General features: G+C 37.3%; 4 protein-coding genes, 1 long non-coding RNA gene and 1 other non-coding gene across 7 annotated transcripts; 4 read left to right on the top strand and 2 right to left on the bottom strand.

Moving 5' to 3' along the window:
- Positions 1 to 1,739: 1,739 nt before the first annotated feature.
- On the bottom strand, positions 1,740 to 3,372 carry LOC106712767 (proteolipid protein 2). Of its 2 annotated transcripts, none has more exons than XM_045679016.1 (4): positions 3,238 to 3,372; positions 2,882 to 3,032; positions 2,251 to 2,508; positions 1,740 to 1,903 (listed from the first exon to the last, which is right to left on the bottom strand). In XM_045679016.1, the coding sequence occupies exons 2-4, from the start codon at positions 3,005 to 3,007 to the stop codon at positions 1,817 to 1,819; spliced, it is 471 nt and encodes a 156-aa protein (XP_045534972.1). In that variant the 5' UTR covers positions 3,008 to 3,032; positions 3,238 to 3,372; the 3' UTR covers positions 1,740 to 1,816. The 2 variants fall into 2 exon arrangements, with proteins under 2 accessions (XP_045534972.1, XP_045534977.1); XM_045679021.1 differs by lacking the exon at positions 3,238 to 3,372 and adding an exon at positions 3,172 to 3,193.
- Positions 3,373 to 3,797: 425 nt separating this feature from the next.
- Positions 3,798 to 8,038, top strand: LOC106712766 (mitochondrial uncoupling protein Bmcp). Its single transcript, XM_014505405.2, has 6 exons — positions 3,798 to 4,107; positions 4,419 to 4,566; positions 6,224 to 6,686; positions 6,768 to 6,854; positions 6,922 to 7,089; positions 7,171 to 8,038. Exons 1-5 carry the CDS (start codon positions 4,044 to 4,046, stop codon positions 7,039 to 7,041), a joined length of 882 nt encoding a protein of 293 aa, XP_014360891.2. The 5' UTR covers positions 3,798 to 4,043; the 3' UTR covers positions 7,042 to 7,089; positions 7,171 to 8,038.
- Positions 8,039 to 14,479: 6,441 nt separating this feature from the next.
- On the top strand, positions 14,480 to 14,598 carry LOC123721453. The gene has a single exon (XR_006756236.1). It is a non-coding gene; the product is annotated as a 5S ribosomal RNA (ribosomal RNA).
- Positions 14,599 to 18,545: 3,947 nt separating this feature from the next.
- LOC106712754 (golgin subfamily A member 6-like protein 1) lies at positions 18,546 to 23,814 on the top strand. The gene is made up of 17 exons (XM_045679751.1): positions 18,546 to 18,617; positions 19,520 to 19,633; positions 19,741 to 19,854; positions 19,987 to 20,064; positions 20,230 to 20,316; positions 20,431 to 20,571; positions 20,678 to 20,749; positions 21,041 to 21,154; positions 21,480 to 21,548; positions 21,654 to 21,764; positions 21,942 to 22,041; positions 22,153 to 22,250; positions 22,331 to 22,482; positions 22,570 to 22,707; positions 22,830 to 23,211; positions 23,422 to 23,607; positions 23,686 to 23,814. Exons 1-17 carry the CDS (start codon positions 18,561 to 18,563, stop codon positions 23,812 to 23,814), a joined length of 2,142 nt encoding a protein of 713 aa, XP_045535707.1. The 5' UTR covers positions 18,546 to 18,560.
- A 3,501-nt stretch (positions 23,815 to 27,315) lies between these two features.
- LOC106712756 (beclin 1-associated autophagy-related key regulator) lies at positions 27,316 to 28,776 on the bottom strand. The gene is made up of 3 exons (XM_014505394.2): positions 28,530 to 28,776; positions 27,724 to 28,146; positions 27,316 to 27,473 (listed from the first exon to the last, which is right to left on the bottom strand). The coding sequence occupies exons 1-3, from the start codon at positions 28,706 to 28,708 to the stop codon at positions 27,332 to 27,334; spliced, it is 744 nt and encodes a 247-aa protein (XP_014360880.2). The 5' UTR covers positions 28,709 to 28,776; the 3' UTR covers positions 27,316 to 27,331.
- A 2,502-nt stretch (positions 28,777 to 31,278) lies between these two features.
- On the top strand, positions 31,279 to 34,275 carry LOC123721182. The gene is made up of 3 exons (XR_006756168.1): positions 31,279 to 31,362; positions 32,476 to 32,661; positions 33,643 to 34,275. It is a non-coding gene; the product is annotated as an uncharacterized LOC123721182 (long non-coding RNA).
- Positions 34,276 to 60,948: the final 26,673 nt, after the last annotated feature.

Here is a 60,948-nt window from a genome sequence, read left to right as displayed (position 1 = left end):
AAAATAAGTAAATTTTGCAATTATTGTAATATTAGCTGTCACCCGCGACTGTCCGCGCGGTATTAAAAAAACGTAATAAGTCTATTTGTTCTTCCAGACTATGATCTACAACTGTGCCAAATTTCATCAAGATCTGTTGAGCCGTTCCGGAGATACCTTCAAACAAACATCCATCTAAACATTCGCATTTATAAAAGTAACGTTACCAGTGTCAGTTTTATATTTTTAATTGAGTTTGTAATAAAATTTCAACATTGTATGTACCCACCGCATTTTACTAATGTCACAAATTGTTAAAACTAAATGTGTATCGAAGCAATATTACTTAAGCTTAGTATTTATTATTTAAATATTAATTGAATTGTATTTTTTTTCACTTGTATACTTAATACATGTATATTTAATTCTCAAACAATCGTGGGCTGTATAACAAGCCAAGTTGTTTGTACATATTTATTTTATATTAATAATATACATCATGAATGTTGACAAATTGTTTTATTTAAACATGTATTTATTGCCCGATAATTAGTGTTCATAGATAATTGACTTTTTTTAATAAGGTAAGAACCTTATTATAGAAATTATCAGTTTTCAGAAGATTTAATTTCACAACCTGCTTCTACAATTAAAATCTATTTGTAAACGACGAACATCTTTATTAAACAAAAAAAACTTATTTGGCACAAATGTCGTAGCAAAAGTACTGAAAAAAACACAACATTAATTGTTAGAAATTGATATTTTAATATATTATCTTAAGAATAAATTAACAAGTACTTCAGTAAAAAAAAAAACAATTCAAACACTATGATTATCTTAGAAAATGCGTGAAATATTTTTAAATGCTTATAAATAACGTCAGGTATTCCATATAAGAAACTATAACCATTGGTTTCTGAGTCCAAGATTTCTGCATAAAACATATATCAAAAGGGTATTTTGGTCTCAGAAACCCAAGATAAGTGGTGTCTACCATCAAAAATATACTTATATATCAAAGCTAAATATAAAACATCTAAAAAGTACAATCATGTAACTGTGTCTTTTAAACGCGTTCAAACAGTCTATGTACCATTGAAAAATATATATAAAATAGTTACATAAATACATTGTCCAAAGTTGAATATTTTGTATATAAGTTTTTAAACATATATATATTAGGTTAAGGCACATTTTAAAAAATATATATTGTACATATTTTTGTGGCTCGTTAAATACCTTTCATATTACGATGAGTCCTATGTATAAGGGCCAAAGTAACAAATTGATTTTTACTTTATTATGTTAAAAGTTACCTCTTAGTTAACAACATATATTAAACAAAATACACATTTACAGGTGTAAATGTTATTTTTTTGCTAAAGTAAAAGGGCCTATGCGGCCTATTTTCCTCTATAAGGTACATAAGTTGTGCTTCAACTATATAATGTTAATACATAAAATATAAAAAAAAGTTATATTCAAGTGTAAATGTTAAAGAAGATCTCATAATACTGAAAAAGATAATTTTTTCTTCAATAATATTTAAATTAAGAAAAATATAAGCAATTCTTTAATAATAAATGGCACAAAGATTGCCAGTTGGTTTGTTGCTTGTCTTAAAAAGTGTTATCAAAAAATAACAGTAATGTCAATCTCAAACAACAACCAAAGAATTCATCTTAAAAATAAAAAAAAAATGTTATTTATGAAAAGTAAAATAATTAAAAAAAAAAAAAGAAAATAATACAGATTTTGTTTGGTTGAAACTTAACAGTTAATATAAATCTTAACCTAAATAAAACTAATTGAAATTGGTGTTGTCTGTGTAGGGTCACTGTGGGGGCAGACCTCGCTTCCATGACCTGTATTTCAGGTAGCCGTCGTAGCCGTATGCTATAATAGCGCACAGCCCAAAGAACTGCAAAGTAATTTTATTGTTTCTAAAAAACAGTGCTAATAAAATAATGTAGTAAATAGTCTAAGAAAATATCATGAAACTTCATCAATACACAGCTTCTTAAGAGCCTTAGGTAGGGGTGCTTCATCTTAATATAGAATTAGTGATATTAAAATTAATTATTGAAAATTACCTATAAATTATTCATCAAAGTGCCTAATGTTATAACTTCATAAACTCTAAATTCTTCGAAAATTATGTTATCTGTTCATGGAAATAACTTTTATCTTAATATTATCTTATCTATATCCCTAAATACATAGATTTGTAATTAAATATAAAAAAAATTAGTGTAAAGATAAACATACCCCAACAGCATATCCATTTTCTCCAACAGTTGTTGCAATAATTGACAATATAATATAAGCGAGTACCACAACACCACAGTAGAAGAACTCGAACTTCATCCACGGCAATCTGTCATATTTATCCACAAAGTGGAACATGTACATGCAGAAGAGAAACAGCGTGACAATGTTGGCCACCCAGTACAGTATGTTGTAGAAGATTGATGACAGCCATGCCCATGACACTTTCAAACATATGAATCCTATGAGGTTGCACAACTGAAATACATAATACATATTTTTTATGAATACTTAATTTATAACATATAATGATCGAATTGAACTACAACGAGTAATAGGTTTGTAACAGCAGGCACAAAATATAAAGAAAAACAAGGGTATTTCATAACAACTGAATTTGATTCACATATGTTTGAAATCTGAATTGATTAATTCAATTTAATGATGTTAAGTAAGCAGCTCCCTTCACTATGAAGCTCAAATTGATAATCAAATGTGGCCTATTAAATTGGCCCACTTATAATCAATAGTACTTTTAACTATTGAATAATTCCTTAAAATCAATGGATCAAATATTAGGTACTTGATATAGGCGTGTAAGTAATAAACATGAATGTTTAACCCAACATACCAGTTGTACTATTTTCAATATCCCAGGAAGTGTCTTCACATATCCTTTATCAAATCTTAAGACTTTCGGAGGAGGCGGTGCAGGGTTCGGTTCCTGCTGTACTTGGTTGGCATAACCATCAAACATTGTATTAACACTGCATAAACCTTACCTAGAACAAAATAATTGCACAAAAAAAAATGTATCCATCTTCCACTCTTGATCAGTGCTTTATGAAATTTACAGCAGAATCTTAAAGCAAACGTGTACTATATTATATTATGCTTGTTATTATTGTTCATATTACAAACTTTTTTACTTATAAAATTTTACGTTCTTTTAAATACATATGAAATATATTGATTGTTTTTTTTAACCTGAATATTAAAAATAAAAGAACAAACAAAAACTAAAATTCAAAACATTAAAATTAACAAGTAAAACAGAAAATTGAACCCAGAACCTTAGCCTAGCCTAATTGACACTGACAAGTTAGTGGACGTTGCAATTTAATTTTTAATTTTATGTCCTGGTAACATAGACCTTTAGGTCTTAACTCATAACGTTACAAAGAAAACAGACTTGACAGAATAAATGACTTAAAACCAGATAAAAGCAAAACCTTGAATCAAGACTATAATTAAGATTTTAGTGGTTTGTGGACGCTTTTCGCTGGTAGCCTTTCACAGCCATTATTTAAATAAGAAGATTCCTGCCGAACACATCGGACACCGGCTTACCTATAATTGAGAATTAGTTTTACACAAGTTGGGCTACATTCGATAGGATAAATCGGAAAAAAAATATGAATCTATTTCTGTTCGTCTATATAATTCTTAATCTGAGCTGTTCGTCTATGCTCTACATCAAAGAGTCAAAGAGTAAAGTTTTTTGCTCTATATGTCAATGCAAAACTATCATTTGTCTTTTGTCAGACTTGATAAAGTGACAGACTGATTTTTGAATGTCGCTCGATAAGAAATTCTTGCGGGTTAAGGTATTTAATGTGTTCATCATATTCTCAGAATGGAGTAATATTTGGTGTTGATGATGAAAGTAATCACACTAATTAAAATTCTCACGTAGCCGGATAAAGATAACCTCAGTGTTAAAACCCGGATACTGGTAACTGTAAACAAGTTGGCCGCTTGAAGAATTTAGTGTGCAAATAGTTTCGCATGTGATGGGAGATAGAGATTGGAGACCGTTTATTTATGGCGGCTTGGCCTCGATCGTGGCGGAGTTTGGTGAGATATATAACATATGTTTAACAAAAATAATTAACCTCATTACAATGCCCTGTTAATATATTTTGTTGCCGCATTTTGCAATGTTTTTTATATAAATTACTTTTGAGATTTCTCTTACAACAATACACCTTATATTGCAAAATTATACACTAAGAGCCTACCCTAAGTTAGGGGTGAAGGGCCATCATCAACCATGTTGGTCAAGTGTTGGTTGATTGACTTCACACATATTTTTTAATATCTTCGCAGTTTTAAAATATTAAATACGATTTCATATTTGTTAGCAATGGTATGTTTGTGTTGTTCAGGTACATTTCCAATTGACACAACAAAAACCCGTCTCCAGATCCAGGGTCAGAAGATAGATCCTCGACATGTGGAGCTCCGCTACACCGGCATGGTGGACTGCTTTGTGAAGACTTCCAGGCAGGAAGGAATCAAGGCATTGTATTGTGGGTAAGAAATAAATATGTTGTTTTTTATTCAAGTGTTTTGTCTACTGTCAGGGCTGGCGTTAGTGTAGGGTGCGGTTGGGAGACCGCTCAGGGCATTGGATAGATGAAAAATGAACACCACTGGCCTGTGAATTACACAGTACCACATAACCCTGTTAACCCAAAAACTAACCCCCAAAGGAAAAAAGAGGGTATAGAAATCTCACCCAGGACTCTAGTTGTGCTAAAAAAGTTACTGTCCACTGTCCTATTTTAATGTTTTTATGCATCAAGAATTGGAATGCTTTTTTATTTTGTAAATAGTATCTTTATATGCAAATATAAATTTTCGCTAGGTTCCATAAATCGTATGGGTGGTTTTTGTCTTCATATAAAAAAATGCCCATTGTTAATTTTGATAGAAAATCAAATAGTTATTGCACAGATATAGTCGCAGGCTCAAGCTAGTATATATGTATGTACAAATAATATGCAGATAAAATAAAAACAATAACAATATTGTATGTTAGAGACTATACAATCTTATCATTGCATCAGATTGTGACATCATACTCAGGCCATTGACGGCAGCGTGTCTGACATTACAGGTCCATGATAATAAGACTAACTACTAATTACGTCACATATTTGTTACATTTATAATTAAAAACACTTCTGTTATAAGTAAAATCTCTCTGACTTATCTGACAGCCTGAAAAGTTTATAGTGTTGCGGATGTCCATGGGCGTCGATGATCACTTTGGTGTTCCCGCCGCTCATTTGCCTCCTTCTCTTATAAAAATTACTAATTGTAGCCAGCGACTCTGTCTGCGCGGATTAAAAAAAAAACTTGATGAGTAACCTATCTGTTCTTCCAGAATATGTTCTATATCTAGGCCAAATTTCAGCAAGATCAGTTGAGCTCTTTTAAATATCTTTTAAGAAGCATCCATATAAACATTTGCATTTATAATATTATTAAAATTTAATATTTTTCCAATTTTTCTTTTTAATTACACTTGGTAAAACAATTTGATGTTAAATGTCTAGGTCACAGGTACATTTCTACTCTTTTTGCATAACTTTATGATTTTCAGTTAGATACTGTTTAACATCTATTACGCAAACTGTACCCTCATACGCAGAGTGCTAATTTTTCCTTGTGTGTTACCTTTTTGTTTAAAATTTTATTTTCGTTTACATAATGTAATTATATTTCTTACGTTACACGATATTCTGAAATCTTTACATTTACATAGATGTAATAAAATGTAGTGCCGACGTCGCAGTCGTTAGACATATGGAATTTCTATGATAAAAGGCTTAAGAATAATCCAATAATAAGATGATAAACCAGATAAGTGAACATTACTATACATATCACAAGGATGGAGACTAGGATTACTAATTATTATATTTATAAGTATAGTTATTAATGTATATCTGTCGGAGTTGATTCATTTGTCGATTGATTGATTTGTGGTAGTTCTTCGTTCCAGTTACCGGTTCGTACACGTAATTACACTCCGACCTTGATTAAATATATGGAAAGTTTCCATTGCCGTACTACAGTTTTGATGATTTGATTTTCTATAAGACTTTATTTTGTGAATATTTTAATGACATTTCTATGTATGGATGTGATACAATGGAATTTATGTGTCGCTGTATGCGTGCAGAATATGGCCGGCGGTGCTGCGGCAGGCGACGTACGGCACGATCAAGTTCGGGACGTACTACTCGCTGAAGAAGGCGCTGGGCGCGCGGCGCTCGGACGGCGGCGCGGCCGAGCACCTGCCCACCGACACGCTGTGCGCGGCGCTCGCCGGCGGCCTCTCCAGCGCCATCGCCAACCCCACCGACGTCCTCAAAGTGCGCATGCAGGTGGGCGACGAGAAGCGCAACCTGGTGCGGTGCTTCGTGTCCATCTACCGCGCGGAGGGCGTGGCGGGGCTGTGGCGCGGCGTGGGGCCGACGTCGCAGCGCGCGGCGCTCATCGCGGCCGTGGAGCTGCCCGTGTACGACGCGTGCAAGCGCCGTCTGCAGCCCGCGCTGGGCGACGCGCCGCTCAACCACCTCGCCTCCAGCCTGCTGGCCAGCCTCGGCAGCGCCGTCGCCAGCACGCCGCTCGACGTCGTGCGGGTAACATTGCTCTCGGCTTGCAGGTGCTTAAGTCTACATGTTGTAAATGGTGTCCGATATGTATGTTATTGAATGTTTCAGACGCGGCTAATGAACCAAAGAAACGTGAAAGACTCGCGGGGGCCGGCGCAGAGAATATATCGGGGCACTATCGACTGTTTCGTTCAGGTGAGCGTTCATCATCCAGCTCTATATAGGTAATCTGTGGTCAGGTGATAACACACACATTGTGCAGACGGTTCGCAACGAGGGTTTCCTGGCGCTGTACAAGGGGTTCGTGCCGACGTGGCTGCGCATGGGACCCTGGAACATCATCTTCTTCCTCACGTACGAGCAGCTGAAGCAGTTCTACTGAGCGCGCCGCGTCTCTCGCCTCCTCGGCGCCTGGCTACCTGCTTACAAGGTAAGAGTCGGCTAGTTATATATAGCTTCTCTCTAATGTTTTACTTTATGAATGAATATTACCGGGACATACTTGTTACAGATACAAAGGTCGGCATGGCGCTCGTGTCGGCTACACTAGCGCCATGCGGCAGAGAACCGACATTGTGATGTCGGCTTTCAGAGCCTTGCTTTATTCACATAGAATCTGCGTAATTATAGCCATTGAAGCACAACAATGGGATTTTCTTGTGTAATGTGGAGATGTATCTGTTATTTTGATAGATGGAGGTGTAACGTTTGTATGAAAAACTTTCCACAGTCGCGATAAAACAAGGTAAAGTGATTCTAACATATTGAAGTTTGTTATATATTGTAAAAAATGTATATTACGATCTTTCATATAAATAAATGAAAATGAAATATAAAACGGCTCACAAACACTGTGTCCGCAAAGAGTAGTTTCGAGCAGTCGGGACAGAACTCCTAGAACTCCTAGGCGAGTTCAAGGAGGGTGCGTGTAACTTACGTTGGTAACTACGTCGCCAACAAGTACTACGTCCATGATAACGTCTGCAGTCTGTGCAGTGCTTTCGTTGTTTTGTCGTTAAGAAGAGTCCTCGTTTAGGCAAGAAATTACTTGTTCTACATGTTTATGTAACTTTCGAGACATGAAGTTACTCTCCCAGGTCAACACTTTTACCTAATCGAATCATTTTGAGTTTTAACCGTTTTATATTTCGTTAAAAAACTGTTTAATTTAAAATAATTTCAAGTTATTTTGTCTCACTCTTTTCTGCGACATCATTAGAGTAAGTTTACAGGTACATAGTACCAACTATATATTAAGGACACTTCTTTGAGTAAACACTATGTATATTATTAGTACATAGAGATATAGTGTACACTGCAATACCCTTTTTTATAATTCTCAACTGTTTTTGATGTGAAACATCTATAGGATCACTTGTAAACCGAATTGTTAGCGTGGCGACGCTTGCCGTGGCGACGGGTCGCCACGCTATACTGAGGTATACTTATATATATGTTTTATTTTAATAATATAATATTTTATGCATATTACTTGTACACACTCGATGTTTCACATCTGCCAGGCGTCCCATGACGGCTCACAAGTTTTTTTTTGATGAAAAAATTGTCTCATCACTTTTTGCATTTCTACTGCTTTTCTTAGCATTTCTGACGCACTTTTTTATGTTATATTGCAAAATATCTGATTTTTTAGAAAATAATATATTTCTTCACCTACATAGTGTTTTTTTGTCAGGCTTTTACTGAACTGATTCAACGCAGTGTTATTTGTAGAGGTCTTATTTTACTTCAAATATATAATTGACGTAGACGTTTTATTATTTGAAGTAGACAATTGTATGTAATTTTGGAATTGGAACAGTTTAATTCTAACTTGCTTGAGAATTAAATTGATGTTTGTATTTGTGTTTTAAGTTTTGAAAGAATGTTTGTTTTCAAAATATAATCCATGTTTATAAAGGGTTGTTTTTCTATAGCCACTATATAAATATAATTTACAAAAACACTTATGTAACAATAACGACATTTCCCTGATTTTATTTTCTACATTTAATATTTTATGTTTACTTTTGTGAAGGTTCCTTATTAAAATAAAAGTATATAGATATATGTGATTGTGTTTAGAACACGCTAACTTATTGTGTAACTTTAATTACGTGTATATATTAAGTAGGTACAAAGAATCAGCCAAAATATTCCTGGAATAAAGATTTACAATGTTGAAAATAGTTTTATTTTATCCCCTACAGTATTAACTAGTTTGAAATTCTAGTAACAATAGATGGTAAGTAAACGTAGATTAAAAAAGTTAAACAGAAAAATACTATAAGATCCTATACATCTCATGAATTCGAGGAAACAAGTTTAGAATTAAACTATAAAATAGTAGTTAGCTTTTTCTAAGGTCAATATCACCTCTGAAGATAGATTTAAATTTCTTAAACGAACGAAAAGCATTATCTAAATTTGTCCTGCATTACGATAACGAGCAGAGAAAGGTAATTTTTTTCATTTTACTGTAAAATTTCTAATTTAATAAATGTTTTTTACCAATATTTTTACTTAGAGTATTTCCGTGTCCTCTCCTCCAAAGAGGTTAGAAAGAGTAATTTTAAAAGAACAAAACGAAAAGTCGCGTGACATGATGACGTAATCAACCATCAACTGTAATGTCGCATCACAACCTGGTTCATATGAAGATATTTGGTGATCAAGTAATAACTTTACAAACACAAGTATTATGAACAGCTGTCGGAGTAGAATTTAAATTAAGTAATGATGGAGGGAAATCTATCCGAGTGCGAGGCGATGCCGCAAGATGGCGGGCTGTGCGTGTGCAAGGGCGGCCCCACGCTCAATATACTGAAGGACGTACAGAGAGCCTACGAGCACAGGATAGAGCTGGTTAATAAGACTGGCGGGAGAAATAAATTGCAGGTAAAATTAGATTCACTTGCAAACGGTAGATCTGCATATAAAAGTTGTTATTTGTGTCACTCACCCAAGATTTACAATATAAATAACGGTCGCCCGGAAGTTCCTCAGCACAGAATAAAAAAAAAAACTTAAATACTCTCACGTGCATCAGTTACCTTCCTGTCAAAGTCCCTTCAAAATCGGTCCAGCCGTTCCGGAGATAACACGAAACAAACGCCGCCTTGCGGACAAACATACAGACAAAATATTAAAAACCTGGGTTTTCGCAATCCAGTTACGCACATCAGCAACGCAAATACATCACGTGTACGTAATATGATTTTTTTTTCGCACGACGCACATAGAGACACTCCAATTTTATTAATATAGAGTGATATGCCCTCATTCCACCTTCCTGTGGAGTTCAATTTCTCGAATAAGCCACACAATAGGTTGTGATTCAAATATGATATACCGTGATTTTTAATCGTACAAAAAGCAGACCCCACCACTATATGGGATACTAGGTAGGAAGACCGAGTAAGATTTAAAAGACAACTTATATTCAAAGCAGATTTATACCGGAATTACGAATAAGTTGTGCTGTGGGCAGGACTGGTTTTGCAAAAAACACGTGGTTTGCAGAAGGAGTTGGAGCTGCTGCGGTCGTGGGTGAGCGACCTGGTGGAGCAGAACGGGCTACTGGCGCGCGCCGTCGAGGAGATGGAGGCCGACATCTCCGCCAGGCTGGTGATGGAGCGCCGGCGGACCTCCGAGGTCGGTATCTTGTACAATTCAACCATGACGTAGGTGTGTGACAATACGTAAAAAGAACATGCTTCGCGTTTTTTATACTTTCTTTCTATGTGTGATTTCTCAGACAGACATTACTTTTAATGTAATATGAAGTCAACAAGAAAAATAAAAATATTTCATGATTTTGAGCTGAAATTTTTTTATGTGTGCGAGCTGGTCGGTGCGGCAAGTCGATATCCTTGTTGTTGCTGTGTGGTGGTGCTTGAGTGGGCGCGTGTGTGCGGGTGTTACAGCGCGAAGGCTCGCTGGTGGCGGAGGTGGGCGCGCTGCGGCGGCGACTGGAGCGCAAGGAGGCGGACGTGCGCGGATTGCTAGAGCTGCTGCGCCGGTTGCGCGACTACGACCGCCGCGACATACACGATATACGTTTCTACGACGTCACCGAGCGAGACATATTCGGATGCACCGGGTGAGGCTGACACTGTAGTAGACGGCTTTGTATAGATGTGTTCCAAACACGGGCAGTAGTGTATAACATTTTCTTATATTAACTCCACAAAAATAATGTTTCATGTGTACAATATCTGACTGACATAATGTTTATATTTGCAGGCAAACAGACATGGAGAACGATGACAACAGGCATGGTAGAAAAGAAGTTGAAAAACAAACCTTAAATAGATGACAAGAAGAATTTTATCACTTCCCGATTATAATTTATAACTTTGAAATGTATTTTATATTGTATACAACTTTACATTTTTATTATTTTAATATACATTTTTTCCATAAACGTTGTTTGATATGATTGGTATTTGACCAATCTAATAAACTTAGTCTTTTCGTAACTTTAATTCCAATATTCTACGTTCGATCGTCTGAGTGAGCCACACTCACCAATATTTCTTCGATTTATACACTCAATAATTTATAATTACTAATCTGTGAGTTCAGTCAGAACATTCAGAATAACAATTAAAACTTAATCCTTCTATAACCATAATATTGTTATTTGATAATAATCTGTGTTTTTTGATATTGGAATTTGTATACAATGACAACTTAAAGTGGATTACAAATAAGAATGATTGTTGCAGTGGGAGCAGAAGAAAGGTGTTCGTGATAAAATAAATGAACTGAAGCTCCTCAACGACGCGTTGCAAAAAGAAAACTACACGAAAGAGAGGTATGTGTGCATTATTAAAACAAAATAAGAGATTTGCAACTTCAGAAGCTGTATTATACAAAGTATAAATGATCAAGCAGAGGAGTGAGATTGACATCTAAAAGAATGGTTCAGAAGAGAGGAGTATAATGTAACTCCGTTCTTCAGCTGTGCAATGCAATTTTTCTAACTCTTTCTCAATAACAGGGAAATAAGAAAATTGTCGAACGACATCCAGCAATGTGAGCACACTATCGCCGCTCTCAAGAAAGAAATTACGATAAGCAGGTAAATATATTTTTTTAGTCAGAAAAGTGAAATTTATCAAAAATTGCTTTATTTATTTTGTTTCAGAACTGTGCCTACCAAAGATGAGGAAGTCATGACAGAAGTCAGCTCTCCTATTCCGCAGGTAAATTGATTTAAGCTTGGAATAAATAAAAGTAAAGAATAGATTTTCCAACATGTGAAACTGTAAAAAAACGAATTAAAAAATGTATCATTCGATGAAATGTTTCTCAAACGCGATTTGTCAAAGCTATCGGTGCGTACATTGTTCGTATGTTTGTTGGTGCAACGTATTGTGTGATCGGTGTAGTGCGAGGACATAGTGCCGGAGCAGGACTACTGCGGGGGGTGGCCGGCGCGCCCGCAGACCCCTCGCGCCCCGCACGCCCCGCACCCCCCGCACCCCCCGCCGCACCCACCGCACCCCCCGCACGCCCCGCACCTCGACCTCAGCCACAAGGCAGGTGCCGCTCTACATTTATATTACTTACTACATCTTTTACAATATGAATAAAAGCAGTAGAGTAGCAATCGTCGTCTAGTGAATATACTCCCTACTGTTGTATGTATTAAGGGCGAAGCGACAAGTACTATAAGTATGTATGGGCGTGTGTGGTGCGCAGTGGAGCGAGGAGAGCGTGCGCGCGGTGCGCAAGCAGAACGTGGAGCTGAAGGAGGAGGTGCGCGCGGTGAGCCAGCTGTGCGGCGCGCTGTACGAGCAGCGCCACGCCGCGCAGCTGCGTCTGCAGTTCAAGGACGACATCATCCGCGAGATGCGCCGCCAGCTGCGCCAGGCCAAGGCCAAGGTGCGCCCTCGACGTACTTCCAGACCGCATCACCACTAGCGCGGCTAGCGGTTCATTGCCTTGCTCTCTGCCAGGTTTCTTTGGCACACCCATTGTTTGATACTTTACACTTAATCACGATGTTGATTGTAATGAGTGTTTGTGGTCTGACAGCGCGACCATTGCTTCCAGCTGGAGCTGGGTAAGTGCACGAAGTCCGCGCCGAAGCCGCTGTCGGCGGAGCGCGAGGACGGCAGCGGGGCTGCGGGTGGTGCAGGTGGTGCTGGTGTTGTGGGCTGCGTGCGCCGCCAGCCGCGCCGCAGCCGACATGACATCGAGTGGGAGTGTCACAGCCACGAAGCCTCCCCCGACGACACTGACTCCATTAAAGTCGACTGATGAATTACTTGTTATGTTTCTGAGTCGTCCACTAGTTCAATGTTACTATCTGATAAAATATGTTTTAGTGTGCAGCGCGTTTAATATTTATTTTTAATAAGTTTTGTACAATTTTTGTAATGTATTAAACTACCTCATTATTAATAAATATAATTTATGATTTTAAATTTCGTTTTTGTTTTTTTTTTTACAAATAAAAATCAACCCTTGATATTTGTTTGGCCACTAACTTCCTATTGCATCATCGATTGCTGGCTCTTTATTCCGCCTGTTGTAAATCTGTGGTACTGAAAGTTGGCACGATCTAGTTTAGCAACCACTTTTTTGGAGAACGTAACAGTCGATCGGGAAAATTACCTTTCAAATACTAGTTACCAGATTTAATTGGACAATACGATAAATAATTATAACTTGAAAAATTTGTATTTTATTTGTTACAGAGGGATGCGCAGCGTGGCTGGAGGGTGTGTGGAGCGCGACGTGGGGCGGGGCCCGCCACGTCCACGCCTAACACCAGCCGCGTTGCAGACTTCTCGCTCGTAGAACCTGTGTGTGTACACTGCATCATTCACGTTACTATTTGCATTGGCAAAAATAAACGATGATTTTTACAACTAGAATGTTACTACACTCATCTCATTAATAAAATGTAGTAGGTACTTCTATGTTCAAATATCAACACTAACATCATTTTATTAATTATAATCCAATATTAATAGCCTTCAAACGAGTCGATACCTCTATTGGACGACTCCTCGGCTGCAGCAGAGCGCGCCGAGGTTGAGGATAAAAGGAGGTGCAGCCCCAACTGCCAGAAGAAAGAGTCCCTCAAAATAATAAGGAAGGTGTGCAAGTGTGCTGTTAAACGCAAGAGCAAAACCCGCACAAGTGTAAGCTTCAATGGGTGAGCAATTATAACACCTTCTTTTTCGTTTGTATTCAAATTTCTCTAAAATAATGAAAACTTTTCCTGATATAAACTTTGCTTCTATTGTATTGTATTTTATAGAGATGAGAGGCGAAAAGGGATCGTTGACAACTCGGGATCTGACGTAAGTAACAAAAAAGTAAGCTGTTGTTTTACATCACAATGCACCCAAACATTGAGGATCATTTACGATAAGTAAGCATTAGGAATGTAGGCTCTTTATTACTAACAGATAAAATATTTCTCCTCGAATAAACGTTTCGCGACTATCTAGAAAGTTCAAACCAAACCGTTTAGATCCTAATTACATTTCAGACCTGTTTATCTGTGACGAAAGTGAATATTATTACTGCTCTTACAAACTTGCGGCTTATGTATATAGATTTTTCATACGTTAGTAAATAACTTTGTTCTTATAATTAATATGATATAAATAATTATATTTATGCTAGTCGTCAGAGGGTTTCGCATTAGACCCGCAGACAGGCGGCGGGAAGGGTCTGGCGCGGCGCAATCTGTGTGACTGCGGACTTTACAAACGAGCAGATGTTACTTCCTCAGAGTTAGTAGCTTTTTATTTGGTAAACACTTGATAATGTATGTTAAATTAGACTCTGTGGTCGCCAACGTCCATACCACGTTGAAAACACCGGTTCTCGTCCGATCACCGAAGTTAAGCAACGTCGGGCGCGGTCAGTACTTGGATGGGTGACCGCCTGGGAACACCGCGTGTTGTTGGCTTTTTTTCTTTTTAAAAGAAAATGGGTTTAAGCTTTTGTTTATTCGAATAAAAAGAAAGCTGACTGTTTTAAACATTTTTAAGGACTAAGGACACAGGATTCGTCCCGGAGGGCTCTGCTGAGGTTACGGAGGACACTAAGGAGCGGAACAGCAATGCCATGCCATGTGGCAAGCTGTGTCACGCCACAGACTCATTACTTGTCAAAGAAATGGCAAAGTTACGTCTGTGCTCCGGCGCCGAAGATGACATCGAACATAAGAAACAAACGAATGAACATAATGAGTGCGTGATTTTATTCTATTCTTGTCTATTGTTTTAATCGTCTTTAGTTTGGTGTAGCTTGGTCAATATATCCATGTTCTCTGCGGTGTAATTTAAACCTTGTTTCCACACAGCAGGGACAAGGAGTCGAAGTCGAGTCGAGACAATAATGGATCACTTGAGGTATTTAATATTGCAATCATTTTTATTTTTTTATCAAATCAACGCCTAAACAAGAAATACTTTTAGATATTATTTTTAATTATTACATTAATAATTAATAAAATAATTGGTCAGTTGTCCCCGGAGCCGGTGGCCATCTTTGGCCGAGGCGGTGGTAAGTGCGGCCCGAAATGCCGCAGACGAGATACCTTGCTCGTCATCGAGCCGGCTGCGCGGTGTCTCTGCTTTCCAGATAAAGATAAGCGGAGTAAGAGGATACGAAGCCACAGCTTTGATGGGTGTGTTGCCATATTTTTTCAAAGTAGTAACGATTCGTTATAGTTAAATAATTGTCATTTAGTACTGTCGGGTTAGAAGATGCCGAGGAACCGGTATGTGTAGCAATATTTTATAATAAAGTGAACTTCTGTACAAAATAACACTGTTAATCTAAATAAAACTAACATAAAATAAAATTACATAGAATGCGATAAATAAAACAGTGTAACATAGCAATAACATAAGTAGTGATATAGATAATTTGGGACGTGAATAGGATCAGAGTTTATGTGGCAGTTTGTCACAGACGTCTGCCGTGAGAGCCGTCCGAGAGATTTCTGAAGTAGAATGGAACCATTGAGAGGGATTTATTCCACATTCAAACTCTGCTGAAATCTAAATAGTTCTTCTTGGAACCTAATAAAGTACACACGTCTTGAAAAACCTTGACTACCTTTCGTGACAAATGTTTGCAATAATATTTACAGACATGAAAAACGAGAAAATACACAAGATGGTGTCTCAAACGTAAGATTTTTTTAAATAATTCAATCGTTCATAGAATAGAGATTTGGTTGAGATTACACATAATAATATAAAATACCCATCTTTGGCCATTGGTGACGACCACCATCTTTGACTAATATCTTAATGGTTAAAAGAACGGACATCTAATCCCGTGGTTGCGGGTTCGAGTGACGCCACTTGATCCTAGAACCGACACAAAGCTAAGTTAGCTTGTAAGGAATGGTTATAAAAAAATATTAGTTTGTTTCAAATAATCTGTTAATACTTTAAATTAAAAATGTTCGTCTAAAATATTATAGTCAAACTTATGTACCTATACATTTTCAGCAGGAACATTCCAAAGATAAAAGCAAAGATACTAAAGTTCACTGCGAATGCTTAAAAGTGATGAAAGCGGGGGAAAAGAGAAAAATAAAAAATGCAGCTTTGGTTAGGTGAGTTGTCTTAACTCCTTTTTCCTTTATATTTCTATTTTTATTGTGTTGATATTCATGTTTAGGGTTGCCAGGTCGCCAAACCTAATAGCCGGACAGACCAGCCAGTTTGGCCGGACACGACCGTTAGTCGACTTTCGTCGCCCGCGCTCGGCTATTCTCGTTTGCGAAATGTAAAAAGCCGGACAACCCGGACACCGTTTATTTTGGCCGGACACGCAATCAAAAAGCCTACCTATGTCCGGCTTTATCCCGACGCCTGGCAACGCTATTCATGTTGATGTTGATGTCGTTTTTACAGAGACGAGAAGAAACAGTCGAAGAATCAATGTGGACAAAATGTAAGTTAATTGTTAATACATTTTTTTTTATTGTTATGAGAAAAATAATGATAGTTGCAGATAAAATATTATAACCACTAGATGCTAGATTATAGTTATACTTGCAATATTTGATTTCCCGTAGTTCTTAGTTTTGAACACTAATTGTCATTTCACGACACATTGACTAAATCTTGTGTACAAGTACATGTAAGTATTGTGGACTGCATTTTCTTTGTGTTAGATATAGAATTGGCATATTTATGTCACAAAGATCGACTTGGCAACGTTTCAAGTTGTAAAATTAAATAGTAAAAGTTTTAGTTGCATTTTTATTTGTACAGTCAGCAGACAAAATCTTTTTTTAATAAATAGCTAACGTGTTAAAAAATAAAACATTTTTTCAGAATTTTATATAAGACACTACTACTTATTTTAAATATTGCTCTAATAATGTGAGAAAATTTCTCTATTTGAAGGTTTTTCAAGGACTTAAAAGGTCTATTTTTCAGACATTTTAGTGAAGATCATCACAAAACTCACTGGAGCTATTTATTTTGTGCGCCGATACACGACTAAGTGTAAAATGGTGGTTTAGGCATCAACTGGATATGACAAAAATCGATGCATGTCTCTTTTGTATACAATATGCAAAATTTTGTCACATAATTTGTGGACTGTATCGGAGACATGAATGGCTCGCGGTGTTACGCCGGCGCCGGCGTGGCGACGCGGCGGAAGTGTCACGTCTGTGGCGAGACATATTTTTATATTCGTTGCGTGTAACCGTTCTATCTGATCACATTACAAAGAATTGTTTTTATGGAATAAAATATCCAGCAAATCAACTAGAGGATTTGGATAGAGCCAATTTATATTTTAGTGAATTGCTAACTAATTATAATTTTTTTTATAACATTTTTGTAATGTTATAATATTTTATCTTATTAACAGTGCCTTTTACGAATGACTGTTTATTTTGTAAAAGTTTTCATATTCTTAATATCTTTTTAACGTCAAACTAACATTCCTTTTAATTAGGATAAATAACCAGATACGTTTTTCTTCTTCTTCCAGTGCCTCTTCAGTCTTGAAGGTTGGCCGCTAACTTGGAAAATTAATGATCGTTTTTATGAATGCCTTATTTATAGCCGGAGCGTTGACCTGTCCGGTCTATGATCAGATCGCGTGTGGGCTTCAGCCTCAGCCCACAAGCCATCAGCCACAAATAAAATATACAAAACGAAGCGTCAGATAAATTTAACAGTTTAAACTTTAATTTGACGCGGTAGAACATAATACAAGAATAGCTGTACAAGTGGAGCTGTTTCAGTGGCAAATCTCTCATGGTAATATTTATAAGAGCACAGGCGTAGGAATAAACTAGTTTCTATCTGAGGTCTATCGCAACTGTTACTGCAAAAGAAATACTAATAAAGTTAATTACTACGTGCATCGTTAAACATAATTTACCAAATATAGATCTCAAGTGATTCCACGGTGAGTGACTAGTTAAGCACGGCAAGGGGCCGATGTTAGAAATATTTATGTTTGTTATTTGTAGCGCGCCATATTCATCAGGTTAGGGGGAGATGGGAATAAAGTACAAGTGGGGCAGCAGCCGCTTCCGTCGCACATCCAAAATAATTCTTATACTGCGCTGCAGCGACTGCGCGACGCAACACAAGGCGCACGCGCAGACGCGCTGCACTCAATCATAGCCTGTCATTGCGCGCGCCGCATGTGAAAACAAAACACGTATAAGTTATGAATACTAAGTGCATTTGCGCGCGAAATTTCACTTACGAGTAATTAAAACAATAATTTATGTAATGATAATGTTTGTTTTGCTGAAAATTAAAGTGAAATAATTTTGTTTTAATTTCTTTAGTATAAATTAGAATTATTTAGTAGACTGAGTAGTTGTAAGAAGCATTTTTTGTTGTGTTTGTTTTTGTGTGAAATAATTGCATCAAAATGATGTTCAATGGGCTGTTTGTGTGCGGAGATTCCGACACGAGCGATTTTGCCAAAGTAAGTTTTCTGATTAAGTTTTTCTTTCTTAAGTTATGCATTGATGGCTTTTATGTCTACTTTATTCATGTTTAGATTTAGTACAATTTAACTAACAAAGTGTAATATACACGTGATCCAGTGATATTTGATGCCTGTACAAACAGTCGGTTTCAGCTATTTGATACAGTTTTATTCCACAACTTGAGGAGATGCCACACATCGTGTGACACATTTGCGTCGCGTCGTCACCGCGTCGTTCGTGTGGCATCTTTGTAGAAATTTACACATTTTAAATTGTAAACTCCTTGTTAATAATCAGGTACAACATCGCATATTAAGTTGTATTAAATCAATTGTAGGTACTTATATAGAAATAAAATTTCGCAATCGTTTCACAAGTCTAGTTATCAAAAAAGTTTGTATTCAAAATATTTAATCTTGATGTTTTCTAAAGTGATGGAGTTAAGTGAAGCCAGTGGAGTTTAGAACAAAAAGTTGTTGTGAAAATCGACTTCTAGTTGAGCTCTACTGAAAATAAATATTCAGCGTAAAACGGAAACAGACTTTTTGTTCTAAACTGTTTCACTTTTCAACAGGAAGTCGTAGTCAGTTGATTGATTGCTCAAAAACATGTATGTGATGATATTTCAAAGGAAATGGTTTATGTTGTTTTTTATCACTGTTTGAAAGCAGTTTTGACACACGGTGGCAACGCCAACGTCTGTGCTAATTGCAATCTAGTCGTGACTCATCATGTAGGTACATTATCTAGTTAGTGGTAACTGAAAGAGGGGAGAATTTTGTACAAAGTCTAGTATTTACACAGGATAACCATAATGTGCATGTGCTAGATTCCAGACACAGTAAGACATGTCTTTGATACTTGATATGTCTAGACATTTTCCTATGTCTTTGTACAGGAGAGTATCGGTGCGTCTAGCGGCACTGGCAGCGGTGTCAGTGATGGCACTGGCGCCAGCGAGCATTGCGCCACCGATTGCCTGCAGAGCAAGCTGCTTTCCACAATGCGGATTGTACGTACTCTGAATCGAGAATACCTTCCTTCCTTATAAAAATAGAGACATTGGCTGTCCCAGACGTTAAGACGACCATGTGTATGATGCTTGTGCCTGTTTTGCAGTTGGAGAATAAGGAGGAGACGATCCGCGTGCAGGCGCAGAGTCTGGCGGTAGCGCAGCAGAGGATCGCCGCGCTCACCGAGCGCGCTGAATACTACCGCCGCCAGCTAGACCAGGTGCACACTGCATGTAGCTGTCTTACTCCCTCATTTAACTCCAGGAAGATAGAGATAGAAACCACTTCTTTGTAGCCATAGATTTTTCTTATTGGTCTTTATTTCTAAATATGTTTGTTTCATGGTTATCAGAGCCAGCAGTCGCCGCGATGTCCAGACCCTCGGCCGGTGCACACGGCGGACATGTGTATAAACACGGACATGCACCAGGTCAGTCGTCTACACGCACAGACACTGCTACAGTACTATTACTCCGATACATCGATGTACTTTTTTATTTAAACGTTTTGTAAAGTGCATGCAACAGCTTAAATTGTGTGTAGCCAGTTAAGAGTTTGTCGTGTAACTCCATCAAAAGAAATGGGATTATTTTAGGAGGAGATGTGTCAAAAGAAGATCGTGTCCACTCTGCGGGACAATCTGTCCGTTATTGAGGAACTGTACAGGGAATGCTTTTATGAGGTAAGATGTTACTAAAAAAATATATTGTTTCGCGTAAAATTGAGTCAAATTGTTCTAATGTATTTGATTACGAGTTATTATATTTGTTTATTATTTAACGTGTTTATTTTGCAGACAGCAAAGCAAGAAGAGTTAATAGATTTACTTCGTAAGTCATGCGCAGATGTCAAGTCTATGGAGAGACACAAAAGTGAGCAGATTGGTCACTTGCAGCATGTCGTTCACAGTCAGAAATGGTCTCTCGATAAATGTCAGGTGAGACTGACAATCATTTGGAATTATAACGTTCCGCATCACTCTAAATTTAATAAAATGTATGTGCAAATTGTATCTAATTAAAATCAATAATTTTTAATTGCAGGATATCGCAACGGAAGTGGAGACTTTGAAAGCGGAAATATCAAATTTCCTCAACAACTCCAACCACGACTCGGTATTGCCACTAACCGGTGTGCTTTTCCTGTGTTGCCACTAACATCGTTTCCATAATTTTTAAGAATAAGATGGTGCATATTCATACATTACTCGTTATTATAACGTAGTTATTAACTATGTGCTAAAAATAAAATCAATTAATGCGACATTATTTATTTATATTGTAATTAATTAACCTTGCAAGGTGGACTATGTTTTTAACGTATTATAAGACATATACAACATATTTAATACATGTTTATGTAAATAATAAAGACGTTAAGTGCAGCCGGTGGTTTGATTGGGGCAGGGCATGTGGGAGGCGCAGGGGGTGCAGGGGGTTCAGGGGGTGCGCGGCGAGGAGCTGGCGGCGGACGTGCAGCAAGTGGCCGCACAGCTGCTGCGCCTGCGGGACCTGCTCGCTGTGCGTTAACCTTTATGTTCTAACATGTCAGCTCTCTCATACAGATGACTTCATATATTGGGATACAAAGAGCGCAAAGCACTATTAGAGTAAAATGAGTTTGACCATTTTCTTTACGACCGACGGATATAAACTAAATACCGATTTACGTACCCTTAGATGTTCACCGCTAAAGCTTGTCTATTGTGTAACATACATTTACTTGTGCGTCTATGTTGATATGGATTAGGACAAGAACGCTAATTAGTGATTCTCTTCACATTTTTAGTTAGTGTAATCAAATGTATTATTGATCGCAAATAAAAATATTTATATATTTGTTTAGCAGAGTGACTGCATTTGCGGATTGAAGGAAGAAAACATTAAACTACGTCAGAGAAACGAAGAGTTGGAGGTAAAAAAGATAACGAATTTGTTACATTTTGAATTTTAATTTAGTAATTAAGAGCTAAAGTGCTGTTGTATATTTTCCATGTAATATTTAACTGTATTTCATTAGGTAACAGACAAAGAGTTGCGGAGACGAGTTCAGGAGCTGGAGAAAGCTCTGCAGGATAAAAACAAGGAGAACGAAAAATTCGAGCAGCAACTCGACGTGAAGGAGCGAGAGGTAATTGTGCTGTGACGCTTAAAGAATTCGCGATAACTTTTGATTTGGCGGTGGACTGAAAGTTTACCTTTGTTTTATTCATATTGAGTGTTTATTGATGGCAATACTTAAGTGTCTCAGTATATTAGACTTTAGAGAAAATATATAATTGTATGTGAGCGTGTGCGCATGTCTCAGGGTCGGCACATGGCGCAGCAGGTGACGGTGCTGCGGCAGAAGTACATGGATCAGGTGACCACGTGCGAGTCCCACACCGCACAGTTGCAGCACTGTCAAGGTTTGTCCCTTTCATATATTCCTTTACGCTGCTCTACAACGATGATGTTATACTTTCACATAGCGTCAGAGACGGGAGTTTGTATTATGAAGACAGTAAACACCGTTCCAGCGTCGCTGACGAGCAAGTGCGGCGAGTTGGAGCAGCTGCAGCGCGAGGTCGCCGAGCTGCGGGAACGGCTCAGCACGGCGCAGCTCGCCGCACAGCAAGTGAGTACTGCTCGTGGTGACATGTAGCGGATGTAGCGGTCATCGTAACATATTTGCTATCACGTGTTTGCGTGGGGCAGGAGGGGGAGGTGCGCGAGGAGGTGCGCGTCCTGTCGCGTGCGGTGTGCGCCTGGCGCTCGCAGCTGGCGACCTGCCAACAGCGCATGCGCCGTCTGGAGGTCGAGCTGCAGCAGGCGCGCGAACACTGCGACCATCTCGCCGAACATTACCGGTAATGTGCAGCGGCAACCACTTCATATAGGTAAACTTTTAAAAATGTTACTTTCTAACTGTGGCTCCCCTGTGCCGTGCGGTGCAGGGAGAAGGAGGGCAGCGTGGTGCGGCTGCAGCAGGAGCTGGAGGAGGCTCACGGGCGCGGCGCGGCGCTGTGCGGGGAGACGCGCGCGCTGGTGGCCGGCCTGCGCTGCTGGCTGCGCAGACACCGGGAACGCATACGGTAACATTGCACCATTGCTCGGTCTCGCACTCGCTATACCAAATATTTTTATCATCTTTTGTAATATTATTATTATTTATTCAAATCGTTATCCTTATGCTCACAATAAATGTTATTTTTAGTGAACAAGAGGATAAAATAAGCGAGCAGGACGAGCTGATCCGCGCGCTGCAGCTGTCGTCGCGGGGCGCGGCGGCGGGCCCCGGCGAGGAGCGGCCCTGCTGCTCCCGCGCCCGCCGCCCCGCCGCGGAGGAAGCGGGACGGGACGATGGCGCCGCGGCGCGCGGGAGCGAGAGGTCCGCCTGCAACGAGTGCGATGTGCTCCAGCAGACGAGCAGCGCGAGAGCCGCCGAAGTCCAACACTATTCAGAGTATTGCCGCGCGGAGGGACAGAGAGGCCCGAGGCGAGACCCCACGAGTGGAAGCGAGACGACGAACCGCTCGTTCCCGCCTAAACCACCCAGAAGAGTCTTGAAGAAAAAGAGACCACCGTCCAACGCAGACGTAAGTATATATTTCTTATATAAATTGTTGTAACGTTAGCTGGCGCATGTTTAAAGAATTTGTTTATATTTTCGGTTGTCCAAATTTTGTAGGCCGGTCTTCTATAAAAGAAAAGGAACGGCGTCCTATTCTTTGTACCATAAATTACGTAAAGGACGAATACGATAAGAAAGAAGTAGAGAGGATCCCAATAAGAGTGTTATATTGTAGTGCAACTGGTTGCGGTGCGAGGTGGCGGTGCAGCGGCCGGTGCGGTGTGACGCCACCACTGACGGCAGCAGTGCGCAGTGCGCCTCCCCCGCGTCCCCCGCATCCCCCGCCCGCCGACTGCGCAGCGCCTCCTGCGGCCGCGACACATCCTCCCTCTGCCACTGCTGGCCCACCTCCGAACGGAACGTGCGTAATTCGCTTCCGTATTATTAATCGAGGGGAAATAATCGTAACATGTCAGAAATATAAAGTGTATTGTTGCAGCGCGAGGTGTCCGCCGCGGAGGAGCTGCTGGAGCGCGTGGAGGGCGCCCGGCACGCGCTGCACGACGCGCACGCGCGCTGGCGCTCGCACACCGACACCAGCGCGCGCGCGCACCGACACCGACACTGACACCGACACCGACACTGACACTCGCAACCGTAGCACCTGTTGTAGTTACTAGTGACATAAGTACGGGTCAAACTTGGATCACGTACACGTACACCTCGACGTATGTTAACGCAAAGGGAGACGTGACTGTTCATGCATTTGTCTAATATATTTATATATTATAACAATATGAAGACTGATTGATGTAAATAAAACGTTACCGTGAGTTAAGATCATATTTTAACTGGAAACACTGAATGTTGCTTTTATTGTTAAATCTTGTACAACTCGAACAAGCTCAAGGAGACACGAAATCCCAGAGCGACCTAAATAAGTGCCCATAGAATTGAAATCGGTTTGAGAGTCAAAGAAAATACAATGTTTATGTTGATATGGACGGGTTGAGAGATGTGTTTTATATTGTAACAGTATTGTTTGCTAGTCTTAATTTATTTTTAAACGAATTTGTTAGAATATACATTTTTTTTTTGTTTATATACATTGTTCTTAAAATTTTATAATTTTTTTCATTCATTTCCACTCTTTAATTCTCCCCTGTGATATTAAATTTGAGTTGTTTTTTTATTTCCACGATTAATGACATACAAATGTGAGAGTCACAATACAAGAAAAAGTCAATAATAAAATAAAAAACAACAATTGTCATATTAATTTATTTATAATACATAAAAACCACAAAAAAAACATTTTTTTACAAATTTGCTAAATTATTTACAAATTTTAACTAGGATTATTTTCAGCTGACGATGTGTTTAAAATATTTTGATCTGATTTTCATTATTATTCTCTAGTTAACTTTATTATTTCAATGCGTTGAAAAATTATAATTATAAAAATACGTGGAAATGTCACACTGCGAAGTAAGTTACACTAACACAAAATATGTCTTTGGCAGAACTTTAAGCTTTAATACTTTTCCAAAGTATAGAAAAAAACATAAATTAATGATCACTTTAACAAAAAAATGTTGTCATCTACGTGTTTATGAAACATATTGGTCCTTCGAGTCGGATACACAATACAGTGAAGAAAGTACACAAGTGTACGAAAGTCATATACCCAAATTGTAGTCTTACTATAAGATGATAATTGACTAGGCGAGTGATCACATCTATGTCTGACATAATGTAGGTACTATTGATGTGACTAGGTTAATGTGTTAATTTTCATTTATACTCGGAATGATTCAAAGAGTCAATGAAATATTAATAATAAAATGACGCGAATTAAAGTATTTCTACATCCTGTTAAAATTCGTTGCGTAAAGGTAAACGCACATTACTAAACGAAGTGGACGAATGCGCGTTTACCTTTAATCTCTTAATGTTTATTGGCAAGGAATATAAAACGATAAAGCAGGTTATACTGAAAAATAGCAAAATTTCAAATAAATTGAGCATTGTTTAAAAAGTTAGTTATCATTGTAGTCCTTTTTTAAAATATGGTTTGGACGATCATAAATTTGATATAAAAAGAAATTGCAAGGAATCGTAGCTGCCACTGATGTTTGAATGTTGTGTACGATGCGTGCGGCGTGCGGGCGGTGTGCGGGCGACGTGCGTGCGGTGTGCGGGCGACGTGCGTGCGGTGTGCGGGCGACGTGCGTGCGGCGTGCGGGCGTCGTGCGGGCGACGTGCGGGCGTCGTGCGGCGCTCACTTGGTCCAGCCGCGCCACATGGAGGCGAGCGAGGCGGCGGCCGAGGTGACGAGCGAGGAGGCGAGGGCGGGGGCGGGGCCGGGGGCGGGGGCGGGGGCGGGCGGGCTGCAGCTCAGCTCCTCAGTCTCCAGCTGCAACACAACACCTCTCAGTTAGCGGAGCTCGACATGCGACTGCAGTCAGCGGGAGGTGCGGAGTACTGACGTGTGCGGCGTCCGGCCAGCTGAGGTGCTCCGGCGGCTCGGGGTCCTCGCGGTCCTCGCACTCCGCGCTCTGCCACGCCTCCGCCCACTGCGCCGCGCACCACGCCCACCGCCCCAGCCACGGCTCCACACTGACACACACATTATTATTGTACCGATTTATATAAATATTGCTATTGATTTTTAAAAAATGATGAAGTGAGCGAACCGGCCGAGTGCGGGGTCGTCGGCGACGGCGGCGAGCGCGAGCGCGTGCAGACCGCCGAAGACGCCGTGCGAGGCCAGCGGCGAGGGCGCGCGCTCCGGGGAGTGCGGGGGCGGGGGCGGGGGCGGGGTGTGCGGCGCCTCCGCCCCCAGCCGCCGCACGCCGGCGCGCGCGCAGAGAGCCGCCGCACACGCGCGCAGCCGCCGCACCGGGCCGCCCCACGCGCGCGCCGCGCTGTACTCGCTGCCGACATACTACTTATTAAAATAAACCGGTCACCAAACATTGACACCAGTCATCTGCGTTAGTTACACGAGAGTGCGAGTGTGAGATGTGAGGTGTGTGGGGACGTACGTGAGGGAGATGGCGTGCGGCGTGCGCAGGTCGAGGGTCCAGGCGAGGAGCGCGACGAGCTGCGCGGCGAGCTGGAGGGCGGCGGTCACTTACGTGAGGGAGATGGCGTGCGGCGTGCGCAGGTCGAGGGTCCAGGCGAGGAGCGCGACGAGCTGCGCGGCGAGCTGGAGGGCGGCGGTCACTTACGTGAGGGAGATGGCGTGCGGCGTGCGCAGGTCGAGGGTCCAGGCGAGGAGCGCGACGAGCTGCGCGGCGAGCTGGAGGGCGGCGGTCACTTACGTGAGGGAGATGGCGTGCGGCGTGCGCAGGTCGAGGGTCCAGGCGAGGAGCGCGACGAGCTGCGCGGCGAGCTGGAGGGCGGCGGTCACTTACGTGAGGGAGATGGCGTGCGGCGTGCGCAGGTCGAGGGTCCAGGCGAGGAGCGCGACGAGCTGCGCGGCGAGCTGGAGGGCGGCGGTCACTTACGTGAGGGAGATGGCGTGCGGCGTGCGCAGGTCGAGGGTCCAGGCGAGGAGCGCGACGAGCTGCGCGGCGAGCTGGAGGGCGGCGGTCACTTACGTGAGGGAGATGGCGTGCGGCGTGCGCAGGTCGAGGGTCCAGGCGAGGAGCGCGACGAGCTGCGCGGCGAGCTGGAGGGCGGCGGTCACTTACGTGAGGGAGATGGCGTGCGGCGTGCGCAGGTCGAGGGTCCAGGCGAGGAGCGCGACGAGCTGCGCGGCGAGCTGGAGGGCGGCGGTCACTTACGTGAGGGAGATGGCGTGCGGCGTGCGCAGGTCGAGGGTCCAGGCGAGGAGCGCGACGAGCTGCGCGGCGAGCTGGAGGGCGGCGGTCACTTACGTGAGGGAGATGGCGTGCGGCGTGCGCAGGTCGAGGGTCCAGGCGAGGAGCGCGACGAGCTGCGCGGCGAGCTGGAGGGCGGCGGCCGCGCACTGCGCCGGGTTGTGGCGCGCCTCCCCGCTCAGGCTCGCCTCCTTGTTTCCCGACACTGAACATCACAAAGCTATTCATCTCCTAATTTACTTTGCAGTAAAAACGAGATGGCAACCAAAAGCAGTGTTTGCTATAAGTGTTGAATGTTATAAACTTGAAACAGATGCATTAATGAGTGGTACCCCAGGCTTGTATATGCGAGCAGTCGCCGTCGGCATCGATCCAGGGCGCACCGATGTGCAGCTGTGGTCTCCGCGGAGGCTCCTCCTCCGAGTCCTCGCCCAGGAACTCGAGATCTTCTATGCTGTCACTGAAAACATTTCAGTTATTGTTAGAAATTGCTTTTGACAAGTAAAGATTGATATAATTAGTGATGTAAAATGAAAGCTAAACAGGGGAAAGACACTTGTATCTTTTCAAAGTAACATTGGTTAGAGGAATTAATCTTGACTTTTAAGAATATTTTACATATTACTACATATATGTTAAATGAAAAAGCAATGTAAGTTTTTTTTAAATATTTTTACCGAAATTTCTGCAGATGTACAATTAAAAATTACCTTGGGTCATAGCTTAAGTAAACAGGAAATATGTATTTAGTAAATTGCCGTATTCTAGATCTCCTCAGTGCTGCAAGATCTTGAGCTTGGTCATTGTAAATACTGATTTTGTTCTGAAGTTCTATATGTTGATTTTGAGCATGTTTCCCGAGACTGGCTACTCTTTTCTGATATCTCGGCAGTTTGAGTCGCAGTTCATTATTGTGATTTTTCAACTCGGTCAACTCTTTTCTCTTGGCCTCTATAATACTTCTCCGCTGCTCAATGGCAAGCCGTACAAGGTCCAACTTGTCCCGTGACAACTTATTCTCTGTGAGCAGAATGTCTTTTCTAAGCTTTGGTCCTAACAATTTTTCACATCTGTCCAGTACATGTTGTCTGTTTAGTTTTAAACGCATCAGTTTAGCTTGTTTTTCAGCAAATCTGGAAATTATGGTGATTGATTTTAATAGCTGTATCATTTTTATTTAATAACAAGTATATATTTAACATTACACTACATAATATTTTTCTAGCCAACAAAGTGAAGCAACTCATTTCTGTTGCTGTAAGTCATAACTTTAATAACAAAATTTTAATTTATTGTAAGTTTTTTATGTACTAATTTTAATTACGGCCTATTCATGGAAAATGTATTCAACACTATTTCTATGTACAAAACTAGAATTTTGTAACGAAAGGGACTTGATTAGCTAATGACCATGGGTTGTATTTGCAAGAATGTAGGTTAAGGATTTATCTATGAACAGTATATACATCGCCACGAGGACTTTATTTAAATTTAACCAAAGAGAAAACAAGCTCACCTGTCCGAGTAAGGCATCGAAGAATGTACAAAGTTTCCATTCCTGACACATTCGGCGCAATAGAAGTTTTTCTTAACTGTATAACACAAAACACATTTCTTGTAATGTCCGTCACTCTCCGTAGATGAAACTTTGAAATCTCGCGGCGCTTCGCTCTCTGCAAGATAACTGAGGGCCATTTTTAGTTATTGTTTTTGCATTTCTTTCGTGTATTTTGTAAACTTGTCAACATTGTCAGCTGGAGAATGTGAATGACAATGACAAGTTGACAAGTGAATGTGCTGACGGCACGATGACATTTTGTTGTTGTTTTTACTATTCGCTCACGAGAGCAGGCAAAGGAACTAAGCCATACAGCCTTGTCTTTTTTATTTTTGAATGTATTGGATTTTAAAATGTAAAGGCCGGAGCCAAGTCTTATTTTTCTTCTTTCCGTCTCTTCAAAGTCTATAAAAGCCGAGGCCAATTCTTATTTTCTTTAATTTTTCATATTTTAAAAACCATAAAGGCCAAAGCCAAGTCTTTTTTATATCATAATCTTTGTAAGTTCCAATCCATTTAGTTTTGTCCAAAGAATATAATACTCTCTATAGAGAGAAGAATGACATGTTACATACTATAGTATTATAACTTTGGTCTATACGCTTATACTACTAGCGCCATAATGGTCGCCCATATGAAAAAATAAAACGCGGGAATTTTGAATATACGTTTAGTATTTTAATTTATTTATAGTTAAAAATTTATATTGGAAATTATGATTATTTTGATAATTTGGCAAATGTAAGATTTTTTTAAAGAAAGAATAATTTTAAAATGAAATAATCATTATTTCCAATATATTGTGTTAGTAAAAGTTATTAACTTAAATTAGTTAAAGGAATAATGAAATGAAACAGAGTAATTTAACATCATTTATTTAATTAAATTTAGTTCCCGATTTTTTTTAATTAAGAATCGCTTTAAAGATATAAAAAATTATTGATTTTATTATGAAATCACAATTTTCATTATAATGTCTGTCACAATTAAGTAAAAAGCTGAAATCCACCATGCATGTAAGGATGGATTTTAAATTTTTAACTATATAATTTTTGTATCCATTTGATTCAAGTTCATTATTAATTATTGAAGCACTTATCTCCACACATTGAATAAATTTTTTACTGGCGTAATTTAAGCTTTCAGCATAATCTTTAAATTGTGTGAAAATGTGTATGGATTTATGGTCTGATGATAAAAACAATTCCTTACAATTATTACAATTTATATTTCGTTTTTTGACCATAAATCCACACACATATGCACAAGCCTGGGCCTCTGACGTACCACTATCAATGGTATGAACTGCTTCACCAATAATATCTTCAAATTGATCTTGATGTGGATCAAATTGCCATTCTATGTCATCTGACGTCTGTTCTATTTGGCTATCGCCGGCTATCAAAAATGCCTCTAGATTATTAATATTTCAATATTTCACTTATCAGAGTCAATATCTCAAAACTTAAACACTCGCGTTATTAGTTCAAAAATACAATGCAATATCAAAGATTTCGGAACCATACGAGAACACGTTTTGAAACAAATTTGAAAACTTATTTTTTTAACGGTTATGATTTAAAATTGCCATTACTACATTTTTTTGCGATGTAGATATAAGATAACAAGTGATCGTATATCTTGATTTATAAATACAAATGTAAGAAATAAGACAATTAATAATAGGATTTTTTTTAAATCATGTTTTCTTATTTTTAATTATAAATACTTTATTATAATAATAAAAGGATGAAATATTTTTTTATATGGCAAGTATAGCTTGGACTATCGCGAGCGAAAACGGCATAGATATATGCTCTATCTCGTTCATATTATGGAACCCAGTTAACACAACAACAAAATTGTCTCTGTGTGAAGTTTCTTGTTTTTCGTTCGAAGTTGGCGGACCCTGGTTTTGTCAATCCGATATTTCCACGCAAAGGGATATCATATTTCATATTTCTTTTACAGTATTATGTATAAAAATGTAAAGTGCTAAATATGTCTTAGTATTTCTAAGAATATCTTGCAGGACACGCGGGACGCTTTCTGATTTTTCATAAACTTGTATAAGTTCTTCAATAAGTAGCAATCTTTCGATAGCGTACGATGGACAGTCAAATATTATATGTTCCGCAGTCTGATCTGACTCTGTATTGCAGAAGTTGCATGTTGCATTTGCTACTATTCTCATCCTGGAAAGATGAGCGTTCAGTCGATAATGGCCAAATCTAAGTCTGCACATTATTGTATAAAATTTTCTGCAATAATACCTCTCGGTGCAAGAAAACCAAGGATTACTTAATTCTGAATTAATTGATGCATACCAATGACCTTTTCCTGCCTCTAAAACAGCTTTCCATTGCATTTTCCATTCTTCTTTTAACCGTTGCTTCAAAATTGAGTATAAATCTGTATGTGGTATTGCAACACCGGTTATCCTGTCTAAATCAGCTGTAACTATACTTTTAGCTAAATAGTCTACGCTCTCATTTCCTTGAACACCAATATGTGACGGAGTCCATAAGAATTTTACTTCCAAATAATTTTCTTTCAATTTCCACCACAAACTTTTGATTTCATATATGATGAAAGACGTTTTAGCATCTAAGGTTCTTGTTTTCAATGCTTTTAAGACACTCATGCTATCGGAGATCAGTAACCATTTATTAGATATATGTGGGTTTTCTTCTATAGGTATATTTAAGAGCGATTAAAACAGCATAACATTCTGCAGTGTATATGCTTGCTGATGCAGGAATGGAAAGGCCACGTCCAGTTTTCAGATGAGGTATATAAAATGCACAAGCTACTTTCTTTCCAATTTTTGAACCATCTGTATAAATTTGTCGACATTCAGTATATGTAGATATAAGTTCATAAACTTCTTCTTTTCTTTTCAACTTTTCATCAATATTTATGTGTATATTACTGAATTTACTTTCGTAATTCCCCTTATAACAAGGCCAAGTATATGTACTTTTGTGAATATTATATTGTTCATCATATTGTATCACTTCATGAAAGTCATGGAGTATATATGGGGCTGAGTTAGATATAGGCGACATACTATTATAGTAAAATAATACTTTTTGAATAAGAGGATGGTGAAACAAAGAATTAATATTTAATAAAAATCTAAATTTCAGATATTTAAATCTGAGTAAGACAGGAGGAGTGAGACATTCAGCCTGTAAAGAAACAATAGGAGTTGTTCTCATAGAACCAGTAATAAGTCTTAGATTTTTATTTTGTATAATATCTAATTTGTTTACTAATTTTTTATTTGATGCAAAACAAAGGAAGCCATACTCAAAATGGCTCCTCACTAAAGACTTATATAACATTAATAATATTTTTGGATCAGCTCCCCAGTTAGTACCAGCCAAAGCTTTTAAAACATTAAAGGCCTTAGAAGCTCTATCTGAAATGGAATTCACATATTTGGTCCAAGATAAATTATTTGTAAAAATTACACCTAAGAATTTTGCACAACTTTCTATTGGTAAAAATGTATTATTATAAATTATTCTAGCATTAAATGGACGAATTTTATTAAATATTACAACTTTACTTTTCTCAGGACTAATATCTAAATTTAAGTGTGAAAAGTAAGTGTGCAATTTCTTTAAAGCCTCATTTAAAATGGCTATCAAGTTTTTGACATTTGTTCCAGAAGCATATATTACTAAATCATCTGCATATTGTAAATTAGTTACATTTGACCCTAAAATAATATTTAATTTATATATGTATAAAATAAAGACAAGAGGACTCAATATTCCTCCTTGACAAACACCTTTATAACTGAGTCTAGGACCAATAATTTTGTTATTATTATTAACTTTAGCAAAAACTCTTCTTTCATGTAAAAAGTTAAATATCCAATTTACAATTTTTTCAGGAATTCCCAAAGACCTCAACTCTTCGACGAGTACATGAAGATTAACATTATTAAATGCACCAACAATGTCAAAGAATATACTAATTAATACTTCATTATTTTCCATAGCTTTAAAGATGTCTAAATGAAGAAATGCAATACTTTCTCTAGATGACTTACGGCGTCTGAATCCAAACTGATTTGATGGTAAAAGACAATTATTTTCTATATAAAATTCCAATCTAGATTTTATAAGCTGCTCAAATATTTTACCCATACAAGATGTAAGTGCTATAGGTCTGTAAGATTCTGCTATGTGAGGTTTTTTTCCATGCTTTAAAATGGGTACCAAACAATCTTCTTTCCAATCATTAGGGATAAGTGAATGAAACCATAACATATTATATATTTTCAGTACTATTTCTCTACAGATAGTATTCATGTTTTTTAAAGCTTTATATGGAACAGAATCTAAACCACAAGTTGTGTCCTTTCTAGAGTTAATAGCTGAATTGAATTCGGTCAAGGTGAAAGGTTTAATAAGATAATCACGATGATTATCATTTGAGGAATGATGAGTTAGAGGTGATTCAACTGTGTCTGGAGTATATTTTTGCAAAAATTCGTTAGCCCAATTAGAATCTATGACTGATGTGTTATTATGAACAAAAGTTTTGTTAAACTTTTTAATGTAATTCCATACTCTAGTCAAAGGAGTGGATCTATTAAAAGTTTCACATAGTATTTTCCAGCTAAGCTGTCTTTCAGTCTTCAAAGTAATTTTTTTAACAGCTTGTAGTCTTTTAAAATTGATGTAATTTTGTTCTGTGGGATCATTCTTAAATACTAAATATGCATTTTTACAATTTAATACTGCCTCTTTGCATTTTGAATTCCACCAAGGTACAGAAATTTTTATTTTATTTCTTTCAAGAGATTGCAAGTTGCAGTTAACATTTCGATTAGAAGACTGATTGGATGGTATGGAATTTAGCATGGCTTGTTTAATTAACTCTATTAAATCTGTATAACATTGTAAAGGATTACTATAATCAAAACTATAATTTTTAATTAAATTATCTATTAAATTTGTATATTTTGACCAATCTACCAATTTTAAGTTTATGTTACTTGATACAGTTGGTTCTTGAAAATTTTGATTATTAACTGTAATTTTTGTCTTTACAGGAAAATGATAGCTGCCTAGAGAATCATCATCACATACTTGCCACTCACAAGACAGAGCCAGTGAAGATGAAACAAGTGTTAAGTCCAATGCATTCTGCCTCCATCTATGAGATCCTACTGTAGTCATCTGACCATCATTCAAGATTACAAGATTGTTGTCATCTATACTTGCAAGAACATCCCTACCTCGTGAATCCAATTCAGAACATCCCCATAATGTGTGGTGGGCGTTGAAATCGCCAGCTATAAAAACTGGCTGTGGCAAATTTTGGATTAAATTATCTAGTTTTGATTTACTATAATTAATTGATGATTTAGGGGGACAGTAAACACTAACTAAAGTTAATAATTTATCATTATATTGTATTTGTACAGCTATGTTTTGTAATGAGTCATCAGAGAATGTATTGATAACATGAAATCTAATTTTGTTATGCAGAAGTATTGCTACTCCATTATGATCATTACCTGAATCTAATCGTATAATATTATAACCTTTTACCCTAAAATTTTGCCTATTACTAAGCCAAGTTTCACATATGAGAGCAGCATCTATATTGTTCTCATATAAAAATTGTGTAAATTGAAAGCGATTTTTAATTAAACTCTGTGCATTCCATTGTATAATGTTAAACTGATCCATAAAATATTAAATGTTATAATAATAAAATATCTATTTTGGTTTCATTATATCTATGAGAACGTCTTTAACAAGCTGAGAAGATATCGTGGTTTGTTCATTTGATTTATTAAGAGTTAATACTTTAATGACTGTATTTAAAATTATATTAATAATGTCGTCATTCTTAACCAGTGACATAAGAGCATCTTTAGGATTTTTTTTGTTTAATTCGGGGAATTCATTTTTATTAAAAAGGTCTACAAACGGAGTTTTATGTAATTTAGATTTTCTTTTATCTTTTGTTTCTTAACTGGACATTGTCCAGAAATGCTCAGATGGTTTCCTTTGCAATGTATGCATACCGCATTATTTGACGAGACTTTGCAATCTTTGTAGCTGTGATTTTCAGTGCAAATTGAGCATTTAACAGAATTTTTACAATACTTTGCTAAGTGGCCATACCTGAGACAATTGTAGCATTGCTTCACAGGTGGAATATACTGGTTCACCACGAACCGCCAACCATGAATATCGACGTGGTCCGGTAAAACATTAGATGCAAATGTGATCGCCACGGTGCCCGTCGGCTGCAGCAGACTACATCCTGCCTCATTCTTGTATTTTTTCATTATTCTTTTAACGCATATAATCTTTTTGTAAGTCGTTAGTGTACCAAATATTCTTGAATTGGAAAGATTTGTGGGAACATTAGTTATAACTCCTGTTATTTCTGTTCCTGCTGCTGGGATGGATGCTTTCATTTTATACTCATTTAGAAATGTGATATTATTTAAGAATGCATTCGCCAGAGAAGGCTTTTCGAAATGAACGCCTACTTTGTATTTATTCATGGATTGCAAATATTTAATTCCTTTATTGAACCTCTTCATATGAGTGGACAGAGACATCATGTCCCGCGTGCCAATTGGCCTTTTTTCATCATTTGATTCGACAAAGACAACAAAATCAACGAGGACAGAGTCCTCAGGGTACCTTCTGTTGTAGTCAGATACAAAGTACGGCTTATACTTGCGCTTCTCTTTCTCAGAATCTTCCTCAGTACTGGTATCAACTTCTTCTTCCTCAGTCGTTTCTTCAAATGCTTCTTCACCCGGCAATTTCTTCTTTTTACGTTTCCCCATAATGAGAGAATCCAGTAGCAATAAAACTTGTGAAAGTTTTGTGACTTTTAACAAAATTAAACAAAATTTTTAAAATTTTATTTAAAAAAGGCGCCTATTACGCTTCAAGGTTCCCGCGCTCTCGGCACGATGACAATCGTGACAGCATGGATTCAGTGTTGCCGTTTTTAGTGTAAGTATTTTTGAAGCCTTTTTCATTGGTTTCATTTAATATAACTCCAAATTAACTAAAAGTGACTAAAATACAAAGTTTATATTTTAAAATGCATAATTTTCTATATTGATATTTGGTTTTTAATTACGAAACAATTACGTAATACAGGATATTTCATACTGCGGATAAAGGAAAATTTTATGAAGGCGCCAATTTTGGAGACGTCATCTGGCTTTGCTTTAAATTATGCCCGACGCAAAGAAACATGTTATAAAAACATTGTGCTCTTTTCATGAAGAAAGGAGTAATTTTTGCACGTTAATATTGGTGATCAATATTTTACATGCAAAACCAAAAAAACTTATTGGCATTAGCCACAGACTGTAATTTGAATAGGATCTGCAACTAAAGGAACAAACTTCGCCTACTTACAAGATAAAGTAGTAAAGTAAATAGTTTGTTTATCTTGCGCCGAAGTATGGTCCGCTGCTCAGTGTAATGAGTGACTTGATTTACGACTTTGCTAGTTTGTTGGAGGGCAGCAGCAGCTGTTGCGAAGTTAATTATCAGGGAATTTGATTAACCGCGCGTCCGAGCTGCGAGTTCTGAACACTAGTTTGAGTGATCTTGAGCCGCCGAGGGTCCATCAATCTGATCTGAATATTAATGAAAGTCCAAGGTTTTCCCTATTCAATATCTATTTTGCTTTGGTATTTTGTGTTACGACAGTGATGGCATCATATTATGGATTTGCTTTTTTGATATTATCTTTTGTATTTTCATAATGTTAACGATGAAGTAAAAGTATGTTATAGTTTTAAGTTTTTACGGCAGTGAAATGTTAAATATAAAATTACGATACAGTTTGTACGAACTATGGACAAAAAATAAATTGCTAAAATTATATTTTAATATTCCAATATGAATTCAAATTAAATCGCCCGAAAAAATATTCAGTTGAATAATTAGTTTTGTCGCAGCGCTGTGGTGCATTGAAATGAATGGAAACTCCATTGATTATTCATGAACGGAATGGTTTTTCGGGAGCGAGATTGGAATGACCGAGCGCGTTTATTGAACGCTCCTCTAAACTTTGATTGAATTTATCCAGCTGTTGACGGCCTCTCGCCCGTTGGTAAAGGTTTAGAAAACAAGTACAGGTAGCTTATGTGTTTTGCCATATTGTATAATAGTGGAGTATCAAGTGCTTTTTCGTTTAAAAATTACATTTTCATCACTATATTATTACGCTTTTTCCAAATGTAAACGTAAAATCAGAACGCAACTCAAACATAGAAAGACACATATAAAGTTAGTTAAACTGGAGTCGCAACACAAACTGCACAGTCTGTGAGGAAAGTTGTCGTCCGCTGCGCGCTGCACAAACACGACAGGTGACATGCAAACAAGTCCAACACCTCTCGTGTCTGTGTATGTTTAATTAACAAAAATGCTCACATTTTTCACAAAGATTATTGGCACTGCAAAAAAAAAAGCTGAACATTTCGTCATGTAACATTATGAAAATGGATATTTTTATTACTATTCCTCCCTCCCCCCTTAAAATGTGATTTAATGCAACTTTTCGTCTGCGCTTGTCTGCTTTGAATTTTACTTTGCATGACATTCATATAATTTATTTCATTGTGTAGAAAGTTGAGTTTTCGAACTATGATGGTAAACTAATGTTATATTGTCCGGTGAACTGAGGACATCTGGAGCCCGCCGCGCCGTGCAGACTATCGGGGCGGGCGGGGGCGGGCGGCGGCGGGCGGCTGCGGTACCTCTGGGAAATTCCCGATAATTCCATATCGCACACTGAATTTGTGGACACGTTTTATTTATATGTATTACGTTTGCAGTCAACGGTAATATATCATATAAATTCAACGAATATCGTGCATTTAAATAATATTTAGCGCATAGTTTTATTATAACTTATCATAATTGCTAAATTTTGAAACTGTAAGCTCCATAAGTTTAAAGCAACTTTTTCACTTAGATAGGATTTCCTTTTATAAATCGTTGTGACACGATCGTGTTCCAGAAATTTGTGTAGTCGGCCAAAAACTCGTATGGTTTGTTAAGCTGTTTGTAACAAAGGAAAAAAATCCTAAAATGTTGTATATGAGCCGCACGTATTTTGTTTGTATTGAATGTGTGGCCGCCGCTCACGTCAACAGCGGCTGTAACTCTTTTAATCGAATATTCATACGAAAGCCACTATTCGAGGCTCGCCGCATATAAAATTATTTTATAGGTAAATCGTTTTTTAATGCATTCCACTGAAGCTTAATACGATTATTTGTACGTTAAATTTATTAATTTGTCGGACATTTTGTAATTTTTTACGGATGTATTTTGCTTCATCATTTATCATGAATACGTGAAGCGAACACTTTGTACCCTTTTTTAAGAAAAAGTTAAATTTGACTCTGTTAAAGTTAAGAGAAGAAGTGCATAAAGCTATTTTGACTCAAAAATAAAAAGATATTTTCTTTATAAATCATTTCGATCGATGGGCGAGAGACCACTAGTACAATTTATTGTGATCCATCCTAACTTTCGCATTTACAATATTAGTATGACAGAGGCAAATTAAGTCTTGACTAATTTAAATTAATTTAATTAATTTAATTAATTTACTAATTGAATGATTTAATTCACTTTGATTCCGAAATTAACAGTCTAAGGTAAAAAGCAGATGAAAAGGCAGCTCCGGGTATTAATTGAATTTGGATAAACCTTCCAACAGTACTGACAGAGCGCCCGCATGGCATTTCATTAGATTTTGATGTAGATTGACAGAAACTTTTAGACAAAGTAATTTAAAAGTAGGCCATTTGTAGACAAATTTTGAATCTATTAAATGCGACGAATTACTGTCTGTCTACAGTATAAAAGACGTAAAAATTTTACGTTGATAAAACCAACTTTAATAGAAAACAGAATATTTATTAAATCTTTAAAATATCATACGCATTTATTTACCTTTAATACATTGCAAAGACAATGTATTAAAATTCTTGTATTCTTCGGTAACTGTTTCCCGTAGTGTTAGTGTTTATATAATTTCTTCCGGGCTCGTTTACAGTGCTCTGACGGGTTGTGAGTACAAAACTTCAGCAGTTCAGAGACGGCGAATGGCCGCTCTAGCCGCCGCGGGCTAAAATTGTTGCAGCATTACAAGCGAAAGAGCTGTTTACTGCAGCTATAGTGGCTGTTGCAAGCTTCTAGGGTTGTTACTACTTGTATAACAGATCTGAAGACAATATATACGTAATTCGATGCACAGTATAAATGTATGGTCGGGTTAAATTAAAATAAAAAAAATTGAATTATAAAGTCGTACGAGAAAACGCCTTTGCAGTGTTTTTTTTTAAGAAACACATTGTATGGACGCGCTTATATTGATGACTCCTAAGTAATGCAGCGGCGACCATCCGCAATATAAACAGGGTTGCCGTTATGTGCCTAAGCCGCGTTTTATGCGCAATCCGGAGAGTGGTGCATTAGTGGAACTACTCAGGGCTCTATTTATAGTAGTCATTTGCGAGGATTTGCTCAGACCTCTCATATGACAGCTGCTTTATGAGCTAACTTTGTTTGTTCTCCTGAAAAAACAAAGGTAATGTAGTCTGATGATAAGTTATACGCAAAGACAGAAAAATAAATATTTGTTGATAAAACCTAATTATGTTACTGAATCTAGTAGAAATTAAGTTTGTTAAAAAATAGTAGTAACTTTAAGTGAAAATAGACGGTTCAAAAAAGATATTAGGAAAGAAATCGACTTTAATGTAACACGTCGTAATGTCTTTTTCACGCTTTCCGCTGAGTCCGCACGCCGCGTGACATTGTCGTGAGTTCCCGGAGTTCTACTGCCGGAGCACTTGCACAAAGATATTCAATCATCCCTCTCACTCTTCTTCACCAAATTGAGATAGAAATATGTTTTTATACGTGTGCGTCAGTGAAAACTGACTGCGACAATCCGCTCCTTGCAACACACGTATGTAGCTCCTGTCCTGTCCCGAAATGCTATCAAAGATTTAACAAGGGTACATTTTTATTTAACACACGTTAAATTCTATTGAAATTTCACTTAGAACAAAAATAACAAGTAAGAAAGAAAATAACAAAAAATTGGTAACTTTAATGACACGACCATTCATTGCTTTATAATTTTCATAATAGAGGTATTAACGATATAAAAAAAAATATATGAAAAATTAGATGTTGTTTGGATAATAGTTAATATTTATTTAAATCAAATATGTATTAGTTTTTACTGCCTTTTATAAGCTTAATCGATTACAAGGAGAAAATTCAATTTTACATAACATGAAATGTAGTGCTCTTGTACTCTTCCTAACAGTCCAATATTGAATCTTAAATCGAATTCTGTCGAATAGAATTTGCCGGCACCGCCGGAAGTGCGGCTGCATAAAAGTAAATAGGGTTTGGTTGAAGATTTGTTGAACAAACCGATGTGACCTCTGTCGCTATAACATATTTTTCATCAAAGCAAATCTTTAACTGCATAAACCAATGCTTGTAAACTGGAAAAAAAGTTAATAAACGATTAAAGTAATACCTAAATCTAAATAATTTAGAATAAATGTCAATATTTAATAAATATACCACATCTCACGTTGCAAAATTCAGTGTAACTCGACAATGATTCACTCGTCTGTGTATAAATTTGTCACTACATTGAGTGAATATTTTGTATAAAAAAAAAAAAAAACTTAAACCGTGAAAAATTAGAAGATACACTTGCAATTATTTATTAGAACTCGTATAGATTATGCAGAAGGAAAACAATTAAATAACAAGTACTAATAAATATTGTTTCGCTTAAAAAATATTGACATTTAAATATGAATATAATATAACTTATATTGAGTTTTTATATAATGAAAACGTAGAGAGAAAATAAAACACAAGCCACTCATATACATTGAAATCGAGTATTTCACAGAATTTCTAAACCTCATAAAAAGATATCAAAGAAAGTCGTTTCGGGAATGCATTTACAATTGGTAAGAATAATAAAGTAATGTTTTTTCAGTCGCGGCACGTAGCTGGCCTCCGCTCGCCGCACGCCGCACACCGCACGCCGTCCACAACAGCAACCGCAACTGCAAATACTGAACAAAGAGCTGCACAACTGCACACTACATCTGGAGTGTGTTCCAGACGCGCTTGTCATCGCCGAATGCCGAATGCCGCTCGCTCAGAGTTTTCATATCTCTATATTTACTACTTCATGTACCTTAACTTCAGAATTTTCAATTCATATTTGAATGCAGACGGTGTACTTTCTTATATTTTTCTTTCAAAGGTTAGGTCTTGATGTTTCTACCACTATTCCTTCCTTTTTAGAATTCGTACGAGTCTGAGTTTTATTTAAAGTTATATGAAATCTATACTCTATGTAAAGTTCGAAGATAAATTTTGGTAAGACGCTAAGTATAAGGTATGTTATTTGCGAGCAATATTGTGCCGCTCATATTGAGCCGGCTCCAGACGATTGGAGCCAATCTGGCGCAATAACGCGCTATCCTCTGCTTGGCCTCTCATGTGCGCTCGCTATCTATTGAGGCAATTTGATGGAAATTGCTAGTTACATAGTAAGACTATCTTATAAACTCCCCTTACATCATCTTCATATGTAGAATAAAATAAATTATTAAACCGACAAATCGTTTTATTTTTAAAAACAACACAAAATATTTTTACACAACGAAAAATTGTACTCGAGGATTCGAAACAAAATTGTTTAACTTAAAGTGTAATACTGTATATTCTTGGAAACGAAATAAAATCGTTTAAATTGCTAATTTTATCCCAGCCCGGTCACTTATCTGGTAGTTGCGAGGCAGTTAGGATATCGCTTCGTTCGCAGCAACTACCGCCAGGATTTCTACCGCCGAGCAAGATAAGAGCCTGCCAATTGCCAGCCAGTTGCCAGCGGCAGCGCAGGAATACTTTACAACGAGTGCACATTGCTTTTAAACATAACACTTTCAGATGGTTCGAGAATTTCTGTGTTGATGTTTCATTTCGTACATGTTGCTATATCGCATTTGTATAGTAGATACCTATCGTATCAGAAGAAGAGAATAGCAAAAAAGTTCTTTAATGATATTAATATTTTCATTTGTTTATTTTCATGAAATAGTTTATTTAAATGCAAATTTCAAGTAAACTTGTCTGAAACGAGAAAGCGCTCCGAGATGTCAGATGACAGGACAGGTACCTTGCAGAGTTTAAGCAAAGAGTCGTGTTTGTACAGCAACGCCTGTGCTGTTTGTGTTTATTGTTACAGTTGTTGAGCGACGCATCTCGCACTCTGTACTGTGAACTGTGATACATGTGCTTCAGCTTTGTGCAAATCTTTGACAAATCAACTAGTGAACATTCTCTTTTGTCAAAGTTCAAGATATTTGAATTTAAACACATACTTAAACTTTGTGTAAGCAATTTAAATCTTAATTATTTCATTTTAGTTGGCCAATAAACAAAAGATTAAGGTTATACCTTTCGTATTTTAAACTAAATACTAAACTTTTTTTCGGTTTTCTCGGCGGACAAATTCTCACACTTATACATTAAATATTATCACGTTAAAATTGCTAAACTTAAGATTCATGCGTTCATTCAGCATTAAAATGGATTTAGTCCGCGTTAACTGAATGCATTCCATTTGTGTCGAGCGGCGGCGACGAGCTCGCAGCGAGGACCTGAGGATTGTCGACTAAGGATTTATTGAATTTGCTCTGGGCCGCGAGTGGCTTGTAGTCATGGGTGATTCAACTAACATTGATGACCTGCAGCTCAGCTCACGGGTCACATGTGTGAAGCAGATCAGTGAACCGGCTCACAGCTCAGTTCAATTTGTACCTGGATAGAGTGATGTTTTGGGTTTTAAGCTGCGAACTGCGACTTACCAGGTAGCTTGCGGCTCATATAGTTATAGTACATAGCGATGAGCTGTCAGTTTAGTTGTTGAGCCGCAGCTCAAAGTGAACCGTTGACAAGTCTACAAGCTGATTTTCACACATCTAGTGGCTAGTAGCAACCGAGCGAATAGCACGCGAGTGACGCATTAGCCGCCTCCGACTCATTGCACCCTGACGACAAGGGGAGGCTATTATTTAGTCTGGTTATTGAATTACAAAGGAAGTTTTATTATAAGGTTTAGAATAAGACTTCTTATCTTCTATGGTTCTGAATGTGGAGAGTTTATGAATTAAAATTGCATTGTCTGCATCCTGTACATGCTTGTAGCATAAATGTATAACTTCAATAATCATGGCCGAGTTCCGGACTAGTCTTGGGCACTTTTGTTTTGACTTTATATTGTAAGTTTAACTTGTACCAACATTAAAATATATATGCGAGGAGTAGTATTTAGTAGTAAGTGCCAACGTTCACCAAAGAAAGTTAATATATTCTCTCATTGGTAACATATGCTAAAAATGTTAATATTGGCTTGTATCCAAATGAGTTAAGTTTGTTTTGCAAACAAAGTTAATTGTTTCCTGTGTACAGGCCGCTGGCTGCAGTGGGAGCTAATTTTTACTGAACATCTGCACTTTACGATGCTAATAACATTAGCCGCCGCCGCCGCCGCCGCCTCCGCCGCCGCCACCTCCGCCGCCGCTGCTACTGCTCTGTTGTACCAATATTAAAATAGACAAAAGCTTTTACGTTTGAATTTATAATCTAAGCCTAGCTATATGCAATAAATTGAAATGACAACTTTTCTGTCAACATTTTTGTAGGTTATGCATTTCCACAAATATCAGCTAGGTACCTAGCTAGGCCACATTTTTCAATCTGCATTTCGTCTGATGATTGAAGAAGTGCATATTAAGAAGGGGCTGAAAATAATTATCTGTCTGAGATAGAGTTACTTGAACTGAAAACCTTATTTCAGTTAATTATATTTTTCCTTCAATATTACAGCAGTAAGAGTTGGCCTCCTTCATAACAATGAAATGCAATATCTTTTTTGTATCAATACAATCATTTGCTCCAAATGTCATCATGGCGCATTTTTTCAACATTTATTATCCCTCGTTTCGGATCATACTAATTGGCAATCTTTGTTGTTCCTCCGAGAGTTCGGATCCGGAACGAATGGAAAGTTACGTAGTCTGAAGAATACACGCCTTGTCCGATTAATTGGATTGGGTTACAATGTTACTGCCATGTTGAAGCACTCTTTGAACTTACTAATTGAATGGCAACATTTAAATGGCAATTCGTTAGGAGGCACACTGATTACAAATTAAAAAGAAAATCCGGATGAAAATTTTATTGAACCACAAGCTAAAAATACTTCGGAAGTGGGGCGGGATAACTTAACCGTTGTTTAAAAAAAACAAGTTGTAGCGTTCGTAAATAAATCAAAAATTTAAATTATTTAGTAAGATTTAGTTTTGTGTCTTGTCATTTTATAAACCATTTATTCATTTTAAAAAAGGAAGTACCTATCCGTTGAGATACTTTCTGTTACGTAGACACGACGAATATAAATGTGAAATTTCTAAGTGCGGCATTAGCTGCGTTGTTGCTTCTCTATCTTTGCTCATTAATACTGTTGACTGTTGACAAAAGCAACAGGGTCAGTCTGCCGGCTAAACACCACCACGACAAATTGTGCCCAATTGTGTTGTAATTGATGAGGCTAGGGATTGTCCGCCCCCGACGCCTGCCGGCCGCGCGGACTGTGTCTCTATTTGTTCAGTAATTAGCTAATTACTTGATGAATTTTTTATTTTTTTTACCATGAATAAACGAACTACGTGGAAAACAACTTCCCATTATTTTGTTGTATATAAAATGTTGATATATAACATTTAAGCTATGCTTCAGCTTGTTACTTAGATACACAATTAGATAAAAGTGCCTCTGAAAAACTTAATCTTTATTATATTGGGAACAAGTTAGTTTAAGTTGTTCAAAGTAAATTAAAAACAAGAAAATTGTAGGAACAGAGAGTCGCCGGCCGCCGGGTATAGAGCTGAGCAGGGGAGAGAAGAGGTGACAAGTTTTTATCGCAAGTCATTTGGCGCTGGCGTCGCTCGCCGCGGCTCCGTAATGATGCTATTATTTCGCCGAGATCGGGACACGCGAGAGATACAAGTTAAGATTTATTGTCCGATGACACCCAAGTGGCACATCTACCTATATAAACTATAATATAGTACTTATTGTAAAAATAAGATAACACCACTAAAAACCAAAAGGTAAATAATTCACCAAAAAAGGGAAGCGACCGCTGCCCATAGATATCCACATTTCCAAATGCGTTATCTCCTTTTAAGTATCAGAGGATGAGACGCATATACACATAAAGGATATTTCATTGTCCCACCGCTCAACAATTCCACTTCCCCTTTCCATCCTTTCCTTGTATGAAAAGGATGGAAAGGGGAAAACTATTAAAATTAGGCGTCCAGCACACACGCTCATCAGCTAAAAGGCGGAATGACTTCCACTCGAGGCATGTATTCTGTGTGGTCGTGGTATTGCACCGGTCTACCGACCCATTCGTGTAAAAGATGTTATTGTGGGCTCTAGCTCTGTTAAATAACTAACTAATTTCTATGGAACCCCAACTTTATCCAAAAAAAATGTACAATGATTCGGCTCATCCTATATGGGGGCAGTAAATTTTACTAAAAAAATACGTAACATCACAAAACGTAATAACCATAAATATGAAGTAACATTTCGTATAAGAAGGAAAATAATGTTTTGGGTGAAAATGTATGCAAAGAGTCGCGCCGGGAGCGAGCTGAAAAATTTGAATCTGTGACTTGAATTTGCTTTATTACATTTACCTGAGTAATGTTATAAAGATAAGTAGACGTGCCACCTTTTTTATTTTAACGGTCTTTATGTCGCCTTAGTAAATTTTATGTTTTGTTGGTTCGAGTCAGTCTTTCCTTTGTTTACATTTTGTTGACAAGACAACATAGAATCCATTATATTTTTGCGTAATTATCTACATTGAATTTTAGCTGTCGCCCGACATATTTTAATTATTAGCCTGTGTTATTCCGTTACTTAGCTATTTAATTTTTTTAACGAGCGAGCGGCCATTTTATGTCGCCGAAGTATTGATGCGACCGCTGCCCGTAAACATTTGCAATTTCAGATGCGCTGCCTACTTCTAATCGACGGAGTCGAGGACGCACAGGAAAAGGGAATATTTCCCCTTCCCATACATCCCCTCTTCCATCAAATCATCTTCTAATAATTATTCCTCCCTCACCACACTCATCAGACGAAACGGGGATTTGTTTCCACTTCACACCTGTTTTCTGTGTCACCGAGTGAGCCGGCCAATTCGTGCAACAGATGCTTTTGTTACTGGCATCTAACACTGTTAAAACGTTAAATGCAGTCAAATTTAATTTTTCTGTATCTTTACCAGAATGAATCCGAAATTTTATCGATTCTCATTAGGTAACGTCAATCAAGCAAGCCGATACAGTTAATTATGAAATGCAATCCAGTTGATTTAGCGTACACGGGCTCTGCAAATGATTGACCTAACATTTACTGTGTCAAGAGTTAGATTAACACGTGACATAACTGTCCCGACTTGATTACCAATCAGTTGCAGGCTAGCAACATGTACGTGCAAAGATATAGCTGACGTGGAATCAAATATTAATATAACACTATAATAAGTAATTAATATTAAACTAAACAGTTATAGTTAGTTGTCAGAAACATCGTCTTTGATTGTCAAATTGTAAAGCACGGAAGAATAGAGTGAGTGACACCACTAGCAACAAGGTATTTTGTGTTCTACATTTGAAGCAGTTTTACGACAAGGGAGATAGCAAATGATGCTGTCAACTTTTCCTCTATGTTTTCTGAATTTAGCATCAATAGACCACGAATAAAATTAAAAAGATATTTGTTAAAATAGTTATTTATCAGCTTCATTTTGTATGTTTGAGGTACTTAACTATCTTCAGCGCCTAATATTATTGGTGTGTACTATGTACTAATAGTTATAGATCTATTAATTTGTATAATAGTGTTTACGCTAGTTGCGAGTACGAGTGTGAGCGGTGCGAGCACCTAAGTCAATCAAGTTATCGTCAAGCCGCGCTAAGCAAACATCGGCTGATTGAATTACTGTTTACAATTAACACAACATATACGCATTCACCGCGAAAGTAAAACAGAAATGGGGTAAATATTTTTTAAATGAACATGATCAAATTATATAACTATTGAAACTGGAAATATGTAGTTAAAATATTACGAAGTTTAGTGTCAAATGTAATTATATTTCTGTTAAAAGTTTAAATGTAAAACAACATAAAATATCGCATTAGTACGGTACTTACGGTCCTGGGCGGTGGCGGAATGTCCGTTTATTTCAGCTCGTTTATTTCGATTGCCGCCGATATAGATTAACGAGCATTAAAGTGTTTACAGATTTAATTAAATTGTTGAGACGCTGACGAATACGACCCATAACAATCAACAAGGCTGTTAATGAAGACATTTAGGCAGTTTTATTTGTTTAAATAAGTCTGCTTTATTGTGTCGGGAAACAATCGAGCATTTAGTTTTTATTGTTGTTCATTTACTTAAACAGAAACGTATCAATGGAGACGATATACTCGTACCGATACCTCTTGTATAACAAACACTAATCAATTTCGCTTCAATTAACTTTCTTTGATTTGATCCAATCTTCCAACCTCTCAGTGAAAGCAATGCCTCGCTACATATTGGATCTGTCCCTTTAGATGACATCGTACTGTCTCACTGTCCTTTACATTGTTTGGAATGTGAATTGGATCAATTCCTTTGCCCTTTGTGATACGGACATAAAAGTTACATAACTTGCCCCCTACAGTCTTTAGTGATCTTCTATCAAATAGTCCGCGATTACATCAGCGTGAAATTAAAAAAAAAAATAGCCGACTTCATAAAAAAACAAATTCGAACAAAATGCACTAAAAAGTAACAAAATAATGTCATGAAAACCCTCTAAACTCTAAAGAAAGTTCGTTCTTGTAACATGTCTATATTGTATAATTATTGTTATTTCGCAGTCGGTGTCGGCCTAAGTAAATAGGTGACATTTTATATTTGAGATGTATTAGACATACTTACGTTTATGTCCCTACTTAGGCCGAAACCGACTCCAAAATAACAATAATTATATCGTTGTTTATATTATTTTATTGATGTCATACTATAAGCATAGTCTACGTCGAAATATAGGCAACGTGTTTGTGAAGACATCGTATATTATCATGAGCCGGAAATAAACAAGATATTGATAAGTCCGCGGGGAGTGGAGCGCGGGGCTCGCGGCGTGGGTTTGCGGGGCGACGTGGTGCGGGGAGCCTCTTGTTGATTGAAACGCGGCCGCCACAAAGGACATAACCGACGCAATAATAACATCTTATTTTTCTTGTCCTCAACAAATAACTTGTCATACTCGTAAGCATCACTCAGGTCAGGAGAATGATATTGTTTACTTGTCCTACAGGAACTTTCTTATTTGTGTAATATATTACTGTCTTATTTCAAAGTTACTAACAGTAACATAACTAGAAATCATGATTACACTTAGAAAGCTTCACTCTACGAGTATGTAACAGCAATCTAAGTTAAATCTAAACACTATATCAAGGTGAGCAAATAATTCTCTAGTGTTGATTTGCGTAATACTGTTTGTGTTAACACAGAGCATAGAGCAGAGAGTTCAGAGCACAGAGTAGCGAACTCAGAGCTATGAAGGTAATCAAAGTATACTGCTGAAACTGCATGTCGGCCGTCACCGCCACACGAGCGAGCCATTGAGTGAGACCTGTGTAAATCTCTCCGACTACCTGTTGTTTGTATTAAGTCTCTACTATGTGCGAACATTTAGTTCAAAGCAATTCACAGAACAAACACTCAGATTGTAATAAATTATACTATCAGACGTAGATACTACATTACTATTAATTCTATGTTTGAAAATCTAAGCAATAAAATCTAGAAAACTTTCCATGTACACGTATCGATGCTAAATGCTCATTTGAAATTAATTAAAAGAAATAACAAGCTCAAGAATTCACTTAACATTATATGAGAAAACCTTATCAATTATTTGGCAGAGAAATGAAGTCGGTTCACAATGCATGGCCCCAAGCCCTCGCCGGACGATTGGATGTCATTTACTATGTCTAAAGGTACGTTTACACTGAAGCAAAGCGACGTTTGAGTTGCGTAAGACAATATCAATTATCAATTTTAACAATTCCGGAATCTAATTTCTTTCAATGTTGCTATACCAAGGTTTGGACCCTTCGTACACTAGCACGACTCGATGCCGCGATACTGAGCAAAACTGTAGTGAAATTGTGGACAATTACGTAGAATGAATGTAAAATTCTATTCTATGATTTACAACAAACTAATGATCGTTATATACTACAGAAGGACAAAAAGGTATATTTTCATATTAAGTAAAGTAACTTTTTCATTGTTTAAACATTGAAGAATAATGTGACGCAGCCCTTATTCTGCGGAGTCAATACACGAATCGTATATGTCACGATCACGACGCGTCATCTATCAACGAAATTGATCTCCCTCCCCCTCCCATTCCCCTAAGCCGCCGAACACCCCCCGCCCCTACCGCCGACGACCTTTGATACTTCCTACTAAAATCGTTTAAGAGGCGAGGTTTTGAAATAATATTACAAAAAACTTGCTCGAATAATTTCGCGTGTGTGGCAAATGAGCAAGCTGAAGCTTGAATTCGCCAAAATGTCGAAGTGACCGTTGCCCATAGATATCGGCATTTACTTATATACCTCGCCTACCTTTAACCGACAGATGAGGAGATGTACAGAAGGAGGGTATTTCTCCTTCCTTTGAATTCCCTCCCCTGTCAAATTTACCCGCCCCTCCAATATCCTTTTAAAAGAAAAAGGGTAAGATGGCTAAAATTAGGCCTCCGTCACGCACACACGTAAGATAAGCGGAATTAGTTCTACTTCACGCCATGTCTAATACAACGTAATTAGAATATATTGGATAAATTATATTATTGAAAAGATCTAATCAGGCAGTAATTTCAGTCAGTACAAGGTTAATTAAAAAAAATCATGGACATGTAATAAAGATAAGGTTACAATTTACGTATATTTGGAGAGTGTAATTCGGTCCTTTGAATTGCGTTATAATGTGGTATTGGAGTGAATAAACGGAACAACAAATGTTTCGTGTATAAAGGGGACATATCCAATTAGCGAGACTACACGGCGAAGGTCGGAGGGGGAGTGCGGGTCGCGAGGGGAGGGAGTATCGTATCAAAGAAAGTTAATTGAAGCTAAATTGATTAGTTTGCCCGCGGTCAGGTGGCGCCCCCCGCGGCGTCTAGCGTTGCTCTGCAATCTGTAAGTTGGACAGTCTGTGGATCTTATATTTTAACTTTGTGCATGTTTTTCATTGATTAATTATAAGTAGTAATTTTTTTATTATTATTTTTCATATCTTTAATTTTTTTTCTGTATTAATGTGATAAAAAGTAAAATTAGATCGCATGACATCGAAAATCGCTTTGAAGATTTTGAATATCTAAACATTGTGTCTTGATTTGTACTAATTAAGAACTTGTCTCGTGTTCCGCAACGCCCGAGTTTAAAATGTATTCCTACGGTCATACAAAGCCATGTGTCATTATTAAATTTCTCTCTCTCTTTTGTTTTTAGTATCTAGAATTAGGTAGAATATTTCGTCTAACGAAATTGTCACGTACAATTTTACAATTAAAACACCTACATAAATCACGATATGTTCTGTCTTTCCTTCACACATCCGTTTAAAAGTCAATCATTGAAAGCACAGTAACTGAGAAAGAACGTGAAGACAATCAGGGCTTGTTATTAAAAGTAATGGAGTGAGATGGAGTCGTAATTGTCGGGAAGTTAGTGTTCACAGTTGAGTTGAGCTCGGCTCGGGCGACGGAGAAATAAGGAAATGTAACGATGTCGCTCAACTAACTGCTTGTTAGAAGCGCTAAGGACGGAAGCTGCACCATTTACACGGCGCAACTTCTAGCACGAGAATCTGTAACAAGATTATTTGTCAGGTTATATACACTCTTTTGTTGTCACTACTTATATTTTGCCTAAAATATTCAATTTATTTTTTTGGTATTCGGATCCCAACTGTCACGAAAATCTCTTCAATTAATTGACTGCAGCGAATTCGCAAAAAATACTAATATATTCGAAAAAAAGCGTCCCCGAGGAATGTGCTGGAGTTTTATAAAACTGTCAGCGGACGGAGACGGTTTAAAACATTTCTCTTGTCTTAAGTAAACGAGCAGAAAGAAAAAAAGTTGTTTGAATATTTAGTTAAAGCAGTGAAGAGTCCTGACGGAGAAAACAGCGGGGATTGGATTAGCGCGTGTCCGCTGTCCGCTGTCTGGCGCACTCACACTATCTAAAATGTTTTTACATTAATTATGGCTTTTGTTAGCTTCTTTCTGTGAAATTGGAAAGTGTAATAATTGAGATGAAAAGTGAGATTGTCAAAATAGTAATCCGATAATTTTACACTATACACGAAGACATCATAAACATGATTTATCAATGTGAAAAGAAGTTATGACGCGTTAGATTCGAACTCGTTTTTCATTAATTTAGAATTTTATTTAGAAGTTTAATCTCAATGCCATCACAATAGAATTTATATACCTACAAACCCACATACATAAAAACAAACTTACATACGCGCGAAAAACATTATCCTCTTTGTCAGTCGGGTAATAAAGTTATTGTTTATTATGTTGGAGTGACTTCTCTCTGTGAATTCCGTCATTAAGTTAGGGGCTTCGTCTAGCTAGCGCGGCGACCGACTTATTGAAGTAGGTATTATATATTTCATAAGGTAGTATATAATGTTATTGTTGTCGTAATATTTTATGACTATGCTTAAATATATGATAAGGCTATGGGTTGTAAACGACTAACATATGTCTTCTGACCTCTATAAAGTAAACTTACACTTTGTAACACAGATTAAGATTTAGCCAAGATCTTCAGTATTAGCGGATTTCTCTTCTTGTTGGTCGTGTCAGGCGGCGTCAGAAGTTTCATATCCCTCAGTGAATAAAGTTTTGAAAGATCAATGCAGGACGATTATCAGGTGGTAAGAATAACAGTACGACTAAAGTATATGCTGATCACTAATTATTAGAGACGTGAGTGGGAAGAGACCAGAGAAGAGAATTTGGAAAACACATCATTTTATACGTATACGTATACGGTTTACGTAAGCAAAAAAAATGCAAAATTTAAGATGTTCAGAAATACGCTGTTTATTGATGTCAACAGACTATGCTGGCTTCTGCCAACTGAGCCGAAACTTACCACATAAATGTGTAAACAAGGACCGAAAAATTATATTGCATTGAATAGTTTATTCAAGACAAATAAACTAGTAGGTATTACACACGTCAGCAGTAATTTCTGACTGTCAATTAAATGTCAACAATTCATGTGTGTGTAATTAATTTTTCAAAGTAAACTTCAATGTGAAATTAGACAAGCTGTAAAGAGAAATTTTCGGTTAGACTTCGTAATATATTCCAATGTAGGTAAATAACAACGTGGGGTTTGTGGGCATTATTTACCGCCGAACTTTCTCTTCAACAACAAAACTTGAGAAGTGACGACCTCAAATAATTATCTCTTGTAAAATATAACAGAGGTCTACATTAACTTTTCAACTCTGAGGTTTGAAAACTACGCGTAAAATATTAAACAATTATTTCAAATTACTTCAAGATGATCATTCAAATTCAAGAAACTAGATACTTCTTTCTCATGAAGTTTAATTACGTAGATTGTGTATAACTAGAGTAAATACCAAACTGAAATATATTACGTTATAAAGCAATTGTTTCAAACCATATATTTTTTGGTAATGTGAAAAACTTTAAAAAGTACTTTCCAAAGATCGATCGACGCAGTTTTTACTGTTTTCGACTGTAATTTCTTTTCCTTGGGATGTAATTTATTTCCTCCAATCTGTTTTTATGGCGCATCCATAGTGATAAACGATTGTTTAAAAGCCTTGTGAAATTAATTGTTTGTAATGAATTCTTTCTGATAACCTCAATACTGATCGCGATGAACAAATGTTTATCGAGAACTTTGTGATTATTTTAAATCTTTTCCCACCGCTATAAGCTTTTCTTTACATCTCTAGGCGCTATCCATATATCTTTAATGTTTTGTTTACGTTGTTCGCATAACAAGTATAATCTACGTGGACAAGTAGAGATACAGTATCGCGGGGGTTGCCGGCGGCGGCAGGCTCAGCGGGGAGCGGCGGGTGCTAATCCCTGACCCTCGTATATTACACCACAATTGGATACAATTTGTCGCGGGGAATAAGGGAGAGGGGAGGGGGTAGATTGTCCGCGTCGCTCTTATCAACAATATTAATGTCTCGACTTAAATTTTGATAGCAACATTAACACAGATCGTAGGCGACGAAATTATAATGCAAATATGCCATCATTTTTTGAGCATTGGCACGAATCTATTCAAGCTATTTGTCGCTGACCACATAAGTTGGGATAATTAATGTTTTCGTGTGAGACAATACACAAGTTAAAGAGAACATTACTTCGTGTTTATTACAACACTTATGGCACTGTGTCATATCTAAGTTAACAAATTGTGTCAAGCCGCAACCTCATAACACACCGTAATGACACATTACTCGAAACTCTCAAGTTTTATCAACAATAAACCAACCTCTGCGCTCCATTGCGGGTATTCACTCGGCTACAAGTTTGGCAGTTGCTGTAAAACATGCAATAACACTTCCTGTCGTCGTTATGAACGCTGATATTTACAGAAATTATACTTTAAGCTTTAGTAAGAAAACTTTTTTTACAGATATAGATTATTATAAACATTTGGAGGTTAGTTTTAACCTTAAGTTACCCCTTATTCCAATTGCCCACGATTTCTCGACTTCACCAATTAAGAAAAGTCTAGTAATAGATATAGCCTATGTCATCCGAGGATAGTATAGCTTCTCAACAATGGAATAATTTTTCAAATCGGTTAAGTAATTTCAGAGCTTATCCAATTCAAAGAAATAATCAAATCATTCCTCTTTATTATTATTATTTATTAGTGTAAAAAAATGACAAATATAAATTGGAACACTCAAGGAATGGACTCGCAGAAGAAGTCTTTAAAAAAGATGTCTTTTATAGAATTGTGAAACCGTTAGATTTAATTTAACGAGATTAGCCGAGAACAATTCGACTCTTCTAGCCCGCATCGTCGCTGAGCCTGCTCCGACCTCGCAGTCGTTACTGTTTATGATACTGTTACGGAAACCATTTTACAACATTGAGATTTTAAAGAAAACAATAAAATACTTTTTCCAGAATGCAATAGATTTAAAGAAGTAATATCGTTTTATTTATTTCAATGTTCATCAGTTACAACAAATGGTAGCGCGCGTCCGGCGGACAATGAGACGATAGCGACAGGGGAGGTAGAGCGGAGGCGACGACTGAATGCAGTAAAACTAAAAGAGCAGAGCTTTAAATAAATAAGTGGAGACGAGCAGGAGCAGGAGTTGAGCAATCGCTTCCGTCACGACCCGCTGCTGTTGAAAAAACACTCGCAAATAAACTGAGAACAACTGTAGAGGTTAGATTGCTTTATGTTTGGTTTCATTTATTACTGTATTATTAAAGTGTAGTAGACGTGTACATGATAAAGTTTGATTTATTGCAATATTCACTGTATCATAGAATAATATTTAGGTGTCTTCATCCTTGTTATTTTGTAAAAAACAGTAGGAATACTCCTTCAGGTTCACTTTCTTCCTTTCTCTTTTACAATCGACGAACAGCTATGGTTATTTTATTTCAGATGGCTTTCCTAGTTCAACCTTGAAAAAAATAGTGTTTGATTAATAATAGTATTTAAAATGAGTGTTAATGCCATCGTATCTTAAACGTAAAGACAATTCAGCTCCAGCACGTTGTAATTATGTGTAAGAAACACACGACTAGTTCTCCATTTTGTTTGTACTGCGAACATTTGCTAGCGAAGTTTGTTTGTGTTACACTTAATTGTAGTCTGATTTCACCTGCTGCTCTCACTATCTGTATTGTTTAATACTATATGAGAACATTCTATATATTTGTAAGGTACAAGTTAACTCACGGATATTTATTATAACCAGAGCTGGGCATTAACTCGTTAATCCGTTAATCGTTAATTAACGAAGTTAACATTTTGCTTAACGGATTAACTTTTAAGTTAACTTCAAAAAGTGTTAACGCTTTTGTTAACTTCCGTTAAACTCAACTTCCGTTAATAAAAGTCCGTTAATCGTTAAATTAGAATCTAGAGACGTGCTGTCATTTTGTTTAAATTACGCATCAAGCCACGCTCGTAAGTTCAGCTATGTTGGGCGACTGTCGGCGTCTCGAATGGTGAACGAACGAGTTGATAATTGATATATGTGAAGTTCAAGCGAAGAAGTCAGAGCGTTCGGGAAAGACGTGACCAACAGGACAAAATCAAAAGAAGGTTCGAAATAGTATATTTCATTACGAGTATATAAAAGCATGAGTATGTAATAGCCCACATTCCGAACGCTCGTCGTCCCTGCAATACGCCACTTTTTGAGCAACTGTATTAAAACACTTTTTTACTCATGCTTATTCTTTAGCTTTTCCAAGCTCGTGCGTTCTCTTTCCCAACTGTCAAATTATTGTCTGTTAAAAAGAAAAACCAACCACCAAGTTTTTACAAAAAAAAAAATTATTGAGGTTTTTATAATTCACGCAAATATTTCTAAAAAGAAGCTACTTATTTGTTACAATATGAGATTTAGTGATTTGATTCAATGAATTAGGTTAGGTTTCATTTTATTTCATCTCATTAAATTTCATTTTCATTTCATATCAACAAAAATAATCTACTGAAGACTTGGCTGTTTGGGCATAGTTCCCTTTGCCTACCCAGAATGGGTGAAGAAAACAAAAAAAAAATCTCTGTTTTCTTTTACGGGTGGCGCCATTTTCCAAACATTTTAGTTAGATGAGTTTATTGTTTTTTATTATTCAATTAAATTGCTTCATTTTTTCAGTTATTTAGTACACGTGTGAAACTGTCATTACAACTTGTTCTAACTGTCAACCCTCACCTTCGGCTGCGCCTCGGCTCGGGTAGACATTTATCGGAACATTTGCAATGACAGGCTTTCCGCACTCGTAATGAAATATACTATAATGCATTCATACTTGTCTCTAATACTAATGTGTACATTCTATAAATGTATAGTCAAATTACTATTTTTAACAAATGTCGCCACATAAGTTTGAAATTAGTATGTATACTTTTGGTATGGTTAACTGTTAACGATTAACTTTAACTTGCGTTAAATTTTCGAGAATTTAACGCTTTAACGATTAACGAAGTTAATTTTTTAATTAACGAATTAACGATTAACGAAGTTAACTTTTCAATTAACTGTGCCCACCTGTGATTATAACTTTCTATTTAATTTATAATTCACCGAGATAATTTAAGTTTCCATAATCGACTATACGTTATATTTAATTAAAGATTTAATCCTTTCGTAGATATTATAATTTTAATTAATATACTCGTAGATATAGTCCGTTAGTTACTTAGTACTTTGATATTAAATACATATAATTTAAGTTCCATTATGCCGGTACAATATATGTAGTAGTATTACAGGATGTTCACGTAGATTAGCGGCCGACAATGTCGGGGTTGTGGGGTGCTATTATTCCAGCTTCGATCCAACCGGTCCGACATACGCGCCGCTATATCTCTCGCATTTTTTTAACTTAAATACACAAGATGGTATGGATTAACTTAGGATACTTAGTACAGATACAAGAAAAGCATTTTCAGACGTGACTCAATCTGCGTGAAATTTTGATTATTATCTGATTGTGATGATCCTGGTGACAAAAATGACTAGTAATGTTCTTAGTTCAAAATAAGAAATGAAAGCTGAGTTATACAATATTATCGAAACAATATGTTGTAATGCAAGGAAACTATTATAAAACACACTTCATTCTGCTGCAGCAGCGAGCTGGTGTTATGAAACAATTCGAGAGCTTTCTAGCGTATGTTAATATACGTCGCCTGTACTTCTCACTACTTCACATGAAAACTTATTAAAGTTTCCTACAAAGACAAATTTGAGCTCTTCATTAAGAAAATCGGCGTCTCAAGTCTGACAATCAAAGATACAACGATTCCTGGTTATCTGATGGAAAAATTCATACGAGTGACTTATATAAACCTTAACTTCTTAACTATAAAACTTAGGTAAGTAGCTAGTTACAATAACGCACCATTCTATGCATTACGAATAAAACGTGGTTCATAACGTCAACTCTATTATATAGCAAAGTTAACCGGGACTATGTACCATTATTTTGACGTTTTGCCAAATATTTAGAATCTTTCTTCTCTCCAACGGAGCGGAAAATATCGTAAATCTTGTTTAATCTGATATTGTATTACATGTGTACATTGCTGGTTGTATCAGGAGGCTGGACGCAGTGACTCGCAAGCTACAAATATTTCAGGGCCAGCGCGCGCTGTAGCGTAATGTTAGAGCGGCATTGTGTGCCTCATAGATAAAACTACAAACAAACTACCGCACGATACGTGGAGACAACTGATTTATCGAACATAGTACACACAAAATAACAAAAAAAACAAATGTAAATTTGACTATATACCTATACATAAAACATAATGTTGTGACTGAAAATCGTTTTCAATGTCCTCATGTCGAGTAGTTCTTTACGCTACGTAATTATTAACGCCACATGTCATTCAATTGGTCATATAAAAATTAACTCACGTTTTTATTCAGCGCAAAAAAAAACAGCTTGTGTTTTATATTTGAAAACAAAAATACTGTTACTATGAATTAAGAATGAAAGAAAAAGGTTAAAGGAAAGAGAAAACAGTATGATTTAAGTGTCAGTCGGTCGCGATCACATTAGGTATATTATGAACACCGGCTCCGTACATTATTCTTACAAAATGAGTTATATTTCAGCTTGACAATACTGAAAATAGTTTATTCCGCACGTCTCCTATTAATACTTCCGGTTGGAATTTTGATTTATTACGTTACCATAATGAATAAGTTTACTTAGATCCATTTTGTGTACTTTTAACTTCATAGACAAATAAAATATTGAAAATCATGTAGAAAATCCGATCCTTTTTCATTATCATTAGTTTTTTTTAAATAAGAGTTCTTATTTAAAAGTGTAGAATGAGTCACAAGTGGAACATGCCAAATCTGAGTTACTTCTGTGTGTAAGTTAATCGCGAAGAGATGTTCACAATCTCCCGGTGCGTCCCAAACGAGTCGTTTCGTAAATTTCTTCCCTCCATTACGCCCCGACCCTGCGCGATGTGGCGTGGTATGGCCCTGCCCTGCTCTGCCCTGTCGAGGTGGATTGGAATGTATTATTTATTGTTATAACATCTTGTGCTATTCTCAGACATTATCTACTTTTGCGTTCACTTTTCGAGTCACGTAAATGAAAGGGACATTATGAGTAAATGTTAGTATCTATTTATTGTTCTTTGTATTGCGAAAACATATTTTTTGTAGTAGTTAGTACGTTATTACCAAACTTACACACAACAAATCGGAGTTAAATGAATGGAAAGTTTTTTTAACTATTAGAAAATAAACTAACTTGAATGGAATAGAGTATAGAGAGAAGAAAATTATCACATAAGCTGTGGTTCAAGTGAGAGGTAAAACTAAATATAATTTGTCAATTAAAAAGTATGCTTTGCCCGACAGAGGGCGCTGCGCTACGCCGCAGTACATTACTCATTCCGACATTCGCTGTCGGTCGTTTCAGGCAGTTATTCGATTTTGCGACGCCAAAAGAGACTAATGAAGTTCGAAATGCTGGAGCCGAAGTCCTCTGAAATATTAATCGGTAGATACAGATGAAGTTATCATCTTTGCAGAATGTTTGTTAAAGCTAAAATGTGTGCTTTTTATGATTATGTAGAGAAAATGGTCAAATATCCAACAAGGAAGCATATAATCTCGATAAACGATTAAGTCCGAGAAAGAATTGAGGAGACAGGGGCGAAATTGTAAAAAATGAAGTTGTGCTGCGAGCGCGGGAAGTTGAAGCATTAAACAAAAGATATTCCATTTGCAGCAGCTCAAGTGTTGCCATAATTAAAGTGCGCTGTCCGCTGTCGCTGCCGCTCCCGCTCCCGCTCCCGCTCGGTAATTACATTGCGAGGCACACTTACACCGTCTTCGCAGATTCTTTTCTTGGAAATGTTTCCATTATTTGCTTATAGCGCAATTCTTCTTAAACAGTTATTTAACTAGTTCTTCGTCTTCTTAAATAAATAATATCACAAATTGGATTACATTTGCGTTCTTCGCAAATTTTATTTCACTCTAAGTTTCGGTTGGTTGTTTTAATGCAATTTTCATTGTCCTTTCCGTATTTATGCGTTTCCATGAAACTACTAGACAGATAAATGTAATTTTTTTCATTTGGAACATAATATGTAGGCGTCTTGATTTGTTTAATATTTAACATCAAGCTGCAGCTTAGTAACGTCTTTACTTTCCCTTTGATAAAAAAAGATTTTGGAAACGAGCAGGAAAATGTAAGCAAGGTGCGTTATCTCAATATATTTTGTCAATATTTGTCAGCAGGCGGTCGCCGGGGAGCCGGCCTACTTCTACCGTAATCGTGTTTTAAAATGTTTCCCCTGTGCCGCCTCGGGAGAGGAAACGCGCTCGCTTTGACTTAATCATACACGTTAAGAAATTCGACAAAAACATTGCTTCGTGGTTTTTGGCGTTCCATTTATATCAGAATTGCAAAAATGAGCGAAATTTTTGTTTTGTTCTTTAACTTGAAAAAATATGTAAATTCTATTCATCAAAGAGCAAAGGACAAGGAACGAATGAAAGATAAAAATAAAGGCTGTGGTAAAGTTGGCAACGACGCGACGCGACTTGTGCGGTGCGGTGCTAAGGGAACGTCGCCGCTTAATGAATTGTTACCGACACAATTCGCCAGCTCTAACTTTAATTCACTTTTATTTTATATCAAGTTATAAAATGTTTATATTTTTAAATATTTTATCAATACGCACTCTTATTAAAAAAACACGTAAAATGTTCAAAACATTAATATTTTACATATTACGTATATCGTTTTGCCTTGTTTATATTAGGTGTAACACACAATGTGCATTTTTTTTAAATCTTATCTTTTCTTCGTGTTTTTTACTTACATTTTCTCTAAGCAAATTCCCAAGCTCCCTCCGCAACGGCGGCGGGGCGCGGCGGTACCGACGTCGTCTACACTTCCCTCGCGCCGCTATTTTTTATTTACCGCCTAACGAAATACTTTTAGTGAACGCTGGGAGTGTATCATTCACTTAAGGTTATTACGTTCTCTTGAGCTTTCACAAGGAAACCATTTTGAAAGCATCGTTCCTGCCAACTCAGCTAGCCTTTGTCGGAGACGCGGCGTCTTTACGAAGGCAGCGCACTTGTAGGGAATTAGACTACCAAGAAACTTCTTATAATTGAATAGAATAATTTATATATATATTAAAGACATATTATATTAATTATTTAGGGATACGAACTTATCTAGAAGCCGATTACGGATTCAAACTGCCTCTCAGATGATCTTGTGAACCAGCGGAGTTTTGAAATGTATTTCTTTTACAGTATACTTTGATATGAATAACTCAAGCAAAATATTTGATAGATTGTGGAGCGTACAGTGAAAGTATGTTCAAATATAATGTCGATGTACGTAATTGAATTTCTGTAGCACCTTAACAGGCTGTTTCAATATTGTTAAGGTAAACAAACAAATCGTTATAGAAGTCGAACAGAACATGATTTTCTTGAATGTTATATCTTTAGTATCTTTTATAGTTTTTGACATGCAAAAACAGCATTTTTCGAAAACTATCACAAAAAAAAAATAGCTACACAAACGCGTACTCTTACTATGCACTATGCAATTCTGAAATGAAAGCTGTTCGTGAATACCAACCAGTATTGAAAATGCCCAAAAACAAGTTTACAAAAAGCAATAGACGTACATACAGGTGGACACAATACAATTGTGTGGAATGCGGAACGGATTCGTTTCGTGTAATGGCGAACGATGGATCCTCTCAGCTCGCAGCGTAGTGCACTCTGTCAATACTTTGCTTGTTTTGTTATTGAATATCGTTGCTTTCCATCCGCTATTTTTTGGTAAC

The sequence above is a fragment of the Papilio machaon genome, chromosome 1, assembly GCF_912999745.1.
Source record: "Papilio machaon chromosome 1, ilPapMach1.1, whole genome shotgun sequence".
Classification (NCBI taxonomy): domain Eukaryota; kingdom Metazoa; phylum Arthropoda; class Insecta; order Lepidoptera; family Papilionidae; genus Papilio; species Papilio machaon.
The sequence above is the reverse complement of the archived record's forward strand: the minus strand, read 5'-3'. Positions and strand labels throughout refer to the sequence as shown.

Coding starts and splice junctions, on each gene's coding strand:
- LOC106712754 (XM_045679751.1), top strand. CDS start 18,561: ATGATGTTCAATGGGCTGTTTGTGTGCGGAGATTCCGACACGAGCGAT. Junction 20,065..20,229: donor TAAACACGGACATGCACCAG/GTCAGTCGTCTA, acceptor GGATTATTTTAG/GAGGAGATGTGTCAAAAGAA. Junction 22,483..22,569: donor CATCTCGCCGAACATTACCG/GTAATGTGCAGC, acceptor CGTGCGGTGCAG/GGAGAAGGAGGGCAGCGTGG.
- LOC106712756 (XM_014505394.2), bottom strand. CDS start 28,708: ATGGCCCTCAGTTATCTTGCAGAGAGCGAAGCGCCGCGAGATTTCAAA. Junction 28,147..28,529: donor TCGATGCCTTACTCGGACAG/GTGAGCTTGTTT, acceptor CATAATTTCCAG/ATTTGCTGAAAAACAAGCTA. Junction 27,474..27,723: donor TACTTAAGCTATGACCCAAG/GTAATTTTTAAT, acceptor AAATGTTTTCAG/TGACAGCATAGAAGATCTCG.
- LOC106712766 (XM_014505405.2), top strand. CDS start 4,044: ATGGGAGATAGAGATTGGAGACCGTTTATTTATGGCGGCTTGGCCTCG. Junction 6,687..6,767: donor CGCCGCTCGACGTCGTGCGG/GTAACATTGCTC, acceptor TGAATGTTTCAG/ACGCGGCTAATGAACCAAAG. Junction 6,855..6,921: donor CTATCGACTGTTTCGTTCAG/GTGAGCGTTCAT, acceptor CACATTGTGCAG/ACGGTTCGCAACGAGGGTTT.
- LOC106712767 (XM_045679016.1), bottom strand. CDS start 3,007: ATGTTTGATGGTTATGCCAACCAAGTACAGCAGGAACCGAACCCTGCA. Junction 2,509..2,881: donor TATTGAAAATAGTACAACTG/GTATGTTGGGTT, acceptor TATGTATTTCAG/TTGTGCAACCTCATAGGATT. Junction 1,904..2,250: donor AAAATGGATATGCTGTTGGG/GTATGTTTATCT, acceptor ATTACTTTGCAG/TTCTTTGGGCTGTGCGCTAT.